The sequence below is a fragment of the Chamaea fasciata genome, unplaced genomic scaffold (assembly GCF_029207755.1).
Source record: "Chamaea fasciata isolate MVZ Bird 193981 ecotype frontalis unplaced genomic scaffold, bChaFas1.0.hap1 SCAF_14, whole genome shotgun sequence".
NCBI lineage: Eukaryota > Metazoa > Chordata > Aves > Passeriformes > Sylviidae > Chamaea > Chamaea fasciata.
The window spans coordinates 3808327-3878453 of record NW_027094099.1 but is presented as its reverse complement, the minus strand read 5'-3'; the positions used below and the strand labels follow the sequence as shown (position 1 = coordinate 3878453).

At 41.0% G+C, this 70127-nt stretch overlaps 1 protein-coding gene and 1 long non-coding RNA gene across 32 annotated transcripts; both read left to right on the top strand.

Annotated features, from left to right (window-relative positions):
- Nucleotides 1–9480: 9480 nt before the first annotated feature.
- On the top strand, nt 9481–39794 carry LOC136296991 (uncharacterized). Of its 3 annotated transcripts, none has more exons than XR_010723052.1 (3): nt 9481–9556; nt 10015–10186; nt 39765–39794. It is a non-coding gene; the product is annotated as an uncharacterized lncRNA (long non-coding RNA). The 3 variants fall into 3 exon arrangements; XR_010723050.1 differs by lacking the exon at nt 39765–39794 and adding an exon at nt 27327–27390; XR_010723051.1 differs by lacking the exon at nt 39765–39794 and adding an exon at nt 13809–13948.
- A 4928-nt stretch (nt 39795–44722) lies between these two features.
- Nucleotides 44723–64871, top strand: TPM1 (tropomyosin 1). Of its 29 annotated transcripts, XM_066196321.1 has the most exons (11): nt 44727–45022; nt 45690–45815; nt 45995–46120; nt 52372–52505; nt 53684–53801; nt 54285–54355; nt 54607–54682; nt 55802–55864; nt 56122–56191; nt 57476–57720; nt 58983–59059. In XM_066196321.1, the coding sequence occupies exons 1-10, from the start codon at nt 44909–44911 to the stop codon at nt 57556–57558; spliced, it is 981 nt and encodes a 326-aa protein (XP_066052418.1). In that variant the 5' UTR covers nt 44727–44908; the 3' UTR covers nt 57559–57720; nt 58983–59059. The 29 variants fall into 29 exon arrangements, with proteins under 29 accessions (XP_066052406.1, XP_066052416.1, XP_066052417.1 ...); XM_066196319.1 differs by lacking the exon at nt 45690–45815 and having other exon boundaries at nt 44725–45022; nt 57476–57554; nt 58983–59073; XM_066196320.1 differs by lacking the exon at nt 45690–45815 and having other exon boundaries at nt 44725–45022; nt 58983–59063.
- The last annotated feature ends 5256 nt before the right edge of the window (nt 64872–70127 follow it).

Below are 70127 nucleotides of genomic sequence, written 5' to 3'. Positions count from 1 at the left end.
TATGAAATAATAAACAACACAAGAAACCTTGAGAAACAAGACCCTGAAGACTCCGTTTCATTCCTGCGTCTGGCTCAGGGCTTTCAGAGGGCAAAAGACTCTCAACCACCTAAATCTCGGGTGAAGAAAAAACCGAGAATGCTTAAGCTTCTATTTCATTCATTACTGTGGTTCAGAGGAGAAGTAGAGGGCCAATTTGGTAACTCCTGCTTCTCTGACAGGCAGAAGGAATTTCAAATCAGAGAAAATATGTCCATGCAAACTTGTGGTACAGCATGACATTCAAGGTTTGGGCCCTCCTGCACTGGCCAAATACTTAAATAAGTCACCCTCACTTAGCACAGCTAATGCCTTCAGAAATGCATTGAAAGCTACAGAGTTTCCTCTCAAGCAGCTGTTTTGCTCTGACATGTTAATAACAGTTATGCTTATCACCATCTTCTTCCAGTTGCCCTGCTCCTTCTCATTTGCCAGGTTGGGATTCTTTCTTTGTTGTTAGCAACAACTTTGACATTCCAAGGTTACAATTTAATGATGCAGTCAACAGGACTACATTTGGTTCAGATGTGGGAGACATTTCAAATTCCTGACTAATTCCAATAGTGCAGGGACTTAAGTCTGAGTTTCCAATGCCAGAGGTCAGTGGGTAGTCCCGGGTAAGTAGGGATGTCTGGTGTCAAGAAAGGGCATGTAAACATAAACCATGAGCTCAATTACACAATGTTATCTTGCAAGAAATGTCAAATAAATTCCAAAACCATCTTTTTCCTTGCTCACGTCTGTAAGCCAGACAGAGCATGGGGCTACTTAATTATCCAATATATGCCACCATCTCCTGCTGTACAAGTTCCTGTAACATTTGCATTCTATCCTGAAAGGCAGTCCAATACACTTTACTGTCACCAGGTGAGCTGCAAAGGCAGCTTTAAAATAGCTCCAGTCTAGTGGATTTTGATTAAAGCTCCATTCTCTAACTCATTCCAGTGGCCAGAAAGAAGAACTCCAAAATTTACATAATCTTGCTGTCTGCCAGACCCTGCTTACTGCTTACTGCCACTTGCCTCTTAAACAGCCAAACCCCACTCTTAAGTAACTGGTGGTAGCCACCAAATGAAAAAATGGGGAGCTGGGAAAGAGGCATTTGAAAAAACAGCTACTTGGATTGCACAGAAATTCTCTGCCTGACCTTGGAAATCTGTCAGTGAAGGTTTTGTCAATGCCTGTGTTATGTTTGAGAAGCTTGGAAAGTTCAGTTTAAAACACAGCCTCTGTTTATCTGCATCTGAAGCAGAGTGGTGATAGAAGGAAGGAAAAGTGTCTTGCAAATGTTCATTTTGAGTGGCTACGTACAACAGGGCTAATCTATTCTTGAATGCAGATCTTTAGCCAAAAGGTAATTTAATCAGGGGTGGGGGTTTTTTGTTTGGTTGGTTTTTGTTTTGTTTTTGTGGGGGTTTTTTTGTTTGTTTGTTTTTTTAAGTATTCTGAGGAACTATTACAAAAATAAGCAGGACTTTATGGCATTCAGGCATGTCCCAAATATCCTGGTGTGTGGTTCCCTAAGTGCCTGACATTAGGATGCTCAGTAGTAATGCTGACATGATTAAGCTGTGGCATTTGTAGCCTCCCAAGCTTACAGGGTGAGGAACTTCCGTGATCCCTCTTATCCCACTTCTGACTGCTGTGGATTCTGACTGTTGCAGCATTTAGGCCACTTTTGAAATAAGGGATTTCACTGATCTTTTCTAAGTAATCAGGCAAGACCTGGGTACAGAATTAATCCTCCTGTCCTTGGCATTGATGGAGCAAAGTATTTGCTATGATGGCTCAGAAATGTTTACATTTCTGCTGTCTCTTCAAAGGATGCAGAGCATCTCTAGTCACAGGTAATATTTCATTTTTCAGTTGATTCCTTCATGACAGCCTGCCTGTGATGAAAAAAATCTTAAGGGGAGATGCTTAAACAGAGATGATTTTTTTTTTAACGAAAATTAACTGAGGCTGCGATTCCAAAGGCCCACAAACTGTGTGTAATTAAACTTTGGCAAAGGCAGATTATACAACTTTGGCAAAGAGAACCTTGCATCTATAAAAGGCAAGATCTGCCCTTTGTTTATTCCCTGTTAAATCAGTGAGGTATGTAATGGTATTTCAGCATCAACTTAGCATATTTTACTTTTCCTTCCAGTTTATAGACCAGTGGAAAATAGATTGACCAAGCTGACTAATGACTTAGAGCCTGTTCATAAAAAACACTGGAAAGCAAACAGGTTCTCAGCTTTACAGACAATGGGCAGTATAGTGCATTTATGGTGTGGCATTACAAGCTTCAGGTGCCACAAGAAAGCTAAACATGATTTAAAACTCTGCTAGCCAGCAATGAATTTGAAATGGCATTTAAACACAGAGAAAGGTCAGGCTGCATGTATGTAACAAAAATTACTGGTACAATCACACTGTAAGGACATCTAAAGGTACTGAGGATTTCTCTGCAAATGGTTATCAGAAGAATGGTACAGCACTGACCACATCACCCATTTGTACTGCCAGTGGGACATAACATCCATCTTCATTAGCATTTGAAGTTAGATTCAGGACTGTAGTTTTGATGTGAATCTCTTTGTTAATCTTACTTCCTGTGCTTTTGTTTGCATTGCTGGGTAGCCTTGAGGCACACACACTAGGTACCTTTTAGGTGAGACCAGAAGATGTGGTCAGACCCCAAAGCAGCATTCAGTCCAGACAAGACTGGGAGTGAGTCTGAAAAAAACCTCCCTAAAGTGTACATAGGGCCAACTCAGGTCCTTAGAACCAAATTATTTGCTCCAAAACTGTTATTTTCCACCACTCTACCCTCTAATGCAGATTTTATTGTACTGGACTATCATTACATGCACATGCATATATGTATCTTTAAGTATATAAACAGCTTCCTTTGATCATGCTTTTAGATTTATTGGGTTGGATATTTAGCTAGCAAAAGTCTATGCTATTTAACTGAAACCTGCCAATATCAGCATGTAACATTTCCTAAATATTACGGTATCTTTATAGTCAGCTAAGTTTGCCAGATCCTCCCCCATGTTCTTTACAATATGAGTTGCAGCAAGCCCAAGGATGGATAGCTGGAGCTGTTCTAAGTAGTGGGATTCACAAGCCCAAAGCTGAGGAAACCTAAATTCAAATAATGTACTTGGCAGAGAAATGTGTCCTGATTGCTTCTTGGAACTCCAGTTTGACATGACCAGCAGACTGTGTAATGTCCACCTCTTTGTGTGGACTGAAGTGGGTAGTTCACTATAATGTTTCTTCAGTCTCTCATTAAAATACCCATTAAGTGGATTAATTGCATACAAAAATGAATGCCAGTATTAAACCCTGTCACAGGAATACCAGATAAACATTCAGAAGGAGTAAAAGTACTTCCATATTAAGGGATATGTTAAAAATCAAGCTCACAAAATGGGATGTTGGAAATAAATGAGTTAATATTTGTCATTAGTAACAATGAACAAGAGAACTTTCACTGTCCTTTAAAAGGCAAGTTAACATTGGATAAGGAAATGTGGGAGGGTGTGAGACTCAATTTATAAATGGGGTTAATGGTGAAAGACCACAGTCTTGCTTTCCCTGAAGTTTTCCATAACAGCAGGTTTTGAGAGTAGTTGTTTAATTTCAGACACAATCTAAATTTCTGTGTTATTTACAGTTATTTCATTCTGATTGCTATGGAAAAATACCTTCAAAAAACATATTTTTGGTATTAAAATTTCAGACAGGGAGAGAAAGGAAGTGCCTTAATGAAAATTGCTATCATGGTATTTTGCTAGTTTTGACTTGTTTTGTCATTGTCTAAGGTGAGATTTCAAATAATCCCAATATGAGAAGGCCAACGTGAGGCGGTGTTCACTCTCACTTCCTTATTCAGCGTAGAGAGCAGCCAGAAGTTCGACCTAGCGAGAAATCCCAAGTATGGCTATGAAGCTGTATCTGCCAGGGCTGACGGCAGCTGTGAGCTCCGATGCTTTTGCCTCTCTTCAGAAGCTGCCTGCCAAGACCTCACACCAGTATCCTAAAGGAGATGGAGAGCTGTGCAACTCTTGGCTCTCTCCTAAAGACTGAATTCCATCAGAGGATTCTCTCCCATATGCGCGTTTGCCATTCCTTCACTTTGATGATCGTGTGCACTGCCATTTGTGGTAGCCCTTTCACTTGTGTTAAAATAAACACTGAATTTTGTATACACCCAGCAGCAGCTTTAATATAGGCGGGCAACGTTTTAGCATTTGCAGAGGGGAGAACACACAGGTGCAATGAACTGCAGCTGTTTGTAAACTTTTTTTTACCACAGTGATGGTTTGGAGGCATGAGTGATCTCCAGAAATGTTCCAGCTCCTGCACAGGCTGGTGTCAGCTATAAAAACATACATCTTCAGGATCCTGGAGAAGTGTAAAGTCATGGACATCCTGGACTTAATTCTCAAGTCCCAAGCATAAGTCATACTGGCATGAAATGGCTTGTGAGATCAGGACTTTCACATTGTTACTAAGCCATTTTAACTGGAGGTACTTCTCAACAAAAGTGGAGTAAAATATAAAACAAAGACAAAATGCTGCCTCAAGCAAACATTCTGAAAGACTTGGTTTGTTTTTTGTTGTTTTTTGTTGGGTTGTTTTTGGTTGTTTTTTTTTTTGTCTAAGGAAAGAATGAACTTATTTCAAATGTAGACAACAGAGAGCTTCTGATTCAAGTGTTGGACCCTCCACAACTAGTTCCAGTCAAACTACCATTTGCCTTAAGTGGCATTTTGGCTAAATGTCTGAAGATCAATCCATAGACTAGTGATTATTGATGTGCAAGGAATTTGCTTTTGGGAAAACATGCATCCTGTTCTCTTGCAGGTTTCCTTTCCTGCCAGTGCAGAACTTGCATCTGATTTCTATGTATCATTCCTTTTCTACAAAATCCAATATGATTCATAAAACTTTTTTCTCTTTTTTCAGCAACCTGTTGCTGAACTTCTATATCCTTTTTCAGAATGGTATTTTTATTCCTTTAGAAGCAACAACCACAACTGTTACACATTCTGAGAGATGGTCAGAATGCCTCTCAGGTGCAGCATCCAGTCCCTTCTGCTTGCTTTCTATTGCTACAGCCTTACTCTCCATGCCTCTTAATAGGCCTAATTGGTCTCTCTAGTTCTGCTGGTTGCATCTCACATCATCCCTTTTTTGTCTGGTCCTTTATCAGACTCTATGACAGACCTGAAGTGTTTATCTTCAACCCTAACCTGATGTGCTTCTGATTGTTCAGAACAGATCAACCTACGGCCTTTGCTTCAACCAAGCCTCTCATTTTAAGTGATGAATTAGGTCAGGACTGCAGAAGTATCAGAGACAAAACTAACTGAACATTACAGAGGCTCCCGATTTTCTTCTGAATGTCTCTGTTCAGCACTGGGTCAGAACTGGTATTAGCATTCCAGTGGTCCTAGAGGCTCCACAGAGATCAGCTCTTCAGGACAGAGGATGTTTTAATCTGACTGTAAGGGCCTTGGAGCCATACATCATGGGCCATAATGCACAATACAAACATATGATGCACAAACCAAGCAACAGCTTACAAGATGTGTAAGCAAGAGCTTGCAAGCTTTTTGAATACCCCAAGTAAATCTGTTTGATTTAACCAGGATTACCAGCCAAAACTGAAGATGGAGAAAACTCGTAACATCAGGACTTGCTAGAAGTCAGAAGGTAAGCAGAAAGTTGTATTTAGAGTTGAATCTCAGTGCACATGTTTCCAGGCCACTATCTTATCTGTTAGCCGAAATATAATCATAGATGTGTCATTCTCAACCATGTATTTTTATTTTCTGTTATTTAGTTAAGTCCCTTTTATTGAATAACTGTTCCCTCAGTCAGGACAGCTGCACAGTTTGGATGAAAAGCCAGCCACAAGTGTATCCCAACTAGAACTGTGGTAATTAAATCCAAATAATTAAGGCATTCACAAGTGGCATGTGAAATCTCTGGAAACTGGCAATGAATTTTTTTGTGCAGGCTCATGTCACAGTGGGCTGGACATGAGAGTGGCTGTGTGTTTCCATGTGTGTGGAGAGCTGACATCTGTGACTTTCTTACAGAGGAATGGATCAGAATGCAAATGTCAGCTTCCTAATTAAGCCCTATTTTCATGGGTTATTAAACAAATACCCCCACCCCCCACAAAAAAACCTCAAAAACATTTTGAAATGGTTTTACCAATTTCAACCATTTTTTGAGACCAAAAGAAAAATACTCTCATGTTAACTTGTATACACATCTTTCACCAGACACAATTTAAATGCCAAGTTATTACACCATACTAGAGTATTTATACTAGAAATCGCATATGACCTTTTTAAAGAGCTTCAGATGCATGCCACACTCAGCCCCATGGTGCTATGGATACACTTGAAACTGCAGAAATGTTTAATTCTTCAGTTTAGCTTATGAAACTTCGGTAGATTCAGTGTGGTGGACTTTAGCCCAGTCTTTAATATTCAGTCTGAAGCCTTACAGGGAGCGTTCTGGAAAATGCTTCTGGCATTGACGGACTTTTTTCTTACCTGCCCATATTAGACCAGAGAAACACTGGCAAAAAGTATGACTCAGTCACTCTGAAGACTCCAGAGTATAAGAATGTTGGACATAATCAACCCAGTTGTACTGTAAAAAGGAAGTGGGGAAGAACAAACCCTCAATTCTCTGGAGTCCAGGTATAAATCGTAGAAGTTCTTGTCAGCAAACTGAGAGGCTAACTTCATAAATTACAGAGTTACAAGACTCCCTTAAAGTCTCTGTTCTAAGGCATAACGACATCCTCCACATTAATGAAGGTTAGGTGGTATCTGAGGAGGGTTAATCTCACATAAATAGGCAGAGCCTGATTTTTCCTTCCAAGCACTTCCTAGATTCCAATACTAATATTCCAGAGGACAGAGCCTATCTAGTGTTCTTAATAAAAATCAAGCTATAGAGGATGATTGACCTATTTCCTAAAACCAGCAGGATCAACCTACAGCAGTGATCTTAGTAAAGAATAGTGAGCTAGAGACCAAAGTGTTTATTTAAAAAGAGGTATTAGCCCATAAACATTCCAGTTCCATTTCCTTAACCCAACTGCCAGGACCCAAGGAAGAGGCAAATTAAAAAAAAGGAAAACAGGACACAGCTCTGCTCATCAGTTATGCAGCCAAAAGCTTCAGCCCTAGTCTAAATCCAGAAAGAGGCTATTTTATGTAGTGCTTTGATTACATGCAGCACACATACAAAGATTTCCAAAACCAGAGACAGGAACTGGATCTCTGATGAAAGATGTAAAATACTGAAAGCACTTATTTTTCAACGTTGTTTGAGTTCAGTCAGGAAACACAGACGTCTTGCTGCAACCGGCAGGCCAGTGCCCGGTGGTGCCTCCCACCCCTGGTGTGGCCGCAGCCCCACCGAGCCCGGGATGCTGCTCTCGTTCTGCTGCCTCCTGTGCTGTCACCGCTGCCCTGCACACCCTTGGGAGCCTCCCGAGGCTGCTCAGCCGCTCTGGGAATCTGCGCCCTGTGCTTCTCTGAGACAGAAGGTGTCCAAAGCTTTTTTAAAATGGAGACCACCTGTCTCCCCAGGCAAACATTGGACCAGAGGCTCTGAGAAGCAATTCTGTAGTGAAAGTCATACACAGAGCAAGGTTGAACACATTCTGTGGTGCTGCTTTTGAGGATGCATAAAGAGAACATGGAAGGCTAATAGACCCTTATGTAGTTAGAGGTGTCTGCTTGCCTAACAGTATAAGTGTATTGCTATTTTCACATAATACTCTAACAACCTTTTTCTTTTTTAAACACTGTAAGTCACAAATACCTCTTACTTCAGTCAGTAAATTCTATGCTGGCACGTTTGAGCACAACTGTAAAAGTGTACAAAATAATGAAATGATGCCAAAACTCTACCCTACCCTGCATTTGCAGGAGGTTTTGTATTCTGTAATTCTGCGGATACCATAAGGTGATTCTCTTCTACACAAATACAGGGTTTTAGGAACCCTAATATACTATAGAAAAGCTTTATTTTTTGTTGGTGCTGACATTAGACAAGTTTTTCCTCAGATTTGCATAATGTGCAGCAGATGAATTGTTGATATTGTTTCCATGACTATTCTACCAGTTCTAAGGAGCTGTTGCTGTTCTTCCTAAGGTAGTCAGTTAGGTGAATATAAACCTGTGGGTCATCATATTGCTCCGATATAAGCAGGTGATTTAAGAACAATGTTTAGAGCTGCCATGCCTGATCAGAAGTCTCTGAAAGTTCAGGATCCTTAAAGTGAGGTTTATTCTATCTCACAGGAAACAGACAAAATCAAGTAAGTTACTCCAAAGCAGAGAAACAAAAGAAATATAGGCTGATAGCCACTGTCTCAAGTTTTTACAAAACAAGAAAAGTAATTTCTAGGCTGGTATTCAACATCTTACCTCAGCTGTTACCCTTCAGGGAAGTGTCTCAGTGGTGACTTCAGGTGAGTAGGTGAGTGGGATTCTGGGCTCTGCTCTTTGCAAGGCCTGGCGTGTTTTACTTGACTGGAGGCTCGGACAGGCAAGCACTGATTCATCTCACGAAATCAAGGTAATGACAAACCTCGCTAAAGCCTCCTTAGCCACGACTGTCCTGCTATGGGCTCTGACCATGCGCCAAAGCTTGCTGCCCTCATGGCAGAGACACCACAAAGGAAGAGGCTGTCCTTGAGCCCTCGACCTGCACAGGTTCGTATCTTTGCTCCATCAATGCCAGCATGGAGGCAAGGCCCTTGGATGAGGCTGATAATATTTCAGACTGCTGTGGTGAGGATCTCTGGAGTGGAGTGGAAGTTTCATAACCCCCCTTTGCCACTGAGCTGTGATCTTTACATCAGCACAACAGTCTGCTCTATCTCTACACGTTATAAAGGTTGTGTGGCTGATAGTCTATGTGAAAAATGAGTATGTATTTATAAGGTAGAGTTCAACCCACAGGTCCCTGAGCAAAATGGCGCTTTCACTGCCCTTTCCTCTGTGGGTTTTGGTACGTTGGTATTTCTGCGTACATGCCGTGTCACCCCCGCAGGCAGACAGGCATGTGGACTCCTCGGTGGTTGCTCACGGAGCCCGAGCGTGCCCGGGGCTGTCTCTGGCGGGTTCTTAGCACTGCGGCCTCGCTGCGCTCAGCCCGGCACCCTCAGCCCGCCGGGCACCTCAGGCAAAGGGCGGCTATTTCTGCCGGGGCGAGGGCGGGATTTGGCAGCAGCGTTGCCTTCCTATGACGTCTTTTCAAGCCTTAGTCAAAACAAATCTGACACCCATTCTCCTCACAAACCTTTTCACCCTTCTTTGAAATGCAAAACAGTCATCTGCGGGCCGCGGTTTCCGCCCGCCCTCTGCCGCTCCGCCTGAGGGGCTCCGAGGCGTTTCCCCGGCTTTTGGGCAGGCGGAGCAAAAGGCACGGGAGAAAATGGCGGGCGTGCCGTGAGGGGAGCGGCGGTGCCTTGGGGCAGGTACCCAACATGGCTGCCAGGGATGGGAGGAGGGGATGCTGTCCTGTTCCTGAGGGAGTCCTTCGAGCTGGCAGACATGTCTCCTCCCTCTCCATCTCACGTATCTATGCTATCCCTGTGAAGAAATGGGAGAAAGTCCTAGCAGCCTGCTTCAGGGAGGTTGTGCACCTCCCATGGCTGCCATGGTAGGGCATGAACAGGGCTGGGTTTGGCCCAACAGCTCATATACATCAGTCTGAAAGGGTCAGGGGAGGCTTCTGGTTTATAGAATGCTGTACAGGGATTTTTGTACATGGTGGTAGGTGTTGCTAACCCTGTCCTGGGCTACAGAGCTGAATTGTGAAGAGAGTGCATGCTAAGAGTTTTTCCTAAGCACAGACCCACCTGTAGGCACATGATGAAGTGTGTGAACTTGTGAAGGTATCGTGTACATGACGTCCTTTGTTTTTTTAATGTAGTGACGGAGTAAAGAGCATGAAGAAAGAGTAACACTGCTCAGAACAGTTACTTCAGGAGACTGCTGCAAGAGGGAAAAGCTGCTGCTCTCCTGTCTGGGGAGTCCCACAGTAGAGGAAATGTAAGCCCCTAAGGAAGGAGCACAACAGACACCAAACTGGCAACATACAGAAGGTGAGAATGAAAGGAAAAGAATGAGAGAGTGAGATTGTCTCCCAGATGCAGAGCTATATACTTCCCAATGTATTGGCCCCAGCTAGACAGGGATGGATTACCAGAGTGGGCTGGGTGCAAGAGTATCCAGTCTGTTGTGATCTTGGGAGTGTGTTTGTTGAGGAAGGGCAGCATGGAGTCAGGATCTGCTGTCAGGCAAGCCACTTTTTTTTTTCTTGTAGGAAGGAAGCCCTTTTTTGAGTTCTAACATCAAATTCAAAGAGAATGATAACAACATACGCTTATGTCTCCATTGTTAGTGGTTGAGATTTGATGCTGTGAGCAGCACACTGGTACATATTGTTCCGTGGTAGGCAACATCAAAAATTACCAGCAGGGAGTAGTGATTCAGAATCTGTTTTCCTTAGCCTGTGGCGAGTGTGGTTTATTTCTCCAAGCAATGTCAGATGATAAACATGACAAGGAAAGAGGAGTGAATAGTATTGGCATAAAGTTACCAGCTTGAGGCAGAGAAATTAGCAAGCTAAACAGCATTGTTGTCTGATCAGGAACTGAGCCACCCTACAGAAGCGAGGGGGCTGGTTAAAAAGGCACAGCTCTGCAGTGAGGTGTTGAGTAGTGGTGGTGGTGTCCCTTCTCTGTGTGGTGACCTGGCTGCTATACATCCACATCACCAGCCTCAGAGGTCTCTCACCAAGGAAAGAAGGGAACCTAGAAGGTCATACCTAACATCTGTGAGACATCTCAAAAGTAAGACATGGACAGAGATGGACCTGAAATGGATCCATATTTCCCAAGTATTTATTTTCAGAGCCTTGATTTAGGCCTACAGGTAGAAGACCAATTGTTAACAGTTTATTGAAATGCTAAACAGGTGAAGAAAGACAAGGCAAATTTGCTGAACACAGTGGTGTTTTTAAATCAGGACAGTCATATGCTTTTGTTTACTTTGTCCACTTGTCCAATTACTCCTTGCATAGATCAAAATCCAGTAAACAAATGGATGCATAGAAATGCAATTATTTGGCTTAGAGAAGTTAGAAGATGTCTTTCAGATATAGTCAGCAAAACATTATCTGCATCAAAAAGAATTTTAAGTGCTTTCAAGAAAATCTACTTCATACCAAATCAATTCTGTATTGCAGAATTTGAAAATGATAAGCAGACAAGCTTTTGGAAATCAAGTAAGCAACTTGAATTGCTGGTACTTAAAGAGGAGATATGGTATGTGTATTCAGATTTCCTGGGAAAAAGAATCTAAACTGAAAACTGTTGAGTGAAACTGCTCAATGAAAAATTATTAGCCCCCTTGCTGCCAATTCTTCATACTTGATTAGCCTCCTCTGGGTCTTCCTTGGACTGATACTTTTCCTGTTCTTCAGATCCTAGGATAAAATACTTGAGTTATTTTAATGTCTATGCAGGGTACTACTCTTTTCATGTATCTGTTCCAATTCATTTCTTCAGATAAGCAAGACAAAATTCATGTAAATTCTAGAAAGCCTGTCATAGACAGAGCATCATTTGTAAGAGCCTGTTCTTGAGCCCTCAGGCTGTTCCCATACTACCATTATAAACAATGGTGAATCAAAACAAGAGCAGTGGAACAAGAGACAAGGTTTTCTTTTTGAGTAGGGTACCTGAGACTCCCATTAGCAACTGGGAGCAGAGCAGAGGAGGTTGCATCATAGTTCATCTGTGAATTACAGAGCAGATTTTCCTGAAGGTGTGTCAGTGTTGGATGAGCTGCTTCTGTCTGTCCGTAGTTCATGACAAGTCTCTATCTGAATGATTACTAATCTGCTGTCCTTCTAAATCCTCTCACTTGGGGTGTAACAGGTCTCTCCGCTTTTCAGGAGGCATACGCAACAATTCTTAGCATGGCAATAGACGCATAAATTAAACCTCAGATTCCAGAGACCCCTCTGTACTTTTGCTGTAAGAAGTTCAGTTGTTTTCAAGGTCTTTTGCTAGTAATACATTTTGTTTGCGTATTTGTGGTTTGTTTTGGATCCTATATTGAAATAATCTGTAAATTAAGCTAGTAATGATACTGGAATTTCTCCACAGTCATGTAAAAAAAACAAATATACTCTTTCAGCCTTTCTTTTCACTAAGCAATTTTCTCACTTCTTCCTTTTTTTCAGCAGGCACAGTTTCATTTTCATCTCAAATGCATTATTGTATATGAAACGTCAATAAAGCAGGAGGCATGCTAGCCATCTGAAACTGGAGCCAACAGAGCAGGTCTCCCAAGTTCTCTTCCAGGGATTTCTTGTTTAGTTTGTACATAATGAATCAAATTGAGCTGCTTCAATTGAGCTGCTTCTTCTGTCCTGGAGGGATCTCTCTTTTGATCTAGCTTTTGCTTTGAAAGACATTCTTAGATTATATTTCACATTTTTCCTAGCTTTATATGGATTAGGTTTCCTTTCAAAGCTATAGCTTGACCACACAAATTCATTCAAAAAGTAAAAATTACTATATTCCAGTTCGAGACAAGAATGAGAGGAAACATCTCTAATTGTGTTTTTTGAAAAGAGTATGAAGTATTCTCTTTCTTCTCTGTCCAGAGTGGTTTGCTTGTAAGGATCCTGTGTCTGCATTGCTGAATGATTAAGCAGAAACTCCTAGGTGGTGTTCATGTGTTCTTTTTCATGCTCAGGATGTGAGCCAGGTTCTGTACAGTGACGAGTTGGCATGCTCTTGGTACATTGCAGCCAAGTTAAAGGTGTTGGGCAAACAAGCAGCCTCTGGAGCTGAGATTATCAGAAGAAGGGTGTTCCCCTTTCCTTCCTGCTCCTTAGGCAGGAAGGGCAGATGAGGGAATTTGGTGCTTTGCTCTCTGAATTGGCACATCTTATATTTGAATATGGGATTTGGAAGTAGACCCTGAGGAAAGGGTTGGGAAATGGTTTGCTAGGAGTTTTCTTTTTTCAGCCCTGGGTGGGGAACATTGTGATTTGCCTCCTCAGTATATCTTTCAAGGTTATGGCTGAATATGCAGGTAAGAGAGGGTTCCCTGAGCTCAGCTGTGAGGGAACAGAGCTGAGCTTTTCTACACCTCTACCACAGAATATGGCAGAGGATAGAATGTTCAGTGCTGAGTACTAGAATAGACTAGAATAATGCTTCTGATTTCCGTAACTGAACTGTAAATTCAGCCAGATGATGGTAAGTGCTATTCTGCTTTTTCTTTGCTTCTGTGATAGGAACCCTTGGTACAGCAAAGCAGGTTAGGATAGCATGTAAACCACAGGATAACATGGATCAACTTCCAGCTTCACAGTCAGTTTTGACACTTACAGGTTTTTTCAGTGACACTGTATATTTCTGAACTGTGGCATAACATTGTTACTGTGTACACTATGGGTGATCAGAGAGGAACCTTCTGTAATTTATCGACATAAACAGAATCAAGACGTTGACCTCTATAATATGTAGACAGTAAGCAATAATAGGAAGGAAACATGGGAAAGCAGGACATGTTACTTAAATAAAGACAAGGTCCTGTAACATTGTCTATAACTAGTATCAGAATAAAAATTTTTAGTTCTTACATTATTCTCTTTAGTTCTCCCTAGTGGGTACATACTGAGCTGTGTTTTCTGGACCTTTGCAGATTACAGCAGATGTTCTCAGTTCACACCTGTTCCTGGCCATTCTTGGAGTGCACAGGTTTTGTTCAGTGGAAATAGCAGTACAACATTCCTGTTACTTCAGTATGTGATAAAGCTGTGTTAAGAGATTCACAGTCTGTTGTGCCTGGTAAGCAATAAAAAGCAGAACTGAAGCATAGACTGCTTTTCCCTATAGTACCAGCTCTGCCAGTCTTCTCAGTGAGAGTGTGAGCCATGCAGTACAGGATGATTTTCAGTGAGACCCAACTTCTACACCAATGCACAACCTGGATCCTACAGTAATTTAAGTGCGTAAGAATCTCAGATTAGGCAAAGGTAGGTTGAGGCTGTTTGTTTGAATTACTATGTATGGCAAAAAAAACCCCTGTAAGGGTCATGTAAATTCAAAATCTGGAAAGAAACTCAACTTCAATTTATTTTTACTATAAAATTGTAGAAAATAGGGTGTTAGACTGTTCACTTCTGTGAGAGAGTTTGACTTATGATTTAGGAGGATCAGTAATATCCCTGCAATCTCATGCAACTGCATCTCCTTATATCCGGCTAACTCTTACTTAGTAGCCACATAGCATAGGTTCACACAAATGGTTTCTATATTTTGAATTATCTGGTTTTTCAAGCTAAACAAATCTGTCATGAGATTAACAGAGAAGGGAGGATGTACCTAGCTAGTCCAAAATCTAGAAAATCAGAACTGACTTAATTTTCTTCGTTCTTTGGAAAGCCTTAGAATGGATGTCCACCACTGGATCCGGCCTTCAGGTATGTGAAGTCATTCAAAAACAGATGAGAAGAAGAACCACACCCTCCAAGTCTGACTTGGTTTGTTTCATCAAGATCTCTGTGTTAATTTTGTTGTAGTTATCTGCAGAGGAATCAATTACACAGGAGAGAACCTTCAGGGCTGTAGAAGCACTGAATAGAGAGGCTCTGCTTCAAGAAACTTACTGAAACACTTATAGTCAAAAGAACTGGTGTGAGCATGCAGTCAAGTAAGGAAAGGAGTCCAGGTCTTCAGTTCAGTGCCAGATAACAATAGATGCTGTATGATAAACTGTCTTCCCCCATGTACAGACAGGCTCAGGAGTTAACTATGCTTTCTGACATCATCACAAAATAATTATTTGTTAAAAAACAAGTCACAGTGTAATGGTAGCCTTCACTCAAAATTTTTGAATGACAAACCTTTTAGATATTGAGGACCATTAACCTATAAGGCACTTGTTAGTGGAGACACACTTACTACAAAGCAGATTGGATTCATAACTCACAAATTAGCTGTCTAGCACCTGTATTTTCATTAACTGCTTCCACTGAAACAAGTACTTTCCTTTACAGATATTCTTGGTGTTTCGTAAGCTTTTTATGAGAAACAGGTAATGTTTGGATGAAGGTGACATAACCCTTACAAGTAGGTTTTGGCAGATGAGTTTTAGGTTTTGTGGAAGCAAGCTAGGAAGTTGAGCTGGCAAATAAAATGAATGTCTGCCTTCCAGTTCACAGGCCTATGAGAATGGTGTTTGCTGTTGCTTTAATTGTAGTGGTTTCATGTTGCACACCCCCTTTTTCCTGTCTCGATCCAGGCTGGCTCTGGGTTTTGAGGTTTAAAAAAGTACAGGTGCTTTGCAGAGCAAAATTTATTGCTCTCAACAAAGGAGTGCTCTGGGATCCTCCTCAATCTCTAACATCTGCATTCTTTCAAGCTTGGTAATGTCTTTAGTGATAACGAAAGTAAGTAGCTCATTGTGTTGGTATGAGCCAGCTGTAATGTAAATAGGCATTGTGCAAACATATCCAAACTACCAAGGCAAATTTTTTCAGGTTGATCCTGGCCTCCTGTAAAGACAGATGGCTAACTGAGGGGAAAGTCTTTGTCTGAAAGCTTACCACTGTTATCTGTAGCTCTGACACCTAGAGATCTTCCCGAGGAGTTAAAAGCATGACTGCTTCTAGAGCAGGATCCCTGCTATACTGCCTTGACAGACCAAATACTGATCAGTTGATTAAGCCCTTGGAAGCAATTGTGTTTAGAACTAAGCTGAAGATCCAGTAAAGCATTAGAAGAGAGCAGCTTCCGAATGATGCCCACATAGTGTCCCCTTCCTGAACCTGGAGTTTTCCATGGAAAAAGAGCATCAGAGGAGATCAAAATGCTGCCTGTCATTTCATGCATTTGTGACTAGCAGGCAGGTTGTAGAAGAGCTTTCTGGAGGGGAATCACGAGCACACTGGTACCTATCTGTTTGTTAGCTGAAAGCTATACTGTTTAAAAAATGTGATTGATACCAAGCCTTTAGAATTAACATTAGCCCCAGGCAGAGAAGCATGTTGGAACATTGGCCTCCACTTCTCTTTGGTCTCATCTCTAACCCATCCTCTTGTTATCAGGATGGATTCCTGGATGTGAGGAATACCTGAAGCTGTAATAATGAAGACCTGATGAGCATGTAAAAGTGGGTGAAGGGGAATTACTGGAAACCTGAGACCCCTCCCTTCATTTACACAGCAAACATCTTTATAATTGATGTGTGTATTTATGTAGTTTTACTTGTTACGAATCTATAGTAGATAATGCCTTGGCAGGTCAAACATTTAAGGTACAATGAGTCATTCTCAATATTAAAAGAGAAGCCTTGATCCCAGAATTTTTTTTGAGGCAAATCAGTATTTTAAATGCAAATCTCGAAGTGCTTGTTAAAGTAAATGCCTGTGGTATGACTGGGCTGGAATAATGAAAGTGAAAATTCACTGTGCATTCAAACTGGAGCATACATTGCCTGCTCCAACTTCAGGTTTTATTGCAAGTGCCCTGGTTTTCCCCAAGTGGACAGCAGCTTGGCAGAAATTTTCCACAGCACCTTCTTTTTTTGTATGTTTATCAGCAGTAAACTCAAAAACTACTGAAATGAAAGCAGTCAGTGAGACTGTGGTGTAAATCTCTCTCTGTGCCCAATTCACAAAATCTTATTAGTTAGCTGTTGCCCCAGCCAGAAAGTGTTGGCTCCTGACTTTGGGTTGTGGTAGCTCAAGTGTTCAGCCTGGGAGACTCCAAGTTCAATACGTGGAGTGCCAGCCAACATGACTGTTCTGTCAGAAACAAAAGGCCCATGCGTGGTCACTCTTCTCTGAAGAAAAGGTCAGTGTGTCCAGGGAGAGAAGAACACAATAGACTTACATCTTTTAGCCATTGAGTCTTCCCTCCAGCTTTTCTCAAGATAACATGGACACCACCTCAGCAAAGAACCTGCCAAGTACTTCCTTTAATTCACTCTATGTCTGCTGCCACAACATTTTCAGCTCCATGTTTTCAGCATAGAGTCATTGAATAGTTTGGTTTGCAAGGAACCTTTAAAGGTCATCTAGTCCAACCCTCCTGCAATGAACAGGAACTCAATTAGATCTAGTTTGCTTAGAGGCCTATCCAACCTGACCTTGAATGTTTCCAGGGATGGAGCACCTACAGCCTCTTTGGGCAACCCATTTCAGTGTTTCATCACCCTCATTGTAAACATTTCTACCTTACATCTTGTCTAAATCTGTCTTCTTTTAGTTTAAAACCATTACCCATTGTCCCATCACAGAAGGCCCTGCTTAAAATAACCCCCCTGTACTACTGTACAGAAAGGCAGCAATTAGGTCTTCCTGGAGCCTTTTCTTCTCCAGGCTGATCAACCTCGACTTTACTCACAGGAAAGGTGTTTCAGTCCTCGGGTAATTTTTGTGGCTCTCCTTTGGACTGGCTCCAACAAGTCCATGTTCTTCCTGTGCTGGCATGTCCCTAAGAAATTAAGTCCACTTTTTGGAATGACCAGTATGGGAAATTTAGAAGGTTGTTTTACACTAAAGACTTCTTTACAGGCATTTGCTTACACTTTTGCAGAGACTGGAAAGATGATAGTATTATATCCAGTGAGAGAAGCAGAAGCCGCAGAATGTCATTACATGGAAGGAATCTTTTCTCTGATGTAGGTATTGTACTTTAGATCTGCAATAACCAGAAGTGCTTGGAATGATTATGAAGTGGTAGAAAGAGCTTCCATCAGCATCACTTGTAGTGCTGCTGTGTCCACAAATTCTAAAATTTATTGACATATGCTATCAAATCCTGTAAGTCCCCTTGCCTTTTGCTGGCATTTGTCTTTATTGCTCTCTAACCAGAATGATGTACAGCCAAAAACCTATCAATTATTTCACCTGTGAATCAGAAGATAACAATACACATGTGACTAAGTTGCCTGTGTCCTTTCCTTTCAAATGGATTAGTGTGAAATTTACAGCTGCCTTTCCAGATGCTTAACTTTTATTCTTGTGGCCTGTATCAGAGAACCTAAGTAGGGTAAATGTAGATAATGCCAACAAATATAAACAGTTCTGTTCTCTGTCTTTGACACCTCCAAGTACCATGTGCTAGCTTGTTTGTGGGAAGATTGAGTCAGATATGTTGGTGAAAAAGCAGCAGATTTCATCTAGAAAGAGGAATGTGATAATGTTGGAAGAGGTAAAGAGCAACCGCCACCAAACATTGTGGCCTTGATCCCAAAGCACCAAGGTAAGTTTGCAGAGCTCAGTACAACAGCCGTCAAAAGACATCAGAAGTTACACTGTATTTCCACAGTTGTTTATTTGAGATCCAAAATACCTTTTCAGCTATGTTGCACTGCAGAGAACTGATTTGTTCTTGTAGAACAGATTCAGGAATGGGTTGGATGTGACAGAATCTTCAGCTGGGTTCTTTTTTCATTATTACTACCTGGGCAAACATACAAATGTTTGTATTATTGTTGATCAAATGTTAGAGCTTGGGGAACAAGCATCAGACTTAATTGATCATTAGCTCAACGTGTTTCTTTCTTGGGTTTATGAAGGGAACTACAAGTAAATGGCCTAGGAAGTAGCCCTGTGTAAAAGGGGTTGGGTAGGAAGTAAAGTGATAGTGGATTATAAATGGTGTTTTGGGGCTTTTTTTGTTGTGCTTTTTTTTAATTAACAGAGTTAAAAAAAAAAAAAACACAAAGAAAATGTTTAATAATTTAAAAGAAAATCAATATGATTTTAAAAACATTGCCCTAACACAAGAATATGTGGCAATTGAGACTAGAAATGCTCTGGGCCACAGAAGTCTGCCTTCTTGTTTCAGCTAAAGGAAATTAAAAAAGAAAGCACAGTTGCCAGTGCAAGAACTAACTCCAGACTTGAAAGCCTTCCTGTTGAGAAATACTCCTTTCATAAGCGTGAAAGTGTGCTCTTTATAATTACAATCAATCTTCCACCTAATTATTTCTTGATAAAGTTTATAAAATTTAGCAACCTTCTACAGAAATTATAATATCAGATACTGTTGTTTTTGTGTGCTATGGAAGTGTAACATGAGCTGTTTCCTTTTTTTGAAAATCAGTTCTTCACAGCTTCTGTACGATTCCCACAGATTCTCTCAAGCTAAAGAATATATACAGATGCTCATGTATCCAGTCCTTCTGCTCTGCAAGCTGTGCAGTTTTAATGCATCTATTAGTGTAGAATCCAGAAATAATATTTTGCTAAGCCAACTCCTGTTCTTTTGTTTTTAAATTTTTTTTCTCTTTCTGTTGGTTTTTTTTTTTTTCCTCCTCCCCTTCTCTGCTCCAAACAGTGTGCCATTCAGCATGGAATTTCCTAGAGGCAGAGCAGCATTGTAGCCTATTGCAAGTCTTCTACATGTTTCATAGTACATGAAAAAGTTGTGTCAAAACCAGGTTCCCACCTGTTGCCTTTGGAAATGCTGTTTTGTTTTTGTCTGGGAAGAGTGACAGAGGCCCTACTTGATGCTTCTTAGGGAAACAGCAATTTGCACAGTGTATACAGCTCATGCCTCTGAATTCCCATATTTGTGGACTTCAGAGTTTCACATTGTAACTGTTGGCACTCAGATTCAAAGTGATGAAAGAATGAGGAAGCACACAGAGGTGTGATAGAAATGGGAACAGAGAGCTTGCCAAACCCTGAAGCGTTTTGCACAGTTAAAAAGCCAATAGTGTCCTTCTGCTCTTGGCTCCTGTACTTAGTTTCAGCTGCCTAATAGATGTAAGAATAAGCTTGTTTTCAATGAAAACATATTTGGATTGAACTAAGAGTCTTCTCTGCTCTTACTGTTGTAACAATCCTTACAATATGTATTGCGGTGATCACAGCATGTCCTCAGCATGAACTTCAAGAGAAATTTGAGTGTAAGACACACATGTACAGCAAGATGGATATACTTGCACTGCTTTTAGACCTGGATTTCAGAAGACTCAGGTTAAAATTTCCTGTGATCCCTTGAAGAAGGAGTATTTGAAATGTGTCTCTTTCTCTCCTGTTTGAATGGAAGCAATGTGCTTGCTTTGATGTGAAGATGAGCAGGTAGTGCATTTCCTGCCATGTGTCCTCCTGCACTGTCTGAACACTGAAACATGTCCTTCATCTATGAATTCTCCTCATGCTGTTATTTGTGATCACAGTGTGATTTTGACTCTGCTAGTCAGATCATGAGGTTTGGACTTGAGAGGCTGAAGTGGTTGGAGTGGTATGATCTCTCCCTGAATTGTAGAGGACACCTGTCACTAGGTGTAGTAGCAGTGTCCTTATGTTATGTGTATTTTGAAAATCAGTGTCTGGAGAAGAGTTGAAAAAGTTAAATGTGAGGAACTACTCAGTGTTTAAGTGGCTAATATCACTCAGTACTCCTGATACCATATGTATATATAATTTCTGCCCCTGTTGATCATAAGTACTTTTCAGTCTGTTGAGAAGCAGTTTTTTGCATGTGCTTGATCATACGTACAGTATCATTAAGTCTCTGTGTTCAGACCAGTAGTGAGGTTACATCTGTACTTCACCATTGATTACAGGGTAAGGAATATTTCAACAGCCCCAGTAAACACCAGAGCAAGCACATTTTTCCTGAGGGAGTAGACATCTGAAAGCAGCAGTTAGATTCTTCAGGACATAGCTTCTACCTCAGAAGAGATAGAGAGTCCTTTCCTGCCTCTAATATCAGACCTAATTATGCACTGCTATACTTAATGATGCATTACTGTGTTGGGTAGGGAGGGTATTGCATTCCCTGTCATGGAGCTTGACAAGGTTGATGTTGACTAGTATTACTATTATTTTCAGCCAAGCAAGGGAGTACTTATTTCCAGACTGATGCAGTGGTTCCTGAAATCAGATTCTGAATCTCTGTTCCTAATCACATAATGTTCTAATTTCTTTTTGTTTGTTGATACAGCTTTAAGTGAGTCTTTTGATTATTAGTCGAAGCTCAGGTAGTGCTTGAAGCAATACTGATTTCCTGTTCCACCTTCTTTTCTTGAAACAAAGATTAATTCATGGCTGAAGTATTAGTTTGAGGGGAAGACAAAATGTAACACGGGATTGTTTGTGCTGTGGAGAGCATATTGTGGCCAACTATGTGTTATGTAGGGCAGAACAATCATGTGAAGATAGAATTCAGGCCTCAATTAGAGCCTGGGTGAGCCAGTGGGTGATGTTCCAGGTTCTTTGTTGTGCACAGGTGCAGTCAGGTGCATGTCCATCAGTGCCGATGGAGGAGCTCAGCACAGGAAAGGGTCAGATTGGAGAGAGTCCTGCAGGCTACCAGCTGGAGCACCCTTATCAGTGGGAAACTCTTCAGTGCTCCTTCTCTTTTACATTATTGTGGCTCTAGTCAGGCTTAAAATGCCAAAGATTGATTGTCCAAAATTTCTACCAATAACATCATAGTAACAAAAAAAAAGAAGAACAAATTGCTGTTTTTCTGGTGGCTCTCACCATGAGTCTCTGAGTTGAGTCCAAGATGCAGGTGTCTTTTACTGAGAATTGAAGGAGCAGTTTTACTATTATCACTGTGTCCAGTGGCTCCAGCAATATCTGAAAGTGCAGGAGTGAATGACAGAACTAACTAAACACTTAACTTACTAAAGCTGCCCATTGACTGTTATGCCCTACAGGTCTCCACTACATAGTGACAAAGAGCTTTTCTCCTACTATCTTTTAGCAGTCAGCAATCTTCAGCCACATAGGTTTCATTTCTCTTCAAAACCAGACTTAGCAATAGAAAGATGGCCCTCCTGGTTCTGAATCTAGTGGGCATGCATGAAAGGAATCCTGTGTCTGTAGAGCTCTCTAGAGCCTTTGCTGTCATAGTAATGGTTCTTAACTTCCGGAAGTTGCCTGCTTTCAGCTAAGGCGGCCTCTTGTGAAAATATCTCAGGTCTGAAACCATATTCATAGGCAAATGTCATGTGTGTCAGGAACTACAGATTTTTTTTTAATATATTAATATGTTGGAATCTGTGACTTTTGCAACAGCTATGACAAAATGCAGGCTGAAATACAATTTATGCTTGCTTTACAATCTATGACTTTCTCAGTTTTGATTTTTGATGCGGTGCAAACCAGAAATCTCCCAGCACCTAATTACAAATGTTCAAGGAGAGGTTCATGTTATATTACTGACAGTAAATAGTGACAGGCCAAAGTGATGTTTGTTATCCTCTTGCACCAACTGTGAGTCTGACCCACAGTCAAGCAGTTTTCTTACTCAGTATAAAAAGAAGACACTTTAGTCTCATGATCCCTGTGCTCACTTGAAGCTGTCAAATTTATCTTACCCTTTCATCTTTCCAGTGAAGTGTGACAACATAGCTTAAAAGTGTCAAAGGTTGTAGCTTTTTTAAAGAGTATCTGTTTTCATCTCTCAAGAGGTTATTAAAAAAACTAATAACAACCTTGAGAATAGATAGAAAAGGAGCACCTGTACAAAAGCAATCTCTGTAAAAAGATAACAAGACCCACTGACATTTGTTTGATCCAGGTTAGGGTGGGAAGGGAAGTGAAAAGATGCAAATTCTCCCTCTTAAGTGGTTTTTTCCTATCTTTTTTTGAGTGAGAGGTTTCTGTAGCTGCAGCCGTGGCCCCAAAGGGAAAAAAATGGATTAGAGTGAGATATCACATTGCAGAAAATTAGTGTTGCAGTTGTCTCTGTACACAGACAGAACCTTGGGTCTGAGTCATGCCAAGTCTGGCTTCTCACCCAGTGGATTGTATGTCACTGCACATGTCCATGCCAGTCTTTAACGCATTTGGCAGGCAGTGAAATCTAGGGATTGGATTCTCACACATTACCAAGGAGCTTAAACCCATGCCATTCATGACTACAAATATATTTAGGAGCTTTCTGCAGTCAGGAATACTTGAAGAGAAGTATCTGTCTGGTTGACTGTTGGGCTTTACAATGATTTCTGCTAATACTGGGTACTCCTGTTGTTTGGCTTCAAGCAGTGAACTGAAAGCATGCCCTATAATGAATAAAACTTAGCTGGAAATAATTCTTTTGTTCTTACATGGGTTTGCTGTCATCTCCTGAAATTTTATTCATTTCCTTTTGGAAATGTCTACAACAATCAAAGCTTGATATGGTTGCCAGCCATTTGGTTTAAATAAACAGCTGTATTGATTTACAGAGATGCTGGGCCCTGTGCCAGCTTTTTTTTGCATTACTAGAGAGTCCGAAAGGTCCCTGATGCAGTGTACCCTTGGCTAAGCTCTCTCTTGTCTGCTACATCCTACTGTATTCAGTTTCTTCCTACATATGAAAGAGGACTAGACATTAAGAATGTAACAATTTATGGTGTGGAAACTGGAAGTAGCCAGCTAGCTCTTGGCTTGGTTCTTTTCATCCCAAGCCCACATGTTTCTCAGCCCCTCTGGGAATCCCAGCATTTCCTTTTAAGCTGCTTTAAACATGATTCTGCTTCTCCATCTCTGCTTTTTATATTTCAGAAAGAAATTCCCTGGAAATTGGCTTTCTTGGAGGCATTTCCTTTCAGAGACTATACTAGAGCAGAAAATATAAGTAGAATGGAAGGCACTGACTAAAAGTTTTATACATTTGTCCTTTAACAGGCTACTTTAACACTGGGAGTAGTATAGCTAAGGCAAAATAGGCTGTAAAATCAATTTTAAAAGCTGGCTAAATAGCTAAGCTGTGATTTTAGAGTTAACCTTGTACCACCATGGCAACAGTGCCACCAAGCTAGCTCAGATGTGTTTGTAGGAATGATGGTAGCATAGGCCAGAGTTTTCCTCTCTGCCAGAGAGACAGTGTCCTTTCTGTGCATCAAACATGTCATCCCAGGAAGTGGCCTGATAATCTTGAGGCCCCTTAGCTCTTTAAAGCATGGTCAGTGGGGAATAAGCCATCTGGTTTTAAACTTAGGTGGCCATCATAAAGGTCTGTCACATGAGCGCTGCTATATAAGATCTAGATTTTAATTTCTTGTGTTTGTGGAGAGTCAGAATGACTAAAGGCAGAAAGTACCAGCTGTTCAATTTAGTGGCAACTGCCGCTTTAGGAAACCAGTAATGTGACTTGTGATAAATGCTGGGATACAAATGTGATCATAATTTAGAACTTCTAGTAAATTCAGACTAACATATAACCAGGTAGGAAAAAGAAACATAAGACTCTTTATTCCAGTGGCTTGTGATCAGCAGACAGAATTCCTCTCAGATTGCTGAGTTTTGTGATTAGTTGATATGGCACTTAGAACTTTTTTCACCTTACTCTTCTGGACTTTGATCTTATCAAACTCTTCAGATCTGCAGGCCTGGGAAGTCTGCAGGACCTTGCAGCATCTCCAGAAGCAACAGTGGTTAAAGCAGTCGCTCCCGTTGGGGTTCTATCAGTTCATCCAGAAGTTGATTATTGGAGGTAGACTGTGCTATTTGCTACTCTGCCAATGGAAACCCTAAGTCAAATAGGGTTTGTTTTCAAATTTCTGACACCAAACTGTGATTATTAAAAAAAGAAGGGAGTTGCTCAGCTAGCCTTGAAAGTTTTCCACAGTCTAGGTTAGCATTCCCTGGCTTCTTGTTCTTGAGTCGCTGCAAATTTATCCATACTTGGAAGAGAGCAGGATGTGTCAGAGTAGTGGTCTTGTCCTTTGCAGTTGTGTTCTAGGCCTTACTTCATGTCTCTTCTACTTAAAAATGTGGAGCAACACACTGAATCAGTCTGTTGATGCTGCAACCTTGAGGTGTTTTGTTTTTTCAGCTCTGGATTTGTACAGATTTTGTTTCAGTGTCTTGCTTGTAAATTTTGCCTTCTGCTTTGCACGTAGATCTCATGAGGAAGATGGCCAGTAGGCCTTATGTATATGTTACATATTTCTAAAGGAACTTTCTGGCTGATCTGATAATTCCTGATCTGATATTCCTTAGAGAATAGCAAGGGCCTGCAGGGAACTCTTTGACATCCCTGACCTTTGGTGAGGTGTTACAGAGCAAGCTAAGGTCATTCCAGAGGTTATGTTTTGATCTTCTGTTTCTTTAGGTCAGCATTAAGCGGAGGGGATTAAGGGATTTTTAGTAGTCTATGTGAGGGCTCCACTGCTGGCAATGGCCTCGAAAAGAATGTTTGTCATTCCCACTGCCTGCTGTGGGAAACTCATAGATCATTGCATCAAGTGCTGAGATTTCTAGAGAGTCTTGAGCAAGAAAGCGCCTGAGGCAAGATACATCTTTCTTACCTACCATTTCTACAGCAGATGCTGTTTTACAGCTTTTTTATTGATTTCTCCAACAATCTTAACTCTAGATTTAGGCAGAGGGAGGAGGGTGGGAAGGAAGTAAACATTTTGTTCAAAGTCTTTCACTTGGTTTTGCTTATGTTAAATGTAATTTATAGCTGTTTAGATCACAATACTTAAGAGGAAAAGTTGCTTGCCTTATAATTTGCTATTTGTCCCAAACCCTGTGTTAATTAACTAGCTCATGCATTCATATGCTTAAGTCATTTTACTCAACCTACTGGTGTTAAAAAGTGACATCAAAGTGTAGGTTTGGCTTGAGGGAAATCAATGCAGTGGAAACAGGGGATTCCCTCGGGGCAAGCCGCAAGTCCCAGCTCTGGCACTGTTCACTTGGCGCTGTCATCTGGGTGCAAAACCTCCTGCTCCCTCTTTTGTAATTCAGCCTGTGCTGTGCGAAGGATGCACCCACACAGAGTGAGGCAATGTGGCCACAGGAAGGCTGCACTCCTCCACGTACATTAGTGGTGCTGAGAAACGAGGTTTATTAGCTGGTGTGGCTCAGGACAATGCAGGTTTTTCCACTTCCAAGATCTGAACTGGCTTTTGTTTTTTTTAAAACAGTGTATCACACAGTCCATAGCCAAAAGGCACTAGAGGCTGAACCTTTTAATAATTCTGTCAGGATTTTAAATGTACACATTTTTTTAGCTCCTTCTTTGAATATAATACCTGGTTATTTTATAGAGATATCCATGCCTGGAGGTCTCCAAGTGCTTTCAGATTATTAGCAAAATTCTCCATTATTTTATCCTTTATCTGTCATCTTCCTTCTGCTTGACTTACCTGTAATGTCTCCCAGTGGGTGACAGTACTCCACTCAGCATCAAAGCAAAGAACTCGTCATTGACTTTGCTCTGCAGTATACTTACATATCCCAAGTATGATCAGAAATCTTCTAAATTAATCCTGCCTACCCAAGTCTGTCATTTAAGACAACAGAATGGCATAAAAATCTCTGAATCCCAAAAGAGAATTTTGCATGTGAATGTTTGGTGAATAGAAGGGTTCTGATTAGGTTTTTAACATACTGTGACTTCCTGATTTTGTATCTTATATTACCCAAACCATCAGTTACTAATAGCTATTTTTTCACAAAATCCCAGTGGTATTTCAAGAAATGAATTGTATTGCTTGAAAACATGGTACACCCCCACAACAACCAAAAGGAAACAGGTTTGTATTGTAAGACACAGACAGTGGAACCCATGGGAGGGTAATTTTTGTCTTTTCATTGCTAATTGAGTTACAGAACTGGTTTCTTCCATCATGAACTTATTATAAGATAATCTAATTATGAATAATTCTGTTCACCAGACAGTTTTCCTTTGGGAATAATCTAATCAAAGTTTCTCAAAAATTTATCACCTCAAATGCATCCTATACTTGATCTTGTAGGACTTCTTCATTAGTGCTTCTTTCCTGGGTTTCTCTCTCTTACCCTTGATGATTGTTGCAGAAGAATAATCTTTCACTGTCCTCCCATTGGGAAGACATATCACTTTTAAGAAGTAATTCTCTTATTCTTATGCTTTCCAGAAGCACAAGTATTTGAAAGAATACCACTTTAAAAAGAATGTTAGTAAGAATGAAGGCTAGAGGGTGTTATTAGAGGCTTATGTTGCTCCCCATCACTGCAGAATGTGAACATATTCCATGTAAAATAGTAAGGCTATTGTGGAGTATCTGTGACCTTCAGAATGCATTCTGTCTCATCTTTTCACATAATTATAAATGGGAAATAAAATTAATGTAGTAAATTGCTGGCTTTTGCAGATGTACGCTTATTGTATTGGGTTCCTGCCTTTTAAAAAACAGCTTTGCATCTACTGGCATGATGTGATCCAAGAACGCTGTTCCATACCTGTTGTTTCTTTCCACATCTCCAAGGAAATCTGCAGGTGATAGTTGCAGAAAACACAGCCCTTACTGCTGGACATTGCCACATCTTCTCCAGCATTGCAGCAGTGAAATTGTGAAGTGTGGGATCAGGTCACTCTGCGTTCTCAAGTGGATGGATGGCACCACCTCCACAGGCTTGTCTTCCTATTTTCTATTTCTTTTATTTTTAAATTTCCCTCTCTCTCATTATTTCAAAATTAAGCCACATGAAACCTGCCCCCAAAAATCCATCTGCTGACCAGAGCTGTTAAATGCTGGTGCCAGAGAAATGTCTGACTGGACTAATTAAGTTGGCCAAGGCACTTGAGACAAGCTCAAAGAGTCACAGTGAGAAAGGGAGAGAGAAACACCAATTTCTTATATGCAAGTATTAAAGGAAACCAGCTGCTCCAAAACACCCTTGGTTAGTGAATGTCTCCACAGGCAGTCTGCTAAGGGAGCAGTATCTGGAGCTTAAGCTGACTTTAGAAAGCAGTACTTGAAAAACAGAAGGATCCATTTTAATTTTTTTTTAATCCACTCCCCCTTTGTAGTCATTTCCTTTCACCCTAGCTTCTAACAAATTATACTTTTGGCTTCTGCAACCTTTTTTGCAAGACTATTGAAGGGTGTTTGGGACCATCCTAGCAGGAGAGCCCTACCCAAGTTACTTTACCCTCAGTGTAAGAGCTATATGTTAAAGCCCTCTTCTGTTTTCAAGCAATTGAAGCAGCATTGGACTACTTCAACTCCAGAGTTTTTACTGTTGCTGCTGATTCTGCGTGCTTTGTGATTACGTTGCATCACTTCCAACTCCAATGTTTTTCTGACTTTTTAGACAAAAAGACTAAAATAACAATGGTTTGAAAATGGAACCGATAGCAAATGTCCAATGTCCACGGGAAGCCAAAAGTCCCATGCCTTCCTTGGCATGTCATTACTGAAGGATATAAGAGACGTGTTTCATATCCTGTCCAGTATCTCTTATAGCCTAAGTGAGCTATTATTTTTTTTAAGTGCTGTTAAATCGTATCTCCTAGCTGAAGTTCAGTGTAACTATATTCTACCTAAAATTGCTCTGCAGTTTCATCTGAATATGTTCTTGAGTTTCCATGTTAAATTGTGTGGCACATGAATTTCCAAATGGCAAGTGCCAACTCTTAGCTCTATTTCAGATGTGCAAACTCTCTGAGAAAGAAGAGAGGGAGGGTTTGTCCCTATAAAATCAGTTGTTAGTGACGTTCCCTATGGCTCTCCATAGAGTTCAATACACATCTTCCTTGAAATGAGAAAGGAATACAGTGGGAAGTATCCAGCTGAAATTTGTTATGTGATCAGCTGTAATGAGGAAACAAAGCTGGTGGACTCATAGTCTTACCAGAATTCATCCTAAAGCTGAGCTTTGTATTGTCAAGTCCTCACAACGAAAAATGGCTTCTCGCCTTTTTCCTTTTACTTTTTTTTCTTGCTACTGCATCAAAAAAAGGTGCAAAGGAAAAAGGAATGATTAGTGTTTCAGTATTACATTATGTTTTTCTGTATCTGGGTAAAGTCTTCAACTAAATAAGAATCATGAAAGCAAGGTAAGGAGTGAACAGGATTTCCAGAAGAGATGTTCCAGTAACTCCTTCACTGTTTTCTTATTTAGGAGACCTGAATCCCATCTCTTGGGAAATTTTCTGCAGTAGGTAAGTGACTTTACTTTTCTGCACCTCAGCTCCTCAGTTGTACCATAAGGCTGAGAGCATTGCCTTGCTAGAGCTTGCTGCAGTGAATACCAGCTCACCCTGTTTTCAAGGGGATATCCACTGGCTGGGAATCCTTGCAGCGCTGGTGCGCCTCTTTTTTTCTGCTGAGAATGTTGGACTGTGGTTCCAGCAAATGCTATTCCAGACTTTACTCATTTCTTACTTCTCTAGTCAGACACTGTAAGAAAGGGAGAGACCCAAGCCAGTGTGGTGGTTCTTTTTCAAAGAACTGGTACAAGAGTTAGTATTTTGGACAAAGTGTGAGGATATTTGGGCTTTTGCTTCCTATTTCTCTTACTCCACAGAAAATCCTGCAGATTCTTTGTACGTATGTTCACAGTGGGATAACATGCCCAGCTGAGGTCCAAACACAAATGAAACAGAACTCAAAAAGTTCAAAGTTGACCCAATCCAAGTTCTTGCTACTAGGGGGGAAAAAAAAGCTCCTCTACTTTTCCTTTATTAAAACAAACAAACAAAATTCCCAAACAAACAGTAAAAAACCGAGACAACTCCCACCCCACTCATCTTCCTTTTAAAATGCATGCATTTAAATCAGCACACTGCTTTGGAGATGGAAGAGAGAGAGAGTTCTATTCCTAAAGCCTGTTTTTAATCATCATATGATTTTTGAGAAAACCTCTGAACATTCAGCACTTGTGGTCAGTTTTCCCTGCCCAAAAAAAGAGTGGTTTTTGCAGACATTCCATAAACACAGGAAGCTTTGACTGTGTCTCTAACAGATAGGGAAACAGAAAAGTAACATACACACAATATAAAGGCAAGAGCTAAACTTGTCATGATAGCTCAGACGAATGTAGCCCAGAAGTCTGACTCTATAGCCAGAGCTAGATGTTTCAAACAGAATATCCAAAATCTGTAAAGTACAATTCTGACATAACCTGCCTATATTTTTTTTTAATTATTGATTTTCCTTCCTGAAGCATGGCACTATATTCACTTTGAGTCACTGGTTTGATTTCATTTCTTTCGAGGGGAAAAAGGGGCTAAAAAACTGCTGTAAAGAATTCCCTTGGTGTTCAGCTTCCTGATGATCTCATAACTGGTTTTAATTTTTATCTGAAAAAAATATTAGCCTCAATTTTATCTGCTGCAGGAAGTTTCATGGGTTCATGTTTTATCCAAGTTTTCATCGGTTCTAAAATTTTTGTTTTCTAGTTCCTTACTGAGTGTTTAGTTTTTCTTCGAGAGAGTAGCTAAAAAGAAATTCCTGATTATCTTTTCCTGCACCATTTGTTTTTTATATATAGCCTAATTGTTGTTAGTTTCCTTTATAAAAAACACTTAAGTTTCTTTCATACATGGGATTTTTTTAAAGAGAAGTCTTTATTTTTTCTAATTCCCTCACCAGTCTTTTTCCTCAACTTTGCTTTTGCCCAGTTGCTCTGGGCAATTCTTGCCAGAATTGAAGCACAAATACAGATGAAGGTATCCCTTTCCATTTCCATTTCAAGTACTTTTTAATATTGTAATTATTTTCTTTTCCACATGAGTGTTAAACCTTTCTAACCTAATCACCCCAATGAACAAATTTTAACAGAATTGTCAGCAATTAGCCACCGAGCAGTTAGTTATTAACAAGTGAAATTCAGAACAGTTTTCCCAAAGTACGTTACTTCTCTCTGAAAAGTAAAGAATTTGCCTGATGTTCATCTGTCCAGTTTTTTTCATTTCTACCCTTCAGTTAGAAGGAGAGAACTTCTAACTGAAACATCCCTAGCACTTTATAATGATTTCTGTGAATAAAATGTCATTGTTAGAATAGCTGAATCCAAGGGCTTTTAATCATTCTGAATTTAGGATTATGAATCAGAATAATGTCATTTTTTTTAGAATTAGTATTCTTTGACAACCCCTAATTTTTAATTGGTTTTCTAAAATTCTAAGTAAATATGATTTTCCCTTCACAAATCCTGTCATTGTTGTCAGCCTGTTTGTCAACAGAAACTCTGTTCCAGAAGTTTGTGTTCTGTGGAAATGTTTGATACTAAAAAAATAAATCAAATGAGACAAAACAACCTCACAAGATTTTGAAATTCTTCAGCATAGTGAAAAAAAGATACTAAGTATCTTTCAGGATATTATATAATATTAGTGGTATTAAATAACAATGGAAAAGAAGAAAAAAACAGTTTTACTTTTAGTAATGTGTATTCCTCCAGATGTTTCAGATTTCCATTGCACTCTTCTGTGGTAAATTCCTCTGTGAAAAGTTTAGTTACCATTTCATCAAGAGAGGGTTCCTTAATTTTTGGTGTGGTTTTGTTTCACCCCAGCTGCTCTGTGTTAACAAAGACAAGTTAAAATATTGTATGTTCTATTGCACTCTACAATTAAGAATTATAACATCTAAAATATTGTGTTCAGAAAAAATCCCCAATAACATATCATTATTGGGTTTATGCTGAAAGCTGTTTCATTGGTTTGGTGAAACTCTCTATTAACATCCCAGCTGGTTTCCAGTTAAAATCTGCTTTTGATGTATCTCTGCTCCATCCTTCTTCTTTCTCAAATCAACTCAATCTGAAACCTGGAAATTCCTGTCCCATGACTAATGGACACTGATGCAGTTCCTCCCTGCAAGCTCTGGTCCCTGCTCTTTTGAGTGTGGTTTGAAAATGGTCAATAATAATGAACAAAAGACTCCTGGCCCTCCACACTGTTTTATCAAACTTGCTGGCATGGTAGCTTTAGCACTGCCCATTTCTCACTGTAAGGCAGATATGATAAGAAATACTGTATTTTACAGTAATGTAAAATTACTGTATTTTACACTACAGGCAGTGTAGTCAAGTGGCAACATAGTGCATAAGTTGCAGATGTTTAAGTGGTTCAAGTTACGTACACCAAAACTTCATCAAAAAGGGAACTCTGAATCAGCTGTTCCTAAGAAAACTGCCAGTAACCTTGGAGAATTCCCTGCTGATATTCAAATGTCATCTGACCCCACCAGGTAAAGGCTAAAAGTAATTTACTTTGGGTTTTTTAAATTGAAAGCGTGTCTTTCCATCCTTTATTCTGCTGAACCATTTCTTTCAGCAGTTTTTGGCTGGTTCATCCATCACAAGCTTCTATGGGAGATGTAGGCAAGCCCTGAAAAAGCAAGGTGCAGATAAGATCAAATGCAGACTTTCAAAGGCAGAAATGCAGCAGTGGAGACCCCCTTTTCACTGGGAGCAGCTGCTGCCCAGTGTAACAAGATGTCTGTGCCACCAGTGTCCCTGAACCCAAAAGGTTTTCACCCAGTCCTGTGGTTGCATATGAAGAGCTTGACATTCTAAGGGCGAGGAGTGCCCAGGTTGGTGTTACAGACAGATACTGGATCTTTTTCTTGAAAATCAATGGAATTTTGTTTAGCTGATCAATATTAATTAGGTTTTCTTCAGTGATCAGTTGGTCAGTGGGATTTTATTTTTTTTTCTGTGTGATAATAAGGCAGGAATAATTAAATACAAGGTTCTAGCAACTTTCTAAAAGTAAAGTACTAAAGGACCATTATGAATAACTGTTGTCAACATTTCTATGCTGTTTTGAGGGGATTAATATGCAACCACAAAAATTTGTTCCAGGCAGACAATTGGCATTAAAAGATGCACTCCAGGATGTATTTTTTATTCCTTATGTTTGAATTTAATCCATCAGGCCATTTTTAAGTAGGAAAAAGCTTTGTTTTTGAAAGTTGAGATTCCTGACATAGTTCTGGTTTCAGAGGGAATATTTAGGGAATGAACAAGGGCTACAGGACTCTGCCTCCTATTTTGCCCTTGTTCTGCCTCTTTTCATCAAACCTGTTTCGTGTTGTTATGTTCTTGTGCTCTATCACAGCCTGTGATAGGGACAGATAAAAGTGGAGTTCTAGGTTTGTTCTTCCTCGTTTTTCTCTTCCACACAATAAAAGCCTGTGACTGGTTATGCCTGTTGACTCTCAATAGCAGCTGAGGGCTTCTTTGGGGACTTCTGGAAAATCTCATCTTGATTATGTATTCTGTACTCAGTGGCTGCTTCCTATGCCTACATGTAAAATAAATTAAGCACCCCATAATGTCCTGAAAGTTGTCATCTTTCCCCAGCCATCATAACTGTCTTCCAACAGACAGGTTTTCAGCTATTTCTGGAGTAAATGATTTATTGTGAAGACAGGAGAGCAGAAATTGATCTAGTCCCAATGCTCTTGCAGCCATGTTTCTACTGCCAAATTTCTGTTATTCTGGGGGAAAAAAATTAGCATTAACATAGCCAATGTTTCATCTTATTTTAAAATAATAAGGGAAGTCAGGAGAGGGAGAATGTTTAGAATGCTATAAAAATACCTTTAAATTAAAGAGAGATTAAGAAAAAGAGAATTAAGAAATTTCCTTACTTATAAATTAAGAACCTCTGAATGGAGGGTTCTCTCAGAATTTTGTGAGTTGCGAAATGCTCAGCTGGCAGGGAAAATCACTGAGTGACTTGTTCATTTTTCTTTTCATCTTGAGTGTCTAGTTTTGCTTTAAAAATAAGCAGTGTGGGATCTATGTTGAATTCCAGTACTGAGTAACATAAACCCCCAGAGTTTTTTGTAAGTTCAAACAAAAAAATGTGGCATGAGGTAACAAAGAATCTACTATTTCGGGTCTGAGTTTTCCTTCATACATTGTCTGTGAACTTAAGACTATTACTTGTTACTGTTACACTGTGGTGTAAAATGGGCTTCTGCGGCTCTAAGATCTGAGAAAAAAAATTCACTGAGGGCTGAGTGCTCATATATGAAACATAAGAGAGGAAGAGCAGTAATCCCTGTTTTCCTCAGAGCCAGCATGTACACGTTGGTTTTGTCAGAGATTGCTCAGGTTGGCCATGGCAAAGCTGACCAGAGGCTCAGGTAGTTTCATGCCTTGTTAGTCCAAGCTTCTGGTCACCAGCTGCATTCTCTCAAAGTCAAGGCTTTCTTAAAAGGAGATTTGGTTGATTCTATATGATTTCTAGTTCCAGTGATTATAATGATACTTCATGTAATTATTTTTAAAGTTTTAGTAATATTTTTACCCACTTCCCTTGATACTGATGTAAGATGTGCTGTATAGATGCCTAGAAGTAAGTAGGATATATCCTTGTTAACAGCAATGTAGTGGCAGATAGCAGCATTCTTGGTTGTGTACAGTTCTCACAGTGCTTCATAAATAGCAATTTTTCCACCTGTTTTAATTTTTTTCACAGACTCAAAATCAGAGGCACAAAGCAGGCGAGTTCCATGGCAAAGGCTCTAACTAGGAATCAGGGATAAGCCCTCATTTAGAAGAGGGTTCCTTCCTTTCATTTAATCTCTACAATGTTACATGAGCTTTTATAAAACTTCTCTTTTAATTGAAAAAAACATGTAATGTTTGTAGAAATCCAATCTATTGAAACAATTTAGTTTGTCCTTTGTTTAATGTATTTAAATTCAAAGGACATGTTCCAAAGCTATTATGAAATCTGGCACTGTCATTTATGGAATAAATTATTTATTTGGGAGGAAGAAACCAAAAATGTCATTCCCCAACTATTTTGTTAGAATTCTTGATAGCTTATAATCTTCATGCTCTGAAAGCAGTTGTTAAACAAAATAAACTGCATGCAGAAAGTAGTGAAATTCAATGTCATACAAAGTTCAAAAAGGATAAAATGAGACTCAAAGAGCTTATTCTCAACACCAAGCTCCTGTATTAATACTGCAAATTGATTCACCTCAGGTAGGAGGTGGAAGAAGCCCATGGGTTTTGTTTTTAAATTGTTCACTAATATTAAATATTCCATACATAACATTTCTGACCAAGTTTTTTTATTATGTATTTTTTTAACATATGGTGCAGGAGTGTATTATTTTCCCTATATGTAGAGCACTCAACAGCCAGAACTAGATGTTTTATCTATGCATCCATCCTGAGGCTGTATTTTGCAGAACAGGGGAGGTTCTACAGATACCCTGTTTAATTAGAGAAGCCAATGATCAGGTCTATTCTGCAGAGAATAGCCCCAGATTAGCAATCCCAGCTTTACCTCCGAGCAGGCTCCTGAATCTATGTTAGGCAGTACAGTATCATGCAGAGGTACTAAGCAGAATTTGGTCCTGGCAGGGCTGAAAGGGCTAATTAGAGTTTATACCTTTGGGTACTGAAGCAGCTAAACATCCTTCAGTTTTGACACTGACTTGTCTGACACTTGCTTGGGGATTTTTACATTATGTGATACATACATGCCCAAAGGACCTGTAAAGTGAACTGGGTAATAAGTGATGCTGTGAGAAGAAAATATAGATAGTTACCATACCAGGAAGTTCTGAATATATCATTGTCTTAAGTACAGGAAAGGTAATTATACCCTGGAGTATTGTAGAATCAGGCATCTGTGTCTTGCTTTACACCGAAGTAGCGTGGGGAGTATTTAGAGCAAACAAGAAGGACTCAGGTGAAGTGTGCCATATCCTTTAGTGACGTAAGCAGTTGTAGACAACAGAATGAAACCAGTGCTCTGCTTTTGCAAGGAAAATAGCATGCAAAATAATCCTGTTTTGTGCAACAGCCCTGACTAAAACATGGTGTATTGCTTTTCTACTGCAAGGTAAGGTTTAACTGCTCAGCATGTACCCCACCTTCTGACCCAGGATTTATTTCAGCAAACCAACAGATCTTAAAATGTGATTTACCTATTAAACACTTGTTATAAATGATCAGCCAATTTCATAAAATAAAAGAATTTATTAAAAATTGACAGAAAAAAAAAAAAAAAACCAATAAAAACCACAAGCAAAATACAGTTCCAATCCCGGGAATCAGCGCTGGGTGAACCACAGATCTAGCCTCTGTGGCAGCAAATCCACCCCTGGTTTACAATTTTGGTTTGTGCAGAGTTCACTTTTATACAGTTTTTCTGGTTTGTGCAATCGGTTACTTCATCGGTTTTTGTTTCTTGGTCCTTGATGCATATTCATTTGGTTTCTTTTCTAGTCGCTAGTCCGGTGGATAGTTTTTTCCGGGGAAGAATAGGCTTTTGTCTAGGCTTACGGGAATTTAGTATTTAGATGCACATCTTTGACAAGATAGATGAGATGGATATCAGGTATTGATTACTAGGCTAACGACCCCTAATCGCAATGCTTAATACCATCTCCCATGGGCACCACACGCCTTTCTCTCAAAAGTGGGCGATTCCCAGATTCCTAGCAGAGGCAGTCCTTCCAGGAATGTGGCATTCCTTAGACTTAAAAATATGGCTTTATACAGTGTATCATGATAAACACGAATTAATTTTCAAAAATCTACCACACACTCAATTTGAAATACATTACAAAATGTTTTAAAAGTCTCACTTTTTTCCTTATTATTCACTTATCATCAGGGTATACTTGTTATCTATCTGTTGACTGTTACTGGATTTGTTAATTAAAGCAGGAGCAATGAGCAAACACTGCCAGATCTTGCCTTAAAAATCCTTCAGGCTGTTGTGGTAATAGCCAAAAACTAAAAGCTGCACATAGAGAAGCTGAGCTGGCAACCTGTCAAGGATCCAAAAACTGCCTCTGTTTTAGACTTGTCGTAGTTGTCAGTTTTAACAAGGTCTTCAGAAGGAATAGCTGTTGGCATGCAGAACCCTCATTCCATTGGTGATGAAATTAGTCAGAATGTCCCACTCATGAGTCCTACTCATCTCTGTACGTTAGGTGAATGAATCCGGAATATCTAAATCTCACTGACTCTCAGCAGTTGTATGTTTTGAACTCTTGGCTCTAGAGCAGTGTACTAAAGAAGAAAGGTTGTGAGCAGCCTTCAGCATCATCAGGATTTGTGTTTGATGTGCTGGTGTTAGAAGTAGAACGTGCAGCCTTTGTGTTAGAAATCATCGTCTTTCCTCGTAAACTGCTGAACTGAAATTGCAGTCAACAAAGTGAAACTTCTGCAAAAAGGCCACTGGGGAATTGTGGCTCTGGTTAAGCTCACTGCTGCCTGCACTGGGAAGGTGTGTGGGGGATTCTTTGGAAAATGTTCACTTCAGCCACGAGCTTCCAAGAGTCTGGCAGAGGGCTCTGGTAACAGTCCAGTTGATTGCTAAGCTTGTTGTTCCTGTAGACAAATGAATGTTAAAATAGCTCCTAATGAAACTTTAGCTCCTGGCTGGCTCCTAGGCTATTATCCAGCTGTAGCAGCTATGCCATTTGAGTGCCAGTTCTCAATTCTGCTTGATTAACAATTCCTGCAGACCGTAGGATGCTTGAGATGGATGTTAAACACTCTGACAGGCAGAGGATTACCACTTTGTGCGGGTTTACTGTTGACAAGTGCAAACTGCTGCTTTGCTACCCGCTGTAACACTGCCAGTGAGGAACTGGGAGAGGTGTGACACCAGGTTCTAGACAGATTGCAAACTAATGTGTTGCTCAGTAACACTGATTGAAATGTTGAAATAAAGAGGCCATTTTACCTGCAAAACAAAAAGGAGCTGTGATCTCTAATTATTTGCAATGACCTTAATGCTTGAAAGTGGCACCTGCATGCTGAAATATATCAAATATTATAAATACATTAAATATATGCTGAAATACATTAATTCTGTGATACACTGCATTAACTACAATGGTACCTTTGTGATGGGTGTGCAGAGACTGTTCTCTCTGCTGTTGCCCAAGGGCTGTTGTATGGCAAGCCCATGGCAGTCTTGTGTCCAACATCTGTGAGTAGCTTTCCCACACAAATGGAAAGCAATTAATCTTGGCATCACGTGGTACGTGGGATAATTTTAACTAACTCAAAGGTAGTTTTTCTCTGAAGAAAACTAGTATTCTTCACTGAATTTGTCAACTTGCTATTTCAGATATTCCCTTTGTGTCTGGTAATTTGGATCTTATGCTGGAACATAAAAATATGTCTTCTGAGGTTTGATGAATTTACATTCAAATCAGGATTGATTCCAGGAAAATGATCTGGGGATTTATTTTTTGTATTTCATTGGGGCAGGGAGCAGTATTTAAAGTAAATTATACAGACCCATGAATTCTGCCCAAATAGGTTTTCATAGCAAAAAATAGCTTGAAGGTTAATGAGAACATCAAGTAATTTCTTTAAGAACAAAAAACATTAACCGCCAAGTAATTAGTGAAATTTTTCAGAGAAAGAAAAAGGAGCTAATGAGAGGACAGATTAGTATCTATTTGTTATTCCTGTGGATTGGATTTCTTGTGTTTACTATTGCTGAATCTCATCTGTCATGCTAATAACATATCAAGTGGCAAAGATCTCAGTGATACCAAATGCATGTTTGCCATCAGGGACAATAGGAAAGACCAAGATAAGGTTCTGGGACACGTGGAGATAGATGTCAGGAGAGAATTTGCACCTGGGCTGCACTCTTATTTCCTGAGCTGGGACTGAACATTTTCACAGCTCTCTTGCTGTGGCAGCAGGTCTCAGGCTGTACAAATAAAAGGTCTGAAGTGAAGGGGATAAAGTATTACTTGTTCTGCTACATGATGAATGGTTGTTTGTAAGATAAGGCTGCATGCGTCTTTCTTCCCTTTCTCTCCTCTCAGAAAAAAAGACTCAGATCAGAGAAAAAGGAAAAAAAAACTTCTCTGGGTTTCAGTAGACAGTGTTTTCTTTTATTTTTAAAGGTTTGTTGGTTTGTTTGTTGGTTTTGTTGCTCCCCAGTGGGTCTGCTTTTGATGGCAAAAAAAACCTTTCAGACCTGGCAGGGTTGGCTGTTGACAAAAGTTTACACTGTTTGAAGGCATAGGCAATTTGGTTCTCAGGATCTTCTCACTAGAAAGGTGAATATTCAGACCAAATAAAAAGTCTCCTGTCTTCCAGAAATAACTTTTTTAACTCCTAGGCTTACATAATGAATTTTCACAGCTTAATTACTTATTTTCTTGAGGTATATGTAGAGTTTGATTGAAACAAAGTAATTCCTGAAGCTTAAGTGTAATATTGACTTTTATGCTGTCAGAAAATTTGCTTTTCCCAGAGCCAAAATCACGCAGTCAAAATTTCCCACTCTGCTATTTCTTCTGGGTAGAAATCTCTGAAGACTTCTGTCTAAATTCCTCAGTCATCAGTCATAGGCAGATAGGTTAATTTAGGTTGTATGAATGTGGACATATTTTCCTACATCCTGTCCAAATTCAGATCAATACCTTGATGTGTGATAGTTGAGAACCTCCACAAGACAAAACTAAGTCCTGTCAGGAGAGGAGCACTCACATGTACCACCCAATAACTTCTGCTCATTCACTTACTGCAGCAGCTTTTCTTTTTTCTGCGCTGCAGGTTACACTTGGTGTATGAACTGCTGTGAACTCTGATATATGATTTCAGGACATTCCTAAAACACTTGAACTCTCCCAGCTGCAGCCAAGAGAAGGGGAATAGCTGTCTGCCCTAATACTTCTCTACAACATCTTTCTACTGTTATATCAAGGGATGGACATCAGAAATATAATCAGGTTTCTTGTTTCCTGTTTTTCATTCCTGCTCTGTTCCGCTATCATATGTTACTGTACCAAAAAGATCAGTAACACAAATCTGTTAGAGGTATGCAATGGTAATTGCTCTTTGTTCTGCCAAGGAAAAATCCCCAACAAATCTGCAAAGCTAAACTTCAGAACACCTTGTAGTCTTGTAGATATGGCAGCAGATGTTACAATGATAGTGTATTTATCTATTTCTAGCTCAGAGCACTGGCAAATGAACTGCTTCACAAGGATGGAACTCTGCTATTGAAGGTATTGGCCTTCTTGTTATGCACAACTTCTTCTCAGTTGCATTCAGTAGAACTGGGTCTGATATCATTTGGCACAGTGTAAATCGGAGGAGATCACAAAATTTAATGCAATTTCTGCACCACTGTAAGGTCATGAGCAAGCTCTCACCAGAAGAGTTGTTTCTTTTTGGATTTGTTGATTCACAGTTCTTTTCAGTTTGGTGTTTGGGTAGAGTTGATTTTAGTATTTCTTTTTTTCCCCTCATTGCATATTAATTGCCCTCTTCTGTTACTCAGCCTCTTTAGTGTTCTTCTTTTCTATTCCACAATACCATACTCTAAATCAAAATGGACTGGGTATTTTTTTCAAGACTATAAACACGTGGGGTTTTTTTAATTAGAAGATAAATCAAACAATATACAAATACAGATAAACAGTTTTAAATGATCTATTAAACTTTTTTTGGTCTGAAACACTCTGAAGATATAATGAGAAAGATGTAGGAAGACATCTTACCAAGAGTGAACTTTGGGTTTTGTCTTTCTGTTACTTGTTTTTTTGTAGGATTTTTTTTTTTTTTTGAGAATGACATCAGTAATTCCTAACTACCAGCTAAAGCAAATCTGATTTAAAAAGGAAGCACAACACAAAAACTTGGGAGACATGTTTGCTCAGCTGAAATCTAGTGAATAACAGTAGTGCAATTGGAGTGAAAGGAGTCTTATGGAAAAAATAAAAAAGACCTTCTCAGAGTTATTTTAAGATCTTAAGTCATGAGTTAGGTCATGAGCTTCTTAGCATTTGGTGTGGTATCTGAATAGACCCTCGGATTACAGATCAGGGCAGGTGCAGAAGACTATGCTATAAATACTTTTATACTTAAGGAGTTCACTTACTTCTTGAATGACAAACCAAACAAACATTAGTTCTGAAGAGGAAAATCATAAAAATAATTTAAAGCTTGATTTTCCAACAAATCATCCCATAGTTCTTAATTACAAAGGCTAAACTGCTCTCCACCATTACCTAGGAAATGTTAAAGAAAACCTTTTAGAGGGTTACAGCATATATTAAGCATGACTGGCATGTTCTGGAGTATTTCTGTACTCGTTTGCTGCCTACTGAGCTGTGCAGAGAACTGGCCATCAGGATTCATACCTTCTATTTTAGGGCCTTCTCTTGCCTTATGGCTGGAGCATAGATGACCAGTTTCCCCAGGGAAAATTTGCCTTTTTTAATGCTTCTTTTAGAAATATTGTCCCCTCAATTTCTTTAGTGCAAAGCATTTTACAGGATAAAATGCACTGACTGTACTAGTAAATCCTGCCTGATTTCATCAGTATTATTTTATTTGTTTTTCTGGGTGAATACAGATGTTTTAAATTTCCTATTTTTTTTATATTATCCTACACTCATGTTGCTGGGTCTCTTTGTCCAAAAGGAACATTCCTGTTTTACAAGGGCAGCAGAGGTCTCAGAGACCTTTGAGAAATTGGTTGATACTTCATTTATACTTTCCTTCCTGTGAGGGAACAATCCACTTTTCAAATGACACATACAGGCCTGTGAGTTCACTCTGACTGACCTAACTTGAATCCTTAATAGTCTTTTAGGAGGCATGTTTTATAGAACTGGCAGAACCAGATGTTAGGTGTCATTTCCTGTATATTCCTAAAAAAAACAAACAAAAAAAACAAACAAAAAACCCCCAAAACAAACAAACAAAAAACCCCTAAAACAAACCCACAACCCAAAACAAAAAGAGACCTAGGAGAAGAAGTAAGTAAAGCAACTCCAAGGGCATGTTTGAAGTTTTTCCAAGTGATTATGTCCACCTACCCTTTTGTTTGTACCAGAATCAGCCCCCTATGACCAACCCAATCTATGCCCAAAGAGCAGATCCTCCTCAAGGCAAATTTCTGCCTATGTCAAGGGATAGGTGACATGACAGAAACATCATTATATAAACAGGTCCCAGCCTTACTCTTTACTGTATTGTCACTGAAGTGTGGCATCACCTGCTCGCAGGAGTTGTGAATTTCAAAACCAGATATGCTTTCCTGGTGCTTTGAGTTGTCTGTCTTGATTTTCTGAAGAGCCCAATTAAATTAACAGAATTCAAAACTAGTTCAGTAGGTACTCTCCTGAAGAAAGTGAAACTAGTGCTAAGGAGTTCCTACACCATTTGTTGATCAGATGAGATGAGATGAGCCAAGCCATTGTGGTGAAAAACAAGAGGTGACAAGTAACATTAGAGAATTGCTATTATGTCAAAAACAAAGTATGTGCTGCCTTCTTTTTTCAATAAGTAAAAATAATACAATCTGTCTTCACATATCAATTAAAGAGGGAGAGACTATACAAGCTATTTAATTTCTAAGCCTATCTTTCTTGGCCAGCTGGAACAGAAATTTCCAAGTAATTGAAATAGTTAATGAAAGGTGTAGCAAACATGTTAACATGTCTGTACTTATTCTCTCCGGGAGGAAAAGAAAAATTAAATCACCATCAGTCAGTTCAGCCTCATGGATACAGGTCATCTCACTATAAATAAAGCTTATTAACTGGGCATTTTCATGTAAGTAGAACTTTTTTCTTGTGGAGGTGATACCATCCTTCAGGTATTTTCTTTGTTAAACTTTGAATTCCTTTCCTTCTACCTGTACCTCATACTTTCTCCAGTATCCTAGAGGCTCCCATGCCATGGCTAACATTCTTTTAGAAAACTGGAGTTGCACAGGCATTGTTTTAAGAGCCTATCAGCACCACTCCCAAATTAGCCAGAGAGCTGTTTGTTTAATTTTGCAAGACATTTTCTTTCCCCAAAGTGAGAAGAGCTACCTCATTGAATTCCCAGCCATGATACTTTATGTTTTTTAAGGCATCTTTTGTGGCAGAGGAATGTTCTCCTAAACTAGGGTCAAAACATACTGATACATTTAACAAAGCAGTCAGGTTGTTGAACAATATGTAACTAGGTGTCTTTTAAATATTCACTATACTTATCTCAGAAAGGCCCTAATCTGTTCTATCAAGATAAGTGCAAAGAGAAAAACTACACTTTGGAGTTGGTTGTGACTAAATCTGTAGACTTTTTCAATACTCTCTTGTGTTTTAAAACATTCTGTGGAAGTGCAATGTTTTACTCAATAATTGTTACTGTTATTGTTGTACTAGTTTGGTTATTAAACCAATGCAGTGAGAAATCATCTTTTCATTAAGTAGGCATAGGGAAAGCTTCTATTTTGGCAGTGGACTTCTGCTCTCTTGGAGCAGTACACACAAATCCCCATGCCTAGTTGTGAGCCTCTGAATTTTGTATAGTTCCTAGGTTAATTCAGATTATGGCCTTTCTGAGGACCTGGGGACGGTTCTACTGTTGTTGAACCCACATCAGGGGGCTTTGCTATCTTATAGAGCTGAAGTTTTGTTTAAGCTCTCCAGGAGCTGGCCTCCAAGGCCTGCTTTGCAAATCCAGCCCTTACTGCCCTGGCAAATACCATGGGCCAGAAGTTGTGGGACGTTCCCTCCTCCTGCAAAGTAACATTAGTTCAGCTGAACCAGTGGCAGCACCAGGCAAGAATTCTCTGCTGCAAGTACGGAGAGTAGACAAAGAGGGTGCCTAATTTTCTCTTTGTGCAACCCAAATCCTGTGAGACTCATGCACATCCCTGTACTTTCTGCGCTATACAAGGGAGCGTGTGTCCTGAGGACAACGTGTTGTGTCTTGCTCACTCTGCTGATGAGACTGTGAGACACATGCCAGAAGTGAATTAAATAGGTCTCCACTTAATTATATGTTATTTTGTTAATTGTCTATCTGCTGCTGTCCCTCGCTGGCATTGCGAAAGGGTGCAAGTCACTTCTGTAGCTTCCCTGCCCCAGCTTTTCCTGGGCTCCATCCCTCGCAGCTCTGGATACCTCTGGCAGGACGTGGCCCCACGATTGTTCCCGTCGAGGGTCGCAGTAGGTCTCGTCCGCCTTTTCTGTTCACTCTGCGCCCTTGAGTGTGTGATACCGAGGCACTTCTCCCTGCAGGGCCAGGAGCCCCGGCCAGGTACTGCAGAGGAGAGCGGTGCACTTGGGAAGCAGCCGCCGGCACCTCTGCTCTGCCCCGGCGCTGCTCAGGTCAGGGTCGCACCTCAGCCCCTTCCCCTCGCTGTGGGTCCCGGCGGAAGCCCAGCCCTGCTCGGGGCTCGCCGCAAAGTCTGGGCTTCGTGCTCGGCGCTGCCCACGTTTGCTGCAGCCTGGCTGTTGAGCAGAGGTGCCCCCTCCTCCTCTCCTCCTCCCCTGCCGGGGGAAGGTCTCCGAACGCATTCGGTCCGTATGTGCATGCGGTTAACCCCTTACTGCCCCTCCTGCAGCCCCCGTGCCCCGCAGACCCGCGTTCCCCTGCCGCCTGATGCCATCGGCTCCGCCACCCTCCTGCTGTAGAACAGACTGATTTCCACGCGTGGGGACGGCTCCAGCACGGGGCTAGTGTCGCCCAGACGCCCTGCCCCGCTGCGAGCAGCCTTCGCGCCCGTCTGTTCCGGTCCCTGCGCTCCGGCTTGCTGGGTTTTTTGTGGTGCTTTTTTTTTTTCTTTCTTTTTTTTTTTTTTTCTTTTTTTCTTTTTTTCTTCCCCGTCCGTCCCAGAAGTAGCAGCGAAACGTCCCGTCCTGCCTATTTGGAAATGGGAGCAAATTGCTCCCCCGCCTTACCTCGCCCATCGCATCCCATATATAGTCATATCTACGTTCAAATGGCAGGCGGCAGCGAATGGGAAGGCTGTGCCTCCCAAAAAAACCCGGGGGGCAGCGAGAGAGGGAAAGGGGTAGGGATGAAAGGAGGAGGGAGTAAGGGAGGAAAAAAAAAAAGTCCTTTCCAAAAAAGTATTGGATGTCTTGAGGAATGCAGTCAGCCCCCTGGGAAAGTACATATCTGTGAGGCGTTCCCTGCCCGCCGCTTGCACTCGGCCGGCGCCCCGTCCCGCACGGATCAACCCCGCCGCCCGGCAGCTCCGCTCCGCTCCCCCGGGGCCCTGCGTCCGGACTCGGGGCTGCTCCGCAACTTTTCAAGTTTTTCTTTCGGAAGCAGTTCGCGCGGGGACGCGCCCTAGCCCACCGCCACCATGGATGCCATCAAGAAGAAGATGCAGATGCTGAAGCTGGACAAGGAGAACGCCTTGGACAGAGCCGAGCAAGCCGAAGCGGACAAGAAGGCAGCGGAGGAGAGAAGCAAGCAGGTCTGCACCGAGGGCCCGGGCACAGCCAGCGCCGGGGCGCAAATTTTTCCAGACTATTCCCTTTTTTTTTTTTTTTTTTTTTTTCCCCTTCCCTCCTCCCCTCTTCTTCCCCCCTAACCGTACTTTGTGTTCTACCCCCGCACCCCTGCAGAACTGGTTGAACTTTCCCTAAGGCAGAGTTCAGCCTGGCAGCCGCCGGCTGGAGGTTCCCAGGGGTGCGGCAGGAGGTCCTTCCCCCGTTCCCACCATTCCAGCTGGGGAGCAGGGCCCTGGGACAGCTGCGTGGCCTCTGTGCCTTTGCCACAGGGGGTCGGCTTAAGAGGCTGCCCAGAACTCCTGGTTAGCATTGGACAGATGTGCGGCGATTTGGCAAAGGACAGTTAAAGCTGTGTTTTCCCACTCCAGCATCACTCAGCAGATGTGTCCGATTCCAAGTGCTCTCCCGCCCTTCTCTGGACGCATACCCCACTTTTTTGTCCTTCTCCAGCCACCCTCCTTTACGCCTGGGGCTTTATTCGATTCGGGGAGGAAGACACATTGTTTGCACGTTTCTAGGACATCCTGAAGGAGGAGGGGGAAAGGGAGAGTGATTTATAAATTAATTCCACAGTTTTCTAAGCCAAGGGAGAAACATATTTGTGCGTTGTATTTCCTCTTGTGCACCTAGTTAGAGGATGACATTGTGCAATTGGAAAAGCAATTGCGTGTGACGGAGGATTCAAGGGACCAAGTGCTGGAAGAGCTACACAAGTCTGAGGACAGCCTCCTCTCCGCAGAGGAGAATGCTGCCAAGGTATCGTGCCCTTGCTGAAAGCAAAGAGGATCTAACTGTCTCTCCTTCTTTCTCTCTCTGTCTGTCTGTCCTTTTCTGTCTCTTCTGCACTCACACCTCTCCGTTTGCACGATCACACTGCCTGCTGCACCTTTTCCTGCCCGCCCTCCCCTCTCCACCACTTTCCACCCATATCACAGCTGGAGGACGAGCTGGTGGCTCTACAAAAGAAGCTGAAGGCCACTGAGGATGAGCTGGACAAATACTCCGAGTCCCTTAAAGATGCACAGGAAAAGTTGGAACTGGCTGACAAAAAGGCCACAGATGTAAGTTACCCCCATCCCTTTCACCACAAGCCCAATAGAGAAACTACACTCCCTCTGCTCAGGACAGCCTACTCAGCATCACTACAAAGCTTTGCTGAAGGCAGGGTCCAGGCACGTCCTGGGCAGGGAGGTGGGAAACACAGCACTGCCTCCCTGCATGAGGTTTGCACACTCTCAGAGGTGTCTGATTTGGTTTCTGCTCACTTGACATGTGCTTCTCATGTGTACTTGCCACTCTAGATGTGAAAGTAAAGACATGGTGATTTATCTATTCAGGTGATGGGTAAAACTGCTCTGGCTGGAACAACACTGTCTTGATAGTAAAACAGAAGCAGGGAGTTAATAGTGAGTAGGTGCAGGAGAGGGAGATCCAGAAGAGCGAGGGCTGCTAGTTCTGTTTTCAAGAGAGCTGTTCCTAGGCATGCATGTGTTAGAACTGCTGCTAGATACTGGTTTGGCTCACTGGTCCCTGAGATAAAAGGTCGTCTCCTGCTTTGTTTTGTTTTGTTTTTTTTTTTTTTCCCTTGGAAGTCAGTGGAACTGCTTCACTTGTCAAAGAAAAGTCCAGTCTTGTGTGACAGAAAATTGTCTGGAAGATGATACTTGCTAGTTTTGCAGTTCAGAGGACAGGGATCCTGGGAGCAAGCTGGGAGATATATATAGCTCAGCACTTTATATGGTAATAAGGCAAGAGCTTGTGCCTCTCCCATGCCCTCATCCCACCCACCTGTCTTTCCCTGACATGCATTTAATGGATCGCATGCATGGAACCATAAGAGTATATTGTCTGTACAGTTAAGGTCCTGGTCTCTATTGCTGCTGTTGGACAATTCAATTATCCTTGAGTAAATCTCAGGTCTGAATTTCAGGATTAGGTGAAACTACAGTATTTCCAAAGCTGTGACCCTCCTTTTCCTATAGCTCAGCTTTAAAAAGTCAACCTCAAAGCCATAGTGAAAAGGAGTTGCCACAAATGAAGCAAGCAAAGTATTTCAGGGGGAGAAAGGATACATTTTAAGAAAAGGAAATTTTACAAACAACAACTTTGCATGGAAGACAACAGGCTTTTATCTTATTTTACTTCTAAAAGGAATAAAGGATTAAAAAAAAAAAAAAAGGCTTAGCTTTTGGCAAGTAAGTTATATACCTTTGAAAGAGAACCCAAGAACTTAACAAACAGAAGTATTCAAAGGAACAGAGAGAGGGATCCGTGTATAATGTGGATCAGATGTCTGCTCTGTGCATGGCTGCCACAGGAGAGGCAGCTTCATAGCAGGAGGCTTATTTAGCTTGTTCAAAGAAACGGCATATAGATCCAGGGGAGATATTCCTTATATGGAAAAGTATGCAGACTATTTGGAAATAGCTTGCCTAGGATGAAGGCAGGAGAAATGTTACTAGATGCCCGTTGTGAAACCAAGGATCTTCATAACTGATCCCCATGCCACCTTCTGCTGGAAAACAGCATTTGGAAGCTAGTTGAGGGCAATTTTATTTGCAGTCTTCCCTCAGGTGGGGGGTGGGAGAGTGTCTGGCTTGTTTTCATCGAGGTAAATGCCTTATTTATTTGTATGCATGAAATATGTCTGACAGTTTAGGAACGTATTTCTTTGTTTGGCAATGCAGCGTGTATTTGGGGCATTGCAGTTGACCCGGTATTCGCCTTGTTAGTTTGGATAATTCCAAGCCTTAGGAAAAGGGCAGAGGCAGGGAGGGAGTGTCGGCTCACTGGGATGGACTCGCCTTACACTGGGACGAGAAAATCTCACCTGTCCGGTATGATTCATCTCCCAAAAGCCAGGCACATCCCGGGGGCCACCCCACCCGAGACGGGACAGCTGCAGCCCCCTCTCCCCTCCCCGTGTCTCGGGAGCCAGGCCGGGTGCAGCAGCATCTAGCGGGTTAGTCGATGGCATTTTATTACGCTCATAAGAGGGCGTTTGCGGGGGAAAAGGTGGGTCTTGACCCCGGCTCCGGTCCGGTCCGCTCCGCTCCGGTCCACGAGGCCTGGCGCGATGTGCCGCTAGGCGGCGCTGCTGCCCCGGCACATCCACCGGGCACGGCCGCGCTGCCGGCAGGACCGGACCGGCCCAGCGCCGGCCACGACCGGCCCGTCCCCGGTCAGCAGCGGCCCGTCCCCAGCCACGACCGGCCCAGCCCCGGTCAGCAGCGGCCCGTCCCCAGCCACGACCGGCCCGACCCCGGTCGGACCGGGCCAGGCCGGCCCATTCACTGCCACGATCGGCCCATCCCGTTTGAGGACCAGCCCATCCTCAGGACGGCTGGACCATCCTCCGTCCCCGCCCCGGTGCCGGCAGCCCCGCCCCGGGGCGCTGCGGCGCGGGGGGACTTCCGGGGCTGCTGCGGGCGGAGGCAGGCGGTGCGGGCTGGGCGAGGCGCGGGCATGGCGGCGATGAGCTCGCTCGAGGCCGTGCGGAGGAAGATTCGCAGCCTGCAGGAGCAGGCGGACGCCGCTGAGGAGCGGGCGGGACGGCTGCAGCGGGAGGTGGACCAGGAGCGGGCGTTGCGAGAGGAGGTAGGGCCGCACCTCGGCCCGGCTGGGGCCGAGAGTTTGGGGGCGCGGGTCTCGGGGCGCGGCTGCCCCGCCTGCCTCCCCGGCCGGCGGAGTGGGAGGCCGCTTCCTTCGCCGCCGTGTCGGACAAGGTGGATGTTGCCTGCCGGGCCGGCCCGCAATGCTGCGTTCCTCGGCTCGGTAACCCGAGTGCTGCGTGGGCCGGGCCCAGGTGCGGTGCGCAGGGAGACTGCACTAGGCGTGCTGGCCGACAGCAAAACCCCGAGCTGCAATGAGGTTGGACTTAGGCGAGATGTTTGAGATTACTTGTTTTGTATTAGGCTATGAGCAAGATTTTATGGGGGTTTTCCCCCCACCAGTCCTAGTTCTTTTATCCCATCCAGACGAGTTCACCTGTGGGAAGTCAGCATGGCGACTCTTGGGAAGTACGTAAGACTGAACCTGAGATGGGCCATAGTACCTGACAACACCCCGACAGCGTGAGCGTACAGCTCCGCCTGTACATCTGTAGTGTGTGTTGCTCATCACAGCTGCTTGCCAAGACGGGAAAGGTACAGTAGGCTTGATTTTAGGCAGAGACAATTCAGGTGTGAGTAGCATAGGTATACGTAGCAGAGAGATGTAATTATGGGTGGCAATGCCAATAAAAAAACCCGATAGGGTTTGTCTTATCACTGACCTTTGGGAGTTCCAGCAGCTGTAGTTTAATGTTTCCTGCTGTAAAATGTACAGCGTTCTTTGAGGCAGTTTCAGTGTTTTCAGTGGTTGCATAAAAACCGAACAAAAGAACAAAGCTCTTGTGTAGTTTATTACGATAGAAAAAATGGTAATTATTTGATTTCCTTATAATATGGAAAGTAAGGCAGGCGGACGCCTGGGCAGTAAGTTCAAAGGAAGAGCCTCCTGATTACTTGCAGGTGATCTTCCTTTTGGAACAAAATATGGCTACTTGTACTTATGTAACTATTGCATTCTTGCAGATCACTTGGCACATCTGTTTTTTTCAGTGAAGAGCCATAAGTCATTTCATAAGGGTTTCTGTTTTTAAAAAAACTTGTACTTGTTTTCTAAGTTTTGTGGAGTAAAGGACACAAATATTCCTACTCTCAGTAACATATATTAATCTGAACAACATATTAAGGAATTTCTGTTGAAAACGGAAGATTTGCTGTTAACTTTTGTGGCAGAAGGAATAGTGCTGGAGGAGTGATTACAGCCTTCTGGTGAAGTCTTCCCTTAAGAGTTCAGCTCCATTGCAATAACGCTTAGGACCCTAAAGGTTAATGTTTGTCTCTTCCCTGGAGTCGGTTTATGTGGATGATGTGGAATTCTGCAGAGTACGTTTACATTGTATTTAAGTTTTTGTGTGGAAGGGTCAGTACTGGGGTGAATAACGGCTGAAAACTGAACTCTCAGGCGCATGTAGACGTGTGCTTTTTTCTGCAGTGCTGGCTACAGATGAGGGTTTTATTTTTGCAGCTGTATTTCTGCATGCTTGAGGAGGGAGGCTTTGAGAGAGCTGCCGCAAGCCAGCTGAGGTGTGAATCTGCCCCTTCGCTCAGTGTAATGCCTTACGTGTATGGTGTGTGACCAGCTGGGGTTGTTAGATGAGGGTTTTTTCTTCCTGTGCAATGTACACATACGCAAACAATGAAAAAGCTACAGCTGTGGCCAGAATAGAGCACAGCCTCCAGCTTTTGATTGTTAAACCAGATTGTTAAAAGTTTCAAGGCTGTGATTAGCAGCCGTTCCCTTGAAAAAGAATCTTCTGGTTTGAATACATACATCTCAAGGGGCTGTTGGTAATTACTTTTTCAAAGTGCATTTTTCTTCCTCCTTCTGGAAAACAGAATCTCCCTTATAATAGTGATAATTAATACCCAGTGGTAACTTATCCGTGTCGTCACTCATTGTAAAAATATGTGGTGTGTAAGTGCCACCGCAGAAACGCAGGTTATGTTTGCATGGTAGAAGTGGGAGTGCCCCGAATATCACTGGGGTTTTTTCCTTCCTTGCCATATAAGGAGAGAAGTCCTGCTCTGCAGAAGAATATCTGGGGCCATATAAGGCTGGTTGGTAAATTCTTAGTGAGTTACTGGAGCAGGAAGTGAAAACTTGAACTTTAGTCACCTTGTGTTTTTGAAGCCCGTTTTATGCTCTTATCATGATGAGGAGTCTTGACATGATAATAATTAACTTGTAGCATTACAAATTTTCCTAGGGTAGCCTTTATGAAAAGTCATTTTCTTTCTTAAATCTGAAAGTTCAAATTCTTACAGTTTTAAAGCCAGAAGTCCAAAACCACAAGTTTGGAGTACTACTGCATGACTACATAGCTCAATGTTTTATATTTGGATTAATGTGAATCTCTAAAGATGAAGTCTCTTCTCCTTCTGGTTCTCTGTGTTCTCTGCCAATGCATATTAATGTTCAAAGATATAATTGCTTCCCTGCTTATGTGTTACTTTCAGTCATTCTAGCTGGACATGGTTACTTTTATGTCAAAGGTTTTAAACTACATGTCCTACTTGTCTGGCCTGTAAGTTATTCTTTCTTGTGTTATGTACAGCAAAACCTTTGCTGTGGACAACTGTATCCAGCTACCTCTGGTTAGAGAAGAAAAAATAACAAATGGATACTTTTGGTATTTATTTTTGCCAGAGAGTTGGTTCTTCCCTCGGCTAGATATCATAGGAAATTGGGATATAGCAAATATATATCATTTACGTGAGTTTTCAGTACTAATTGTGTTATTCTGTGAAGTAATTAACTTTTTAGAATAGTTACGCTTTTATATATACTTTGTGCTTAATATAGTTATGAAAGAAAGTAAGTTTAATGATGAGGTTACCACAAGAAGACTGTTTTAGAACTTACTCTGCAACTTAAGCAAGTCTAGGTTTGAGGCTGTAATATGTAATAGCTTGTAATGATAAGAGACAGATGAGTTGCAAGTGTTGTACAGAATGTTAAGTAAACAGGTAATTCAAGAAAGGCAGATTTAGGGGAATATTGAGCATGGAACTATGGGAAGGAAAAAAAAAAACCCGTGTTTTAAGGCATTGGTGCCTATACCAGATCCCTTGCTGGTGCCTTTTTTGTCAACTCTTGCACAGTTTGGCTGTAAACAAAACTTCTGTGTTTTTGGGCACTTCTTTAATGTTCTCATACTCCCTCTTTGTCAGCTGTCTCATTGCAAATGCTGATCCAGATGTGTTTTTACATGTTTGCACTGAACCCTTCTTCTGGAACTCAAAGAAATGTCGGGACAGTTCTTACAAAATATGGTAAAAGGTCATAAATAAAGGCATTGGGGTAACAGAAAAATTGAGTAATTAATTTGTGTTGATTTGATTAGAAAAAGGGATGGTCTGTAATTAGTGTCTGCAAATACAATTACAGAAAATATTTGGGTAATGGTGCATAATTCTTCCTGTGCAGTTCTTTCTAGTACAAATTGTACAGTCCTTGATGTGCTTCATTGAAAGCAAGCATTAACCACTTTTTTCCTTTGTTATGCAATAACCTCACAATTCAGTCATGTACATCTCTGTGTATGGACTTTTGTATGTACTGACATTTCTGACTATGGATGAAATCAGAAATTACAGAAGTGCTGTTCAGTGGCACTAGGTAATGTGGTACCCTTTTACAAGGGAAGATGTGTGCCTTGCTATGTGCCTTACTATGAATTAATTTCTGTTCTTCCTGTGCTTAGGCTGAGAGTGAAGTCGCTTCTCTGAACAGACGCATCCAGCTGGTTGAGGAAGAGTTGGATCGGGCTCAGGAGCGCTTGGCTACTGCCCTGCAGAAGCTGGAGGAGGCTGAGAAGGCTGCAGATGAGAGCGAAAGGTGGGTGGAGCCACACCTGAATGGATTGCTACCCTTATGACAAAGATCATAATTGCCAGGGTGTGGGTTAGGGAAATAAAGTAAACCTAGGTCTCTGAACATGTGTAATCTGCTCGTCCTTTGTGTACATGGGCTTCAGTTACAGCTTGTCTGTAGAAATGTCCAAAATATCTCAGCTTGGATTCTCTTCCAGTTGTGAAGATGAGATTTAAGCGTGGTAGGTCTTTTGGTGTATCATGCCACATCCTGGGAAAACTGCTTGGCCCAGCCCAGACTTCTCTTATTGAATGACAACTCCCTATGACACTCTTGTGCTGTTGGGTGATTCTTGCTTTCGTTGTGGGTAGCAAATATCACCTGGAGAATAGCAAAGTGCTGGGAGAGGCTTTGGTTCTCCTGTTAGCAAGATGGGTACATGAAAGTGAGCAAAGGAGAGAGACTGATGATTTCTTCAGATTTCCAGAAGTCCATAATGTAAGTTAGGAACTCAAGATTTATGACTTTGGAAGATCTTCTCTCTTTTTCCAGTTGTATTTTATACCTGTGATAGAACTTTTTATTGTGAAAGAAACCCATGCATTCTGCATATGTATGCAGTCTGTTGAAAAGAAATGTGCCAGAGACTCATAGTGTGTTTGGAAACATTTAAGGTAATTTTGGGTCAAACACGTGCAACACACTGTTTCTTGTTAAGAAGGATTTAAACTTTGCTTTTAGAGAGCACAGAGAGCGTCTCGGGCTCTGACATGGCAAAACCCAGGGAGTCTGGCCCATAGACATGATTCTTGTCAGTCCTGCAAGGTTTGTAACACACTGTTGATGAGTGAAAGCACAGATGTTTTCAATCTTGTTAGGTCTTTAGAAGCAATACCTACCCTTTGTTTGCCTTTCTATAAGATGAGTTTTTCCTACAGTTTAAAATGGAAAAGAATTTTACAGCTGAACTGCAGTAAGAGCTAAACAAATCGCGCTTTTTCTTTCTTCTTAAGACATGTTTTGTTCCTTGAACTTCTGAAATGTGAGTGCATGGGACTAAATCTGTGGTGTGAAGACTCAATGTCTGATGTGCTTCGTTCACCTGAATACAACTGTCTGAAAATCACATACTACAAGTAGTAGCGCTGGAGATAAACTGGCAAGCCCTGAACCTTGCATTTCCTGTTTTTCACGTTTTTCAGAGGAATGAAGGTCATTGAAAATAGAGCCCAGAAGGATGAAGAGAAGATGGAAATCCAGGAGATCCAGCTGAAAGAGGCCAAGCACATTGCTGAAGAGGCTGACCGCAAGTATGAAGAGGTCAGTTCTTGAGTGCAGGTCATCTCTTTCTAAAGCCCATTAGGCTGTGCCTGTACTTTTTGTTTTTTCTTTTGCTTTTTAAGTTCAAAAGATCACAGTCACCTCTCTTCACAGCTGTGGAAGGAAAATCAGGCACTCAGATACCTCAAGGGACAAGGTGGCAGGAGATCTATGCTTAGATCTTTCAATAAAATGTTTGAGAATATTCTCTAAGCTCTTAGGAATAGAAATACTTTCCAATTGCCTTTTGGTGAATGAAGGGGAGGTCTTGAAAAATGTCAGATAACTAAGTCTCAAATGAATAATAAAGATATCACATAATCAAAACCCATGTGTTGACCAAAAAAATGAAGAGGCCCGGCCCCCTGCTTTGTAGGTTCTAGAAACAGGTGACAACATATAATAGTTTATGTAGTATAAAACAACTTAATACATGTCGTGCAGCAACATAATATCCCGATTGTCCCTTGCCTGTCCTTGTAGGTGGCTCGTAAGCTGGTGATCATTGAGAGTGACCTGGAGCGTGCTGAGGAGCGTGCTGAGCTATCAGAAAGGTACGTGGGGAACTGCCCTGAGATGTATGTGAGGTGCTAGAATTGAACTGTAACTGCATGAAGTGTTGGCAGCACACTGTGTGTTCAGCTCAAAGCTGTGTTTTGCTCATTTACTGTAATCGTTGAAATAAATGGTCAGTGCCAAAGTAAATGTGTTGCTCTGTGTGTGCGCGTGTGTTTTGTCACTGCATGCTGTACCTGCACACTGATTTTGTGAATGGCTTTTGTGCATTTCATGTGTTCACTAACAGCCAAGTCCGACAGCTGGAAGAACAGTTAAGAATAATGGATCAAACCTTGAAAGCATTAATGGCTGCAGAGGATAAGGTACTGAGACTAATAGACAGTTTTTAGGTTTAACTGCAACCCAAGTCTTTCAGCTTCCATAGCCGGTTAACTCACTCATTAGTAACAAATAAGTCCTTGCTGTGCTCTTTACTGTCTTTGCATCTTGCTTTGGTGGTTTTCTTTCGTCTCTTTTTTTTTTTTTTTTAATTGATTTATTGATTTTTATCTTTAAAACTGATCTCCTGTGCAGCCAAAAGAAGCTGAGCTGTCTCACGTGTAAAAGCTCTGTAAATGTTTCTGTGTAAGCCAAGAGCTGTAGATAAATTTCTGTCTGGTCATTGTCTTAATGTGCACTTGAACTGATATTTGGCATCACAAAGAGTTGCTTTCAATCTGTGATGGATCAGCTGCTTTTGAGGCCGTTCTTTTGCCCTGTAATTGTTTTCATTTTTCTCTATCTTTTCCCCCTGTTTTCTCCTGTTTCTTTTGCTTGACTCAATCTTCCATCCTCCCCTTTCCTGCCTTCCCTCCAAAATAACAGCAAATGTGCTGAGCTTGAAGAGGAGTTGAAAACTGTGACCAACAACCTGAAGTCACTGGAGGCTCAGGCTGAGAAGGTAGGCTAGAGACTTATGTGAGAATGTGTCCCTTACACTGTCATCTGGCCTATGGGGTTTTCTTTGTATGCTGATCACTTTGCAGCATTTCTTCAGGGCTGTTGTCAATAAAGGCATTTGGATTTACTACTCAATTCATATTTGGCTCCTATTGGAACATACCATATCTTGTAGTTCCAGATAGGTCAGTATTGTTTGGCCACATGTTCTGTTGAATACTCTGGTATGATTAAGTGTTAATTATAGACTGTCTCTCAAAATGGCACTGTGTACTAACATTAAATTTCTCAAAAAGACATTCCTCTTTAAAACTGTAGTTCTAATTTCTTGTCAAAGTTCCTGCCATATTTCACTGGAACATAAGGAAAGTTAGACTCCTGTAATAAACCGTATTACCAAAGCCTTCCAAGTGGAATTCATTTTGTTTTACCTATAACAATTTCTTGTGTACAGATAATCTATTGCAAGAGTTTTGAATGTGGGGCTTTTTGGTATATTTAGAATACCCATCTAATACCAGTGATCCTCTTTCTAATTACAGTACTCACAGAAGGAAGACAAGTATGAAGAGGAGATTAAAGTTCTGACTGACAAACTGAAGGAGGTAAAATTAGAGCTGTTCTTTGCAACATATCTTCCAATGCACCTTTGATTCTTTTAGTATCAACATTAATTTGGTGCTGTAAGGATGAACATACCATTTTGGAAACAGTTTAATGTTAAATATCTCACCTAGAAATTAGTTTATATTAGCCTTATGATTTGCCTCCTCTCACTATTTTTCATCTGAATTATTTCTCCTCTACCCCTGAGTACTGTGTGTGTGTTTGCTAAAGTAGTTTGTGTTTGTCCTGACTTCAGGCTGAGACCCGTGCTGAGTTTGCTGAGAGGTCAGTAACCAAGCTGGAGAAGAGCATTGATGACCTAGAAGGTATGGACGTTGTTTTCCTGCTTACTGTGGAAATATATCTCTTATTCTTCTCTTTTGTGGGGGTTTTTGTTGGGTTTTTTTTTTTTTAATGCCCAATTCTGCTGGGCTGACTTGTCCCACTCATATAAATGGGTCTGCCTAAAGAGTATACAAAATATTTTCCAAATGAAGTGTAGAGATAACTTAAATGCTTCAGGTGAACAGTGTTTTGCTCTTGCCTGTTACTTTTTCTCTTGTATTCTCAAGACTTCTTCCACTGTTTTGCTTTATACTCTTCTATTTGGAAATATAGAAATGTTACAGGGTAAATGATCCGGTGAGAAGGGTTATTATCATCTTAGTAAAAAGCTGATGAAGCATATTGCATTATATTTGCAATAGTTAGGAATTTAGCAAGCTAACCTAATTTGTTGCTGTCATAAGTGTGGGTCAGGGCACACATTTTGTGGCATAGACCAGTTGTTGGGTTTTGGTAAAGCTAATAGAGTGTGTACATAATCAGAAGGACAGCTTATTTAACTTCACAGGATTTGTTTCTAAGGTTTTGATAAATCTATCAGAACTACAGCAGAGTAGTAGAATGTGTCTTCTGCCTCTGGAGAAAATAATTCAGTAGTACTTTGTAATTTGAAGTTATATGGAGTTTGCTGTTTAGATGCATTACACTAAGTATAGGATTTGAAGAAGCTAAATTGCGTGGCATGGCCAGTGGGTTCTGCATAAAGGCGATGAAATGCCTAAGTAGCTGCTGAAAGTTTATGATCCCTGACTCGGGAAGAAAGCAGAGAAGAAGGATAAGTGTTTAGAAGGAGCAAAAAATTGCTGTAAGAAGCTGAGTTTGAAATCACACAAACCGGAGTGGTTTAAAAACAAAAGTGGTAGAAAATGGTAATATCTTCCTTCAGCCCTGTTTTTTGGGTCTTTTCTCCCTAGCTCCTGTGTCCTCTCCTAGTTAAAAAAAAAAAAAAGGCAGTAAAACAATAATCCAGGGCAGTGAAACATAGACTTTTGCTTTCTTTGTACTCGTCTTGGTTTTCTGTATATCACAGGTTGCCCCATTGGCAGTGCAGTTAATGAACTTGTTGCATAGAACTGTTCAACATTTTCTTTCTTTTATTCTTCTCTAACTTTGTTTCATTTCGTCTGTCACAACACTTCTTTCTGTGCACTCTTCCCACTTCCTACGGCTTCTGGATGGTATCCCCATGCCACCAACTTCACCTTCCATCCCATGATCCTGCTCCATTTCCTTGCACACCTCTGCCTTCCCTGGGGGAACATTAGATGAGCTCTATGCTCAGAAACTGAAGTACAAAGCCATCAGTGAGGAGCTGGACCACGCTCTCAATGATATGACTTCCATGTAAATGTCCTCCCAGCTTGTGCCCACCCCTGCTTCCCTGCCCTCACTGATTGCGCAGTACCGGCCTTGTGAAATGATGCTCCCTGTGTAGTGGGAGATGCTTTCCTTTAGAGAGAATAGGTGTACAAAATACCATGAACACTTGCTTTACCCTGGCAAAATGTGGGTGAGTGTTGTGCCGAGCCTGGTAAATACTCATGGTGATTTTGTAAGCTTGTGGTTAGTCTTTGATTCTCCGTCTGCAATCCTTGTGTCTTGTGGTTGCCCTTTGTTTGTAGCTTTGTGTTTATCTTTTCAGTTCACCTCTGTTCAAACATTATCTACCAGGCCCATCATGTTCGTTTTACCAAAGAAAATTGCTGTGGTACATGTTGCATTCAGAGGGTATTCCTTTGCCTGCTGTCACAGTTTTTGCTCTGGCAAAGTTCCTGCAAAGATTTCAAAGAAATTTAGATTTAGCTGTGTTCTCTATTAATGTCAGTAGAAAATGTTTATCTGAATTTCCATAACTGCTCTGAAAATTTCAGCTGTTACCAGCTGAATCACATGTGGAAATGGATTGAAAATACCTTGTCATTAAAACCCATAAAGGGAACAATTGAATTGCAGGTTGCTTCTGTGTATTTTCTGAATAGCAGGAGTAATTTTATTTGCACACACCAAAAATGTGGTAATACCAACTTTAGTCATAAAGAGAAAAATGAAGAGTGGTAGGAAAGTAGGAGAGTCAGCAGCTGTAAGGTGACTCATCAGTACAGTGTTTGACACAAACTGACTCTTGTTCCATGGACTCCGAACAGAGGTCAGCTGTTCTACCTCCACCTTCCCATGCATGAACTCTGCAGCAAACATGGGAGAGGGGAAGAGCTGTGGCTCTGGAGTACTTAGGAGGTGCAGTGTTTAGTCCCAGCTTTCCCTTTTGGAAGCCCAGGCATGCTTTCAACAAGTTTGCTTAGAGCTTGAAACGTATTTTGTGTGCACCCATATTTTAAATCTTTTTTTCTTCGTGTTTTTTTTGTCCCCGTGTCTGTTCATCACTTTCCTCCTTCTCTCTTACCTACATTTTAGTAGAGGTCTAATGTTGCCTGCTTTGTATGCTTTGATTTTTTGTTTTTAAATTTCTTCCCAACATATGGTTTTGCTCAGTGGCTTATCAAGCAAATGGATTTCTTTTTCCCTCCTCTGTATACAGAGATTACAATATTTCTTCAATTTGGGATATTTCTAAGTGGAAAACAGACTTAAAATTGTACTCTACTGGTACATGAGGACATGACTCTATCATTCCAGTCCCAGCATGGTGTGCTGTTTCTCTAGCATAGTCATCTCAGCATGCTGGGCTCTGCTGTGCCATTGCTGCTTTTTTGGAAGTCTTTACTGCATCTTTTTTTCATTTTCTACCTTATCTCACTTTTTCTTTTCATGCAGATAAATTTCTTTGCTTCAGTTCTCCAAAGACATCTTCGTCGGGTTGGATAAAACATCTTTCCAGGCTTTGGATGTTTCATGGGTTCATTGTCCTGTCTTCTAGCTTAGTTGACTCTTCCTCTATCACCTGTCTCAGAACATGCTCTGTTTGTGCTCTGCTGTACAGAAACTACATTTCTCAATGTAAAATAAATATCACAGCTGTATCCCTTTTGCTATTCCTTTGCCTTTTATTTATTTAAATAACTATTTAAGTTATTAATAAAATTTGCGCTTTTATGCCATTAGGGATTTCCTTTTTTGGTGTTTTCATTTTTTTAGCTGAAAACACTTTTGCCTGACTGTTGACAATGCCAGGCCAGTGAGTGCAGTGTGTGGGCTGGTGTGAAAACTGACCAGTTACTATTTTAGTTTTTCTCAAACTCTGCTGCAGATAAAATGACAAATAGATGTAATAGGATTTTTTCCAGTTGTTATTGTTAGGACAGAATTTGCAACGACACTACTTCCCTGGGGTCACTTGGTCGTGGGAGCATGACTGAGAGAGCAGTTACATCCTTGATAAAACGAGATTTTTCACTCTAAAGCCTGAAATCTTTTCCTAGCTTTATGCCAAAGACTTCTTATCTTTATTTAAATGTGTTTGTTCATTGACTTACACATTTGATATAGATTTAAAGAAGCAGCATCAAAAACTTTAAATTCATTTTTTCACTCAAAAATAATCCTTAAAATGTCTTGCAGAAAAGTTTTCCCTCTTTCACACTTCAGTTATTCAGCAAAGATGGTGCTTGCTACCATTTTGGAGTTTTTACAATATATTTTTCTTGAGCGGTATGATAGGACTGGAAGTTCATTGGGGAGATTTCGGTTGTTTTCCACTTCCCACTTGTGCTTAGTTCAGATTTATGAGTTTGAATTGCAGGCTCATGAGAAATGTTTCAAAGCTGGAGTAGGAAAATTTTCATGATTATACTATCAATGAAATTACTCTGCTGCAAAGTGGGACATCATGGATTTCAGGTTTCAGCTGATTTGTCACTGTCTAATTAAGGATGAAGCATTAAATAGTGACATCATGTGCTTTTTTTTGTATTGTTATTTGCAACTAGGGAGCTTATTGCCTTTTTTTAACTTTATTTACATCACAGTGAAATAAGTTATTTTCCAGTTCACATGAAAATGAAAACCAGATTGATTTCTGGTGATGCTGTAGCTCTATATATTGCTAAAGTTCCTAAGTCACCAAAGCTAAGTAAATTCATTATACCATAGCTGAAATGCAGTTTTTAACTTGTAGAGTGATGTAAATGCCTCTTTCTTGTTCAGCTTCAAGATTATTCAACAGTGCAGTCTAAACTAGATTTTCTCCCCTCCTCAAAACTTGTTTTCCAAATAAGGCTTGCAAATGGATGCATTCCCTTCCTGGCCTGCCATTCTTGGATAATTTTGGCATATGCCAGTTTTCTGCCTATGACACATCCTAATGTTACTGGCTGGGGGGAGAAGCCCAGATACAGGATATATATCAGCAATCACAGATAGTTCAAGTAATGAAGTTCAGTAACTTACTATTCCTCAACTGACATACAGTAAGTGACTGTGTGTGTGAAAGGTAACCAACAGAATGGGATATATAAAAGTTAACCAAATATAATGGGATGAGCATTTGTAAAATGACTGAGGCTAATAACTTCACAAATGCAAGAATTAGGGGGAATGTGGTCAACTGTAACTTGTCATCTGAGCCAGAGAAAAATATGCCACAGCAGCTCCAGCTTCTTAATCTATTGTGTTTTGGTTCATTGTTTTAGCAAAGTTTTTTGTTAACTCAATTCCTTGCAATACTGGTGTGTCTTAAGAAAAAATAAACGAAAAAAGCAGAATCTATTGCAGGAACCTGTCAATTTTTAACATAGTGATTTTAAGCATCAGTATGAAAATTTTGCCTTTTATGTCAGTCATACATGATCAGCTCTGCACTGAAGGATGACGGATTGCTGGCCAGAGTACTGGAAATAGGCCGTGCAATGTAGATCCCCAGGTAGCTGCATGCAGAATTCCTGGCTGGTCCTTCTGCACTGATCTTCAGTCCAGGGAGCTGTTGTGGTTCCCTGCTCCAGTGCAGTTTCAGGACTCTTGTCACCCTCTGTTGTGGTGTTGTACCTGCCATGCCTGGCTTGTTTTGTGCCTGAGGCTCTTTCCCAGGAGTGCAGGGTTGGCTCTGGGCTCTGTTGAGCAGAGGCTGAGCTTTGCTGGCTCTGCACAGAGCCAGAACTCCCTGCTCTGCTGCTGGGGCTCCTGCAGAGCCAGGCTCTGCCTCTGGAGCAGATGGACATGCAGCCCCATTGGGAATCAAGGGCTCACTGCATACTTGGGCAGTGCTGTCCCAGCTTTACTGGGGCATTGAGTTGTTTTGGAAGTTGAGAAATACTGTAAATCTCTGCCTCGGTCAGAGAGGAGTTTTCTGTGATGATGGTAAGCATAAGTTCACAATTCAGTTTTGAGTAATAATTATATACACTTTGTCAGACGAAGTGAAATTTTAGTTACTCTAAGGTTTTGATGTTTTTTTCCACATATACATGACATTATCATGATGAGAGGGACAAGATCCATTTGTTGCTGGTGCAGGATCAGAGCTGTGAAACATGCCCTGGCTTTACTGAGCTGGCTGTGGGAGTTTGGGCTAGGGAGGAAGCTGGGACGAGTTGCTCACCATACAAGCATGTCCTGCAGACCAGCTCACTGCACAGCTTTGCCCTGTCCATTGCCTGCAGGGGAAGAGGATTCCTGTGAAAGCTGTTAGGCAGCTCGTGGAAAAGAGTCAGAAACAGTCATTTCCTGTAGGGGAATAATCTGGGCTCAAGAGGTCAGGAGTGCAGTCAGGCTATTGAGAAGAACATGGGCAATTTGAGAACACAAGATAGTCAAAAGCCATTGTGGAACATTTTTTCATTCTGCAGAGCAACTCTCACTAAATGTGCTGTCACAACATGGCTGTGGCTGTTCTGTTTCAACATGAATTGTCCTCTTTGTTGTTTTTGAGCAAGGTGTTCATCCTTCCTTTTATTTTCACCAAATGTGAGTCTGTTTTCTTACAAGGCAAAACTTGGCAATTTAAAGGTATCAAAATGTGCAACACAGGTGTGTTTTCCTATCAAAAATAACACTTCAGCCCATCAGATTTCCCAGGGAAGGAGTGTGGGCTGAGTCAGACCTGGTGGTAGTTGCCTGTTAGCATCTCTCCTGCTGTTACTTACACTGGCTGTGGTGCAATTGCTTTCTCTCTCCTGGCAGATGAGGTTCCACCACACCTTAAATAGTTTGCAAAGAAAAATGGCACCCATAAAACAAATCTTTCACACACTATACAGAAGACTAAAGCATGACTTAGTACTTCTAAGAATGTAGTTGCTGTTCTTCCATTTCTATTCCAGTTTGTGTCTCACAGCTGTTCCTCACAACAGGATTCTTAGCCAGTTCTTCATTTGGTACAATAGCTGTTCCTTGGAGTAGCTATTTAATTACTAGAGTTTTAGAAACAGAGGTAAAATGTTTCTCTCTGTGTTACTGAACTGTCTGTCATGTGACCAGTTTCTTTATTAACTCTTATTTAACTGTTTTCTCTGTCTAATCTGTCTTCATTCTGCCTCTTTTTTCCCTTCTAACCTGCTTGCTGCCTGTACAGACCAACTCTACCAGCAACTTGAGCAAAACAGTCGCCTAACTAATGAACTAAAGCTGGCATTGAATGAGGATTAAACTTTAGTGTGACTATATTGTTAACTTGTTTGAAAACACCTTCTTCCAAATTTCTTCTAAGAATTAATCAGTAAATGTAGAAATAAGCAAGAAACTTAGAAATTGATGTGGGGTTTTCTTTAGCTATTGATTCTGTGGTAAACTAATGAAAGAAATCTCAGTTTCTCTTGGGAAAATATGGAAATGCTTCTTTTGGATGAGGCTTTTCTTTATGTGTCTGCCCACCTATTTTGGAGGAGCACTAAGCTCTTCTGCTGTGCAGTAGCTTCTTTCCACTTAAGTAAAGAGCTACAGCATTTTGCTAACAGTATCCAAAAAGTAACAGCCTGCCTTGCAGAAAGGCACTCAGTTTATGCAGCAGCATGAATTGGCCCTAAGATTTTTACCACAGTGAGAGAAGAGTATTCACTAGAATTTATATTTCTGTATTTCAAAACCAACTTAAAGGATACTTAGAGCTGTGTTGCCTGGAGACTTTGATGTGAAAATTTTGCCTTACTATGAATTTGGCTTGTATTTGACAAAAAAAAAAGAGTGTGAGCTCCATCTGACAATTCCCAATCAGTTTAAAGGTATGCTTGCACAGTGTGAAGTTACCATTACTGGATCCCAGTAGGATGCACCACCAGAACGTTATGCTCACTTATTGTATCAACTCTGTGTTAACTGATTGTTCTATAAAAGTGTGCATGCAACATAAGGCTACTAACTTCAAATTTATTTATTTTCAAGAAGAAATAAATTTCTTAAAGGTCACTTCACTGAAAACTATAATAGTCTTAAATTTTTTGTTCTTTGTGTTTTTGAATTCTGTGAAACTTTTAATGTGTATCTGCAAAGAACTTTCTTTATTGCCTATTTAAAAAAAAAAAAAATCACTTATTATCTCACATACCTATAAGCAAAGAGCTTCCAGAACATTGTTGGCAGTGCATTTTTTTAGCAAATGCAGCTGTAAACAATTCTAAACTTGCATTACTTGCTGTTTGTTTTATTTATTTGGAATTCGCTCTAGTTGTGTTATCTGGAAACGTTGGTATTTATGAGCATGCACATTTCTTAACTTTCTAAACCCTCTGAGAGAAATGATGATTGCATGCCTTCATGTTCTGAGAATCAGTGCCTCCAAAGAACTGCTATTCATGTTTTAATTTTCTAATCCCACAACAGAGAAAGTGGCGCATGCCAAAGAAGAAAACCTTAGTATGCATCAGATGCTGGATCAAACTTTACTGGAGTTAAACAACATGTGAAAACCTTCTTAGCATCAACCACACTATTTGTTTTCTTGTTTTTACACCTGCTTGCCGTGAAGCCCCAAAAAACATGTCTTTATTTTTAGTTTCACCACAGTCACAAGAACATCTGCTAAATTACCAAGCAGGGGTCAGGGAAACACCAAAATGGGCAAGCCATATGCGGGTTAAGCAACATTACATTATGGTTTAAACGTGCCATTTCCCAACAAAAATGTTACCTACACTTTGTAGAGAGTTCAGCAATTGGGTATGCTTAGTCTTTGAAGAATCCTGGCTGTGGCAGAAAGTGTCCCACCTCAAGTGCCAACTACAGTTTTTACACAAGAAGAACGATTCATGTTCAGGAGAGATCAGGTGGAAATGGTGCTATTTTGAACAAAAGGTTCTTCTTGAAGTCTTTTGTTTGTTATCAGACAAGTCAGGAGTAGTCCAGCGCAGTAATTTATTTTTACCGGAATTTGACTATCTGTGAGAATTTGGACTTTCTGTGCCTTCTAATTCAGTAAAATGAAGATATATAAGCAATGGAGACAAGTGAAGGCTTCTGAAGGTTTTTAAAGGTTTTAAATTGTTTTCTTACAACTCAATACAGAAGTGTAGGTCAGCATTTCACCTTGAGTTCATTCAATTGTGTTTTTCATGTTGAAATGAAAGATTCAATAAATTCAGGACAAAACATTAATTTGGAAGAGATTGTGTTAAAATGTATTTTATTTGTGGGGACTTGGGGTAGGGGAGGAATTTTTAAACTGATATTTGCCTCACTTTTTTTCACACTTTCTTTGAGCAGTCTTAAAAGTATACCTGTATGTAAACATTGTATAATTATATGAAATAAAATGCACATTTTAGGACATTTTTTAAATTTTGTTCTCCTGTGGTTTGTTTTTCATCACATCAGTTTCCTGTGCATCTCTGTGTAAACTCGGCATGTGCGCAGTGTCTCTCGTTGTGTGAAACACTGTTAACACACTGCTCTCAGTCTTTTCTGTGTTGTCAGACCAATGTACAGAAACGTGGTGCTCTGGACGGATGTGGGTCTGTAGCTGCTCAGAGGGGCCCATATTGCAGGAGCCTGTCCCTGTCACTTGGCTGCATGCCCAGGTGTGTGCAGGATGCAATTATGTAGGTGATAGAACTTTCCAGAATTAGTCATCATTGACCAAAATGATTTTGGGAAGACCATTGCAGAACTCCCATAGACCTCTTTGGGAAATGAGTCCTGAAGGCCATGCACTTGCAAACCCCAGCATTTATTTGTATATATTACCTGGTAATATGTGCTAATTTACTTGAATACACTGATAAACCTTCAAAAATCATATGTCACGTTCATAAGAGATACTTTCACTCAACCTTCCACTACCGGTTGCTAATTTCTCCATATGTAGGTATCTTTATTTGAATTGTGACACTTGTCAATGGGCAGCTTCAGAACTTGAAAAATAATTTTTATTCCTTCTTTTTATGTAGTACATTGCTGAAAGCTGATGCTGTCCATCCCTCTAGCAGCAAGGAGCTTGGTAGGAGACAGGTACAGATAACCTTCCAGATCATCAAAGAATTTCCATTACTGGACCCTTAGCAAGCAACTGAAAACAGATGACTTTATCAGCCACTGGTGTAAGCAGGTAAAGGGGTAAAGTAAAACACAATAATCTCTGGTTAAGAGGGAGTCAGAGAGGGAAGGTGTACTGGTACAAGCCTGGCTTTTTTTGATCGTGTTTTAAAGGGAGGAACTTGGTAACCTTATAAGCTTTTTTGTGGTTTATTGGCTGCTGCCAAGTCATCCTAAATGGAAAGGATAAATCCTTGGCTTCATGTTTCTCTTGTGTTTTTGGGGAGTAAAATACATGTTATGAGGCTCCTGCAAGGCCTTAGCTTGTGCTGGAGACTGACAGATAAAATTGCAGCCACACTGGAGAGGTAAGTTACTCTTAATCTCTTGCTCCTTCCTTGCTTAGCACAAGGATGAAGTGTCAGGTAGTTGAACTCTTAAGAGTTCAAGTCCCCATGCGTGTGTGGCTTCCATTAGAATCAGGAGGGCTTCCCATAACAAAGTACTGTGCTGGGAATTGTTTGTAGAGCAGGGCCCAAGGCCACCCAGAGAGTTGGAGGCTGTGCAGGAGTAGAACAGAGGAGCTCTTGGCACTGGGCTAGGAGTCTTACACAGCTGAGTGTGCTGCCAGCTCCACTGGATTGCTGTTACAGTCCCTTGGCATATGCTTGAGTCCTAAACAATGTGTCTGAGTGAGGTCAGACCCTTTGCTTGCTGCTTAAAATTGCTTTTCAGGAGATAATAAACTGCTTTGTGGTTTGGGGAATCCGAGTTCAACACTCGCTGTGTGTAAGGATATGAGAAGGCTGTGGTTTTTGTATCTCTTAATGGTATGTCACCATTAATAGAGCAAGCATGTGCAAGTCAGGAGATAAGAATTAACCTGGAAAAATTCTGTTTGCAGAATAGACTTCCCCAAAGTGCACTGTTGCAGATGAATCTGTAATCTTTGTAACAGGTAAATAAGTTTTCCAGTTTCAAGGAGAGCTGAATGGAGCAGTGAACATGATGATGATGAATCACACCAAGTGGTTTTTTTGCCAACTAGCGACAGACGCATAAATACACATAATGGCATATTTGCTGGAGCAGGAAAATTGTTTTTACCGTATCTCATAAGCCACTCCCCCTCGTGGGTTCTTTAGATGCAGTGTCTAATCAAATAAAACTCAATGAAGCTACAGAGCACTGGCTTGTAAAAACAAGTAAATTGAGCCCAAATTTAACCCCATTCTAGTAAATTTGCAGCTACTTTGCTATTTTGACTAAAAATTTGTTAAATCACAGAACCCCGCATCATTCAGTGTTCCTTAAGATGTGTGTCCTGGTTTGGAGAATTACTCACCCTTTCTTTTAATGCAAAAACGCATCTGGCAGTTTAAAATACATCCTAATTGTGCAGCCATGCTCTGTAATTGTCTGGTTTGGTTTTTGAGCTGACCTCTCTGAATGAAATGAGTAGTTCTGAGAGCACCAGAACTGGCAAAACCTGCCTTCTTGCATATTCCTGTCTCATGGCTGGCTGTAAACTGGAATGAATTATTTTCCAGATACGGAGACATTTGTGTTGTCTCTTGCTCCCTCTTGGGATTTCTCCGATACCGAATAATATACAAGGCATGCTGCAGGGTGTGCTTTCCTTCCATTATGACCTTCAGAGGCGTGTTCTGTCTTAATGGTTCCTTGTGTTCACAAAACTTGCAGAAATTTATTTTATCTTTTAGAGTTCTGTGTGGTCAGTCAATTCAATCAAGAGTTATTGAATTGGTGAGAGATAAGAAAGAAAAGGAACTTAGATTAGGAAGCAAGGCTAAAGCAGTAGGCTGCACCAATAGAGCACTGCCTCTCAGCTCTGGATCTGTGTTAGTGTATTAAATGCTACTCAAAACCAGGGTTGTCAAACTTCACTGTAGTGTTAGTATCATAGGACTGTCCATTACACTGGGCTGTCTACAACTGCTGTCATGTTTGTTAGTGGCAGCAAAAGAAGAAAGTGATTAGCCAACTAAATTTTAAAACTGGGGAAGGAAATACTCTACATGACTCAGCACATAGAAAAATAGAGTACTTTTTTCCTCAGGTGTTCTTCTGGGTGGGCTTCTTTTAATAATAAAACATGAACATCAGCGAAAGATTAAGTAGGACTTGCAGAAAAAAGGTTAAAGCAGAGGAAACAAGGATAATGCTTTTTATCTTCATGGAGGATTTTTTGAAAATGCACACAGGAATAGCTCTTTTAATAGAGGGAAGCTGTATAACTTACTGTCTTTGGTGTGTGTTGTATTCTTTTCAAGGTACAGAGAATCTGTACAAGTCTGCATAATCTTCTTGGCTTCAGTTGCAAACCCATCTAGTTTTCTGTAAGTCAGAGCCTTGCCAATTTGTAAGCTGCAGCGGAGAATTGCATAAATGCAGGATGCCCCTAGGTGCCAGTAGCTTAGGGAGCAATCTAGATAGTCCAGATGGAAACAGTGAGAAACAGAAGCAGATAGAAGTCTTACAGACACATAAAAACGCCTCACTCCTATCCATTTGTTATTTCCTGACTCATAATGCACCAAAATAAAAGAGCATTCCATAGTATTTTGGATTTGAGTATTATGGACCTTAAAGGACACCACAGCACTGGCTTCTTCCTGTCTCTTTGCTGGTTTGAGGAATAGATGGATAAAGATTAAACAGCATCTTTTTCATTAATAAAATAGAGCAAAGACACACAAAAACCCCAAGTCCTGCAGAACCAGGTGCAACTGCCAGTACTACATGTCATAACACACTGACGTGCAGGGTTGTGAGAATATTTCTCTAATTCTTCACAGCAAGACTATATGGATCACGAATACAAAGGGTTGATACATGTTTGAGGCCATGATCCAGCATAGTATTTTGAATGCCTCCTATTCCAGGGCCTGACTATGATCTGCTTCTTGGGATTGTTCCTTTCTTTGAGTAGTTTTCATTCTTTGCCCTGAGACACAAAGAGAAATTTCGAGGAAAAATCCATGTGGTCTGTCGTAGCCAAAGCTCATGGCAAACAGTTGTTTCCTTGGCTAAAACCTGCAAAGTGCTACACCTAGTGATAGTTGGCTGTGCCACTAAGGAAAATTATGAAGGTTGGGTTTTTCTACAGTACATTCTGTGGAAGAATAATCAGGGTGGTGCAACTGCAAAGCTCTGGTAAATTGTTTTAACTTGGGGCACATTGATATTAACATGGAGATCTGTGTGAGTTTCCAGCTTAAAAATAGAGCATTTCTTTGCAGGCCCAACCAATAATTTATTATGTTTTTCTTGACAAGAATATTAGTTGGAGAAATAGCCTGGGGAAATGCTTCAGAATCTTTATTGGATTATGGGTTTTGTTTGCAGCCAGCAAGGATGGTCCTGCCAGACTTCTTTCTACTTAATCTGGATTGCTGTGCTACTTCCTTATTTTTTATTGTACACATGTAGACTATGAAATAGGATAAAAGGGTGATGTAATTTCTGCAGGCTGTCCAGAAAAAAAAAAAAAATCTGAAACATGAATTAGGTGAGCAAATAGGAAGGGAAACAAGAAGATAGAATTGCACATTCTAAAGGCCAGTTGGGAGGGTATAGAGAACATGAAGGTGATGCACAGAGGGATGAATCCTCCCTTCTAAATGCTGCTGTGCTGTTATGCTTTTGTCCTGCTCCTACAACCTCCATATGTCTGTGCTGCCACCACATTCCTTGGCCACGGGGGAAGATGTTTGTCAAGGTCTAGATAACAGGAATTCTTTGTCAACCTCGTCTGGATTTAAAGTCTGCAGGAACTTTTTCTGTAAATATCTTTTCAGTGGTTCTTGCCACATTGGCAGAATCTGGGTAAAATTTCTCGGTGCTAGGACTTCATTATCAATCATCTTAACCAGGAAATGACAACACTTCAAAAAATTAAAGTAAAAATGCAAACCCACCATTTTTTGCTGCTAGTCAGCAGGCAGCAAACATGTGGCACATGTGTGTATGCTTTTATTATATTCACATGCTGCTCTGAGTGCAAGGCGTTTCCAGGAAATTAACAACTGCTGGGAAGGATTGTGGATACAAGAGACAGCCCAACTAACAACCCAAGCTGGCTGTTAAGTCCATGGGAGGTGCTCAGTGCTGAGACTTACTGTCATAAATTGGAATGAAGAGCACATGAGCTTACGTGTCTGTGTGCAGGAGATACAGACATTATTGCCATCTTGAACAATTAAGTTATTGACTCCTCCCTCTGCATCTCCTTCAGTGTGTGTGCTGCCAGCTGGCAAAAGGACTGATTGGAAGAGTTTACTCTAGATCCATTATATTTGTGGATCACAAGCTATTAACAGTTTGGATTTAATTAAAGAAAAATGATAAAATCCAAGTTTAAATTGAGCGCAGATTGTGTAGGGATTTGTGCCATTTCAGCTAAGTTGTTTTCAAGATCATTTTACCAAACCACCCAGGTGCACAGCTTTGGCCGTGCACACATATGGAGAACATACAGCTAAAGCCTGCCTGTTTGACTAAGCCTTAGTCAAACAAACAGTTCCATTAGAGCAAAGTCTC

Coding starts and splice junctions, on each gene's coding strand:
- TPM1 (XM_066196309.1), top strand. CDS start 44,909: ATGGATGCCATCAAGAAGAAGATGCAGATGCTGAAGCTGGACAAGGAG. Junction 46,121..52,371: donor CTGACAAAAAGGCCACAGAT/GTAAGTTACCCC, acceptor TCCTGTGCTTAG/GCTGAGAGTGAAGTCGCTTC. Junction 53,802..54,284: donor CTGACCGCAAGTATGAAGAG/GTCAGTTCTTGA, acceptor CTGTCCTTGTAG/GTGGCTCGTAAGCTGGTGAT.